The 71,274-nt window shown below is 48.4% G+C and overlaps 2 protein-coding genes across 2 annotated transcripts in view; both read right to left on the reverse strand.

Annotated features, from left to right (window-relative positions):
• Positions 1-9,010: 9,010 nt before the first annotated feature.
• RAB11B (RAB11B, member RAS oncogene family) lies at positions 9,011-41,032 on the reverse strand. Its single transcript, XM_065422167.1, has 5 exons — positions 40,937-41,032; positions 23,999-24,194; positions 19,087-19,280; positions 17,209-17,289; positions 9,011-10,785 (listed from the first exon to the last, which is right to left on the reverse strand). The coding sequence occupies exons 1-5, from the start codon at positions 40,974-40,976 to the stop codon at positions 10,640-10,642; spliced, it is 657 nt and encodes a 218-aa protein (XP_065278239.1). The 5' UTR covers positions 40,977-41,032; the 3' UTR covers positions 9,011-10,639.
• Positions 41,033-61,553: 20,521 nt separating this feature from the next.
• Positions 61,554-71,274, reverse strand: part of ANGPTL4 (angiopoietin like 4) — a 10,335-nt gene continuing 614 nt past the window's right edge. The window contains exons 2-7 of the mRNA XM_065422277.1: positions 70,833-70,943; positions 70,104-70,236; positions 63,745-63,858; positions 63,553-63,648; positions 62,959-63,234; positions 61,554-61,735 (exon numbers count right to left, since the gene is read on the reverse strand). Of these exons, the coding sequence (XP_065278349.1) occupies positions 61,554-61,735; positions 62,959-63,234; positions 63,553-63,648; positions 63,745-63,858; positions 70,104-70,236; positions 70,833-70,943 (912 nt within the window). The remainder of the gene's footprint in view (positions 61,736-62,958; positions 63,235-63,552; positions 63,649-63,744; positions 63,859-70,103; positions 70,237-70,832; positions 70,944-71,274) is intronic.

Below are 71,274 nucleotides of genomic sequence, written 5' to 3' on the forward strand. Positions count from 1 at the left end.
GACACGGTATCAAAGTACAGAAAAGATGCCAGTGAACTTGAGGACAGGAGGGACCAATGTGAGGACAGGAGGGACCAACATGAGGAGAGGAGAGACGCTCGAGATGAGAGGTGGCAGGATGCAACACTGATGCTGCTGCGTGAGCAAACGGACATGCTCCGGCATCCGGTGGAGCTTCAGGAATGGCAGCAGGATCACAGAGTGCCGCTGCAGCCCCTGTATAACCGCCCTCCCCCCCTCACCAAGTTCCATAGCCTCCTCACCAAGACGTGTAAGAACGTGGGAGGGGGGGGGGAGGCTCCGTGCACCCTCCCACTCCACCCCAGTGGACAGCCCAAGCAAAAGGCTGTCATTATTTTGAACTTTTTTAGTGGCCTTTTCCTTCCCTCCTATCCTCCTCCCAAACCCCACCCGGGCTACCTTGTCAGTTCTTTCCCTCTTTTTATAATCAATAAGAATACATGATTTTTAAACGATAGTGACTTTATTTCCTTTGAAAGCAAGCTGTGATCAAAGGGGGAGGGTGGGTTGCTTACAGGGGGCGGGTTTTCATCAAGGAGAAACAAACAGAACTTTCACACCGTAGCCTGGCCAGTCATGAAACTGGTTTTCAAAGCTTCTCTGAGGCGCAGCGCTTCCTGGTGTGCTCTTCTAATCGCCCTGGTGTCTGGCTGCGCGTAATCAGCGGCCAGGCGATTTGCCTCAGTCTCCCACCCTGCCATAAAGGTCTCCCCCTTACTCTCACAGAGATTGTGGAGCACACAGCAAGCAGCAATAACAATGGGGATATTGGTTTGGCTGAGGTCTGAGCGAGTCAGTAAAGTGCGCCAGCGACCCTTTAAACGTCCAAATGCACATTCTACCACCATTCTGCACTTGCTCAGCCTGTAGTTGAACAGCTCCTGACTACTGTCCAGGCTACCTGTGTATGGCTTCATGAACCATGGCAGTAAGGGGTAGGCTGGGTCCCCAAGGATAACTATAGGCATTTCAACATCCCCAACAGTTATTTTCTGGTCTGGGAAGTAAATCCCTTGCTGCAGCTGTTTAAACAGATTAGTGTTCCTGAAGACGCGAGCGTCATGAATCCTTCGCGGCCATCCCACGTTGATGTTGGTGAAACGTCCCTTGTGATCCACCAGTGCTTTCAGCACCATTGAAAAGTAGCCCTTGTGATTTATGTACTGGCTGCCCTGGTGTTCCGGTGCCAAGATAGGGATATGGGTTCCATCTATCGCCCCACCACAGTTAGGGAATCCCACTGCAGCAAAGCCATCCACTATGACCTGCACATTTCCCAGAGTCACTACCTTTGGTAGCAGTAGCTCAGCGATTGCTTTGGCTACTTGCATCGCAGCCCCCACTGTAGATTTGTCCACTCCAAATTGATTCCCGACTGACCAGTAGCTGTCTGGCGTTGCCAGCTTCCACAGGGCTATCGCCACTCGCTTCTCAACTGTGAGGGCTGCTCTCATCTTGGTATTCTGGCGCTTCAGGGCAGGGGAAAGCAAGTCACAAAGTTCCATGAAAGTGCCCTTACGCATGAGAAAGTTACGCAGCCACTGGGACTCGTCCCACACCTGCAACACTATGCGGTCCCACCAATCTGTGCTTGTTTCCTGGGCCCAGAATCGGCGTTCCAGGGCTAGAACCTGCCCCATTAACAACATTATCTCCAAAGCGCCGGGGCCCACGGTTTGAGAGAATTCTGTGTCCATGTCCTCATCACTCTCGTCGCCGCGCTGCCGTAGCCGCCACCTCCTTGCCTGGTTTTTCAGGTCCTGGTTCAGCATAAACTGCACGATAATGCGCGAGGTGTTTACAATGTTCATGACTGCTGTCTTGAGTTGAGTGGGCTCCATGCTTGCTGTGGTATGGCGTCTGCACAGTTCACCCAGGAAAAAAGGCGCGAAACGGTTGTCTGCTGTTGCCTTCACGGAGGGAGGGGGAGGATGTACCCAGAACCACCTGCGACAATGTTTTTTGCCCCATCTGGCATTGGGATCTCAACCCAGAATTCCAATGGGCGAGGGAGACTGCGGGAACTACGGGATACCTACCCACAGTGCAATGCTCCAGAAGTCGACGCTAGCCTCGGTACATGGACGCACACCGCCGAATTAATATGCTTAGTGTGGCCGCATGCACTCGACTTTATACAATCGGTTGCCCAAAATCGAATTCTGTAAATTTGGAGTAATCCCGTAGTGTAGACATACCCAAAGTGGCATTAACACGCATTCTACTATAAATCAGTTCAGTGCTTTGATTAAAAGAAGTAAAACAAATGTATTAAACAAAAAGTGAAAGGTTTGTGATACCAGGTATAAGGAATGAAGATAGAAAGGGTGACAAGAAAACGAAAGTAAAAATACACTGCTAACTCTGATATAACAAACTAGTCTCTTGCTCAAAGATGTTTCTCACTAAGTCTCTTTTCCAGCCTGGCTGACTAGACTCTGGCCCTGACCCTCCACAGAGCTCTGACTGCCTTTGTCTCCTCCGGTGAAGGCAACTATTTCCCCCCTTTCCCCCCAATGTATCTTTCCAAAATCATTGACTCTGCATCAAGGGGCAGGAAGGCTTCCTCAGGGTGGAGTTTCCATCCCTCATTGAGATTGTTAAGCGGTCATCTTTCCCCACCTGCTCTCCTGATGACTTTGTTTCTCTTGCATGTAAATGTGCTTTTCTTGGTCACACTTTTCTTAATTTATATCAGAAACACATTCAAGCAGGTGGAACTACACTCCTTTCTCAGGAACAGGCATGTCCTGGGGGCTGCTTGCCAAATACATTTTGATAACATTTCCAGCATATATTTAGGTCCTTTGGGTTACCATATTTACACCATGAGAGAATATTAATTATCAGTGAGTTATTAGTTTTCCAGTGATATAGACCCAAAAGGTGGCATGTAATAGCAAGAAAACTGTGTGCCAACTGATACTGGGGTGCTTTGAGGATCACAGCAGCAGACAATGCAATTGCTCCATCTTGAGCCACAGCTGGTTGAGAAGGAACTGGAGGGGCAGAAGCTCCATGCTTCTTATGTTCTTGCATGGGAGCATAAGGTGCTGCTCTACAGAGGCATAGATGCTGCTGTTTACAATCTCCAGTTGAGAGCACAGGAGCACATACACAGCCTATGGTAGGACATATACTTGAAGGAGGGGACTGTTGCAATTGCATGATTTTACCTTTCTCCTTTAAAGAAGGGTGGGTTGAGGAGAGAAGTAGGAAATTACATACGTTTTGCCCCATTGTGTGTATGCATTGTGATACAGTCCTTCAGTTACATGATCACATACTTCCCCCTGTACCCCACTGCCTCATTCAAGGCACAAGATGGATGCATAAGGGGGCATTTCTAATACAGGGCAAGTGGCAAGGCAGGGATTTATGAACCTTGTTCAAATCAGTTGGAACTGAACATAGCTTTAGCTCTACACCGATTACAATTTAGAACAGCCTTGGGCAGCTCAGATGCTATGGCTGACTGTCGCTACATTAGCTAGCCATGCAACTCAGATCAGGAGCAGTGGAAGCTCCCTAAAAGTGGGGAGGTCACCAGTGCCTGCACCATGGCCCTGTTCCCCCTGCACCACCCCTTCCCCGGAGGCCCTGCCCCCATCGCTCGCCCTTACGGCTGGTAAAAAGTGTGAGGGCATAGCCCCCCCTTTTAAAAGTGATGAGGCTATGGCTCCCTGTTCCCCTGTCCCTGACTAAGATCCTACTATAGCTACTGCTAATCTCTCTTCTGCCCCAGACCTTTAGTTTTGAAATTACACATTCCTAATGTAAGATTTCACTTAACCATATGCAAGATGACAACAATTTTTGCTAAGAAATTAGCTTGCAACAAAATGATAGAAGCAATCTTTTTATTAACATGGGGACTATCCAGCTTCTGAGTTTCCAATTTTGTTGTAACAATGGAATTGGAAAAGGAAAGATGCTCAGGGCAATTTAAATTACTTTGGTCTTAAAGCCACGAAGGAAGAATAGCAGTTAAAGGGACTTTGTGCACTCAGAATGCAGCAAGATACGGAATTCTTTATCGTTAACTCTTGTGATTTTGGCCCCTACTGCAGTCTGTCTTGTGCCTCAAAGAGCTCCAGCCCTTCCTGCAGATTTCAGACTTGCCCAGGGGGAACCACCTCTGGTGGGCTGGCTTCCCTACTTCCAGAGGAAGAGCAGCCAATGGCAGTTACTGCCTGAGCCTAATAGAGCATGCCCCCTCAGGGGCCCACAGACATTGTGTATAGGGGAGGGGAAAGCACAGCCAAAGCCACTTTCAGAAAGGGGAAGCAGCAACCGCTAGAAGCTGGCAGCTCTCTTCCCTCACTGCATGGGACCAGGCCTGGGAGGCTGAAGACACAGCCCCCTATTAGAGCTGACCACCACCTCAGATCTTGGAGACCTACACAAAGAACCCTGAAACTGCCCCCACCCTCACAAGGGGTGAAGGATCTTCACAGCTGCTGGAAGCATACAGGTGTGCTTGAGGGCAACAGGTTAGATATCAGGGATGTACATGCACACAAAGTTGACATGGGACTAGGTGGGTACCCTTGATGATGGTCTGGGGCAAATGAGAGGGCTGGAAGGACAAAGCTAATTGATGTGGAGTTTGGGGTGCATAACTACTGGGGAATGAGACTATAGAGAGGGCAGGAGCAGAGAATTCATTAACTAGCATTTTGAGGACAAACTGGGAGCCCTCCACTACAAGATGTGGACACACACAGATTTTGGAGAAGTAAAGTGCTAGGATCAATGTGTGTGTGACAATACCCTCGCTCAAAACAAGCCCCAAAAGGCTCCAAGCTTTCAGGCCCTCTTTATCCATCTTTAAAAAAAAAAAAAAAAAAAGAGGGGGGGAGGGTAGAAGAGAGCATAAAATCCCCAGGCAGGTCATGTTCAAGGCAGATTCTCACTGACACTACAATAGCTCTATATAAAATACACAGTGAGTGTGAAATCATACCTTCTGCTGCAGAACCAACTAAAAAATAACCACAAGATTGAATTACTTGATCTGAACAAGTGTAAAGGACAGACGGAACGTCTTCCCACTGACTTCATGGCTCTGCGCATTTCTAGCTGGATTCCCCCTTACCCACACCAGGTCACCACTGGCTGTTAACACGCTCAGTTCCTCATTGAGCTGGAGTGTCTGGTATTGTTCAGCAGCCCCACTGGTCAGGCTGAGTAAGAAGGGATCATAACAGGTTCCAAAGGCTCAGCTGGAAGGGGAGTGGTACAATGTAGAGAGAGTGGTGGGCTCCCACTGCTCCAAGGGATAAGGGTCAATCCAATGGCCTCTCAAGGAATGTCATTAATAGCTGTGTGCTTGTGAACTCCACTTGACTCAGCACCACCTACTAATCAGACATCTTCCCCCCAAACCATTCAGATCACTAGCAAAGGCAATGTAATGTCTGTTGACTGAACTACCAGAATTGAGGTTCTTTTACCTTGCTAGTTCCAAAGGCAACAGATTCCCATCTTATTCTAAGAATGTTTAGAACAAAATAATTTACACACAATTTGGTTTGGCAATCTTTATATCCACAATACATAATAACCATGCACAAAAATCAAGTGATGCATATATATATTTACAAAGTGAATTGCACTTAACTGAACACATTACCCATGAGTAAAAGTAAGTGACAGGAACCTCTTCTCAGTTGCATAAAGGTCCAGTGTTATAGCCCACAAAGCCTGATAGACTACACTCTACCAAAAAAATGGTGATCGTGTAAATAACTGTAATGAAGCAGCCTTGGAGATCACAACGTTTTTCTGGAAATATCCCACTGCTCATCAGTCTGAACTACAAAATTCTACATTACAGTCCTGTTAAGGGTCTGTTCTAGAAACCATGAGTCTCCAAACTCAGCCCTAACAGGCTGTAGACCAGTGAAGGACAATTTCAGCCTTCACTCCAAATTGCCTGACTTTTGCCACTTTAAAAAGAGCCGGGTCCTTAATTAGTGTAGATTCCTTTACTGTTAGGAAGGGGGGGAAAGGCCTCAGTAGGTGCCTATGAAATACCTTATTAGGTTTGTATTTTTCTACTGAGATCAAAATGTCTAAGGAAGGTATTCTTCCTTTACGCTCAGAATGGAGACTCTCCTATCACAGAGCACAGATGGACTCAGTTTCACACCACTGATAGATCAAGGTCATGACAGCATTCTGTGCCCACAGGACTAGCACACAGAAATTAAAATATTACTGGCCAAACAGAGAAGCAGATTTTCAAAGCAAGTTGGCTTCTTTCAATGAGTGACCTGTTCAAATAGCAAAGGCACAGACCGGTCCTCAAAATCAAGATGGCAGCCTAACAATTCCAGTTGAAAGAGCAGTTGTCTTGCAGTGTGAAGATATCTCTTGATTCATATGAATTTCCCACTTTGATTTTTTTTTTTTTTTTTTTTTTTTTTTTTTAATGGACAAATATACTAGGTCTTTTCCCACAGGCTGGGGGTTCTGTAGAGGCACCACGTAAAGTCAGCTCCCTCTGATATAGCTCTGATGAGCTGTGCGGGAGGAAAGAGGAAATCATATTCCTTTCCCCTCTGCAAACGCTTCTACAGCGGACACACACAGAGTCCTTTTAACAAAGGGATTCAACAATTAGAGCAGACCGTCATTGTGGAGTTTTGCAATAACAATTTTAGTGATTTAAACTTTCCACTGGACCACACTTGCTTGCTTTGCACATCAGAGGTGAACTCCATAAAAACCGTCTGAGAGCTCCTATATGTCATTGAACTCAGACATGTAGGCAGTTACTGAGACTTCCCCATGTGACAGAAATGAATGTGAGATTTAACAAGAGAACCCTGATCAGAACAGGACGTAATGAGGTTCCGCTGTGCATGTGTTCAGTGACAAACATTGGGTGTTCATTAATTTTGGTCTTCTGCCTCCTCTCCAAAACAGCTTCAATAGATCGTGATTATCTAGTTATTTAATTAGTAAAAGATGCTGCTATCATGGCCCCATCCAAGACAGAAATAAATTTAAACTCAGCAGGGAGCTTCAAAATGGAGACAACGACCAGACCATCCACACTTGATGGTGGAAGATGTTTTTGAAGTTAGTTTTTACTAAGTTTTGAAAGCTAACACTGTTTGCAGTGTCTGGGTGAAGCAGGGACTTGGGGAACAAGCTTTGTGAAGATTTAACTAACTCCCACAGAACCTGTTTGCTTCCTTGAGCAGGCAGCTTTCTGTAAAAAGGAGTTTTAATTTAGGAGACAAATTTTGCTCTCACTGACATGCAAATGCCCCCATTGGAGACAAGTGACTAAGGACAGAAGTGTACCCCTTCTTGTTTTTCCTTGCACTACAAATTTGGGATATGGAGCTAATGAGGTTATGCCAGGGACTCCTATGGAGTTATGCTGCAGCTAAGCGGAGTTCAATTTTTTCATGTCAAGAAAGTGTAGCAATAGTCTGCACTACTGTACAGTTTATTTGAAGGGTTGTTCTAGCTGCTCCAGGTCGGAGTATCAGAACGCTTCCTTTGTCTAGCTCTCTTCTGCATGGACTCCAAGAGCAGGCACCTGCAGTGCTTTCTAATCACAGTACATTTCAGAAGTGTATGGGATCGGCATGGGGGAGAATCAAGGTACTTTAGATTACAAGGTAACCCCATGAAGGTTTCCTATCTGTGCATGGGAAGACATTTAAGAGCTAATAAGACTTAAGACTACAGTAAGTGCCCGTTCTCTAGTACTAATGGCCTCTGGCATACCTTAGGCAAAAGCATCTCCTCCTCACAGGAGGGGGAAGAGTTTTGTGCTCTGCTGACTTTGCAAACAATTGCAGAACAGCCTGTGGGAAACAGTCCAGACCCAGGCTAATGAAGCAACCGACCAATGCAGACAAACAACGTTGTGCCAAGTATGGGCTGGAGTGCAGCCAGAAAACCAAGGGTCTGTCTACACTGCCCATGCGACAGCGCAGGCGCAGCAGCGCTGTGACGTGGGCAGTGTAGTCACGCTTCATCACCAGGGGAGAGCACAACTGAGCAGCTCGTTATGCCAGGACCTCTTCGGACAGGTGGAAATAGCACAGGATCTCTTCAGTAAGCAAGACGCTTGGTTGTACTTGAGCCCTGGACAAGGATTTTTTATTAGGGCTTTGAGCCAAATCCCAGAGCTCTGCACAAATCCCAGGAGTAAAAATGTTTCTATGCCAGAACCTAGGAATTTAACCAATTATGACACCTACTGCTTCTCTCAACTCTTCTCAAACTAGCCAGAAAACCCCTCACCAGCTCACAAGAGGAGAGGCAGGTGACGTTCACCTTTAGAAACAAAGGCTGCAGGGTAATCACCATATTAGTAAATTACCATGGACTAAGGCCTCTTAACAGCACAATTCTTCCTCATGCCATCAAAGTACTCAGGGAGTGCTCCTCACTCCTTTACATCAAGTGTTCTGTTGAAGGAGCTTTTTAAAAAAACAAAACAAAACAAAACCAAGCACTCCAGCTCCAAGAGTGGCTGCCTGCTCTTGAAAGGAATATTTTCAAACCTTTGTGAGACTGTTTTCAATATATTATGCATGATGTGCTTCCCCTGCCAGCCTCCAAATACCAACTGCAAGTCACACAATGGCTCAGACACACCAGAAGGAGACGGTTCCAGTTCAGGCTTGCTAGGAGTCCTGTTCTCAGGATGTTATTAGTGCTAGTGTCATGTGCTGAGAGTGCTTCCAGCACTGGGACAGCACCCCACCACTTCCCAGGAGGGATCAATACCTTCCCCATGAGATGGGGATCGTTCACCTAGAGCATAGTCCCACAGCCTGAAATGAACCCTGGCCAATGACTGTGGTGAATGTACTAGAAAACAGGTTAAGTTTAAATAATGTATGTAAAACTATGAAGTACTGAGACCATGTGACTGCTTAGCTTAAAACTCTGGCCTTCTATTTGTAAAATTCAATGCATTTGGCTGGACATCTTATAAAGAAAAGCCAGCAGAGTTCACTGCCCTTCATTTTATTACATAACCAAATACAAAACAGTTGAGACTGGAATGTTCACTCCCCACCCCACCCCAAGCAAACAATGTACAATTTCAGATTCACTTTGTAACATAAAAATCAACAACTCACTGACATGCAAGGTAGGATGTGTCAAGTGAGGCCTGGACTCAGAATTTGGAAGCAAGTTGCTTTAGCTAGCCTCCCGAGAACAGCGGGTGCTCCCAACGCTTCGTTTTGATCATTTCACCTGGTACTCTCTTTCAACACAACACTGTTTACTGCAAAGATGCAACAGTACCAGAGCTGGTGACCGATGAACCCTTCCCCACAGAGGATTTTCACAAGCTAGCAAGCAACTGACAAGTTTGTGATAAAATTATTCCCATTCAACCAGTTTTATATAGTTGTTAGCCCTCCTGATGACAGATAATCAGTCATATTTGGAAGTTACAAGCTGCAATTCAGAAAACAGGCCAAGAGTGAAGTAGCAGGACAGTGTGTATTACGCGGAATTTTATACAGTTTAGTAGAGGTCAAGAAAAAAAATTAAGCACAAGGTCAATAGTGAACGATAATGGAAAGAAAATCCAAGATGCTATGGTTCTGCGTACGTTTTACAAAATGTATAAAGTATTGGGTTTCTCTACAACAACCAAAAAACCTTACGAGTGCAGGTATGTACATGACAGGAAAATATTGCTTTACTCTCACTCAAACGGATTTAGGGATAGACCTAGTGAGAAAGCAGCATGCAAAAAAATTCTGGGACTAGAGAGGATTTCTCCTCCAGACACTGATCTACAGTATAAAATGAACCTAGTTCTACAGCTTGCAAAAGGACCTTAAAATTAATATGCTGGCACTTACTGTACATTAATGTTCATTAACAAAGCCAAGAATAAATATTAAGCCACTTCATACTGCCTGCCCAGAGCTGAACAGGCATCCATCGTGGCAAATAATGCAATGCAGACATACTTCATTGATCCCAAATCAAACAAATTAAGAGTAGAGAAGTTTTCCCAGGCAAGAAACAGTAAACTGCACAGCCAGATTAACTATGCATTCAGGGGAATTACATAATAAGTGAGGTTATTTTCAACACCACCCATGTGTGCAGCCACTAAAAACCTCACGGATACGTCATCTGGATAGAAAACAGAACATTTGGTAGACTAGTTATCTTTTAATTTCTCCCCCATGTTTACAGAAACATAAGAGACTGTGAAAAAGTCTGACTAGGAGATAAATGAAAACCTAAATGGAGTTATTTCTTCAGCCGTTCTAACCAAGTCCCCATGCCTCCTCTCCCACACAAAAATAAAAATATACATTTGAGGAGAGTGCTTCATGGGATAACATCCAGCAGCAGATATTCCACAACAAATATGTCTACCAGATCAGTGCCTACATTTCAAGCCCAAAAGTCATCACATTCAAAAGGGAATTTCAGAGGCAAGGGAATGTTAGCCCTACAATTCAAGCTCTAAGATGAAAGAAGGGAGTTGGGGAGGGGTGTGGAGAAGAACACAGGGAGTCACTGAATCACAGGAAATATTTGAAAGAAGCCCACACAAGTTTCTAACTGAAGCACAGACGATGCGAGGGGCACAGACAGCATCTACAGGTCACAGGTTCTGACAGCACTGGAGTTTGTTGGATTTCTGTCCATCGGTGGTTGGCGGGACACTGATATCAACTACATTGTTGCCGGGAGACTCATCGTGTGCAGATCGATCTGCAATCTGCTTCTGTGAGACGATGCGGTAGATTTCTGTAAATGAGAACAGACTCATTAGCGAGAGCCTAGACAAACACATTTGCTCCAGCAAGGTATTTGCACATTCCACAGAAAGGACATTGTAGAATGTAGTACTGAAGAGTTTCAAGGGTAATCTAGTCTAACCAGCCCTAGTGCTTACCCACAGCAGACCCTTTTGGCCCAAAAAGGAGGCGGTTTACCTTGCCAAAACAAGGTTTATACAGTGTTATCTAGCTAATCCCAAATCTCTTCTAGTTTAGTCATAAATTCTGGTTTTGCTTAATCCAATGCAGGGCAGAATATGAATACCCACTGACACCTCTGAAAGCCATTATTTTTGAACAGCTTCCTCATCAGTTGTATAGCTGTATTCTTCTGCCCATGCCCTGTTAATAAGGACATCATGAAAACTAGATCTTTGTTTAATGAATTAATCTGCTCTTGCTGCCAACTCCTCCTCCAAAGTGCTGCTTGACACCAATTTGCAGAGGATATGGCTGATGGGCCTTTAGTGGGGTATAAGCAGAAAGAGGAGATTAACTCCCTAAACAAAGAACCCATTTTCAAGGGCATGTCCTATATAAAAGAGCAAGTCACACCATCTAGAAGCATTATTGTTAAACAGGATGTTTGTTAAAACTTCTACTTATGCATCAGCAGCTCTTTCCAGTGGTCACTGCACACTTCAACTTTGGTCAACTGCTACAAGAATATCAGAACGCTGTTACCGCTGAACTGTACCAGCCCTTGTCTCTCCCATGGTGATCTGGAACACACAGGTCAGTGAAAGCCAGAGTCCCATAATGCAGTACTAGATCATAAAGTAAAGTAATTTCTTTCCGATTCAAACTAATCAATTATGCCTTGAAGCAGGAGGATTAATGGCCTCGTAACACTTCAGAAAGAACATGGTCAGGTTAAAAGCTTTTTCAGAAATAAGCTTCTTTGTTTGTGTTATTATAGATTCATAGAATTGTAGGACTGGAAGGGACACAGAGATCATCTAGTCCAGTCCCCTGCACTCATGAGGTTATCTTCTAGACCAGGGATCTCAAACTCAAATCACCACGAGGGCCACATGAGGACTTGTACATTGGCCCAAGGGCTGCATCACTGACACCTTTTCATATAAAGATACAAAAGCCCCCCACTCTGCCCCCAGCCCCGCCCCCACCCCTTCCAATCTTCCTTCACAGGTCATTAATCATTTTTGTTGCTCTTCTCCGGACTTTCTCCAATTTGTCCACATCTTTCCTGAAATGTGGCGCCCAGAACTGGACACAGTACTCCAGTTGAGGCCTAATCAGCGGAGTAGAGCGGAAGAATTACTTCTTGTGTCTTTCTTACAACACTCCTGCTAATACATCCCAGAACGATGTTTGCAAAAAACAAAACGCAACAGCGTTACACTGTTGACTCATATTTAGCTTGTGGTCCACTATGACCCCTACATCCCTTTCCAGAGTACTCCTTCCTAGGCAGTCATTTCCCATTTTGTATGTGTGCAACTGATTGCTCCTTCCTAAGTGGAGGACTTTGCATTTGTCCTTATTGAATTTCATCCTATTGACTTCAGACCATTTCTCCAGTTTGTCCAGATCATTTTGAATTTTAATCCTACCCTCCAAAGCACTTGCAACCCCTCCCAGTTTGGTATCGTCCGCAAACTTTATAAGTGTACTCTCTGTGCCAGAGGTTCTCAAACTGTGATCCACGGACCACCAAACCCTGCTGGGTTTTTGAAAGGCTCTAGAACATGCAGCCCACCAGGGTCTCTATGCTGGATATACTGGGAACCTTGAACCCATCCAAATGGCCCATCAGCTTCTACACATAGCTCCTGAGTGTAATTCAATAAGGCTACAGAAATTCAGGTTTTAAAAACCCACCAGATTACATCCCAGGCCCATTCCCCTGCAATACCACGAGCTCCTTGCGGCCCCTCCCGCCCTCCCCCAGTATTTACCTAGAGCGGCTCCGGCCCGATGCGCACCAGGGGCAGGGCAGGCTCCCCGCCTGCCTGCCCTGCCCCCGCGCCGCTCAGGGAAGCCGACGGAACCTGGGGAAGGAGGGGCGCAGGGGGGTGTGTGGCTGTTGCTTCAGGCACCGCCCTCAGCAGCTCCCATTGGTCACAGTTCCCCGTTCATGGCCAATGGGAGCTGCTGGGGGCGGTGCCTAAAGCAACAGCCACACACACCCCTGCGCCCCTCCTTCCCCAGGTTCCGTTGGCTTCCCGGAGCGGAGCGGGGGCAGGGCAGGCAGGCAGCCTGCCTACCCTGCCCCCTGTGCACGTTGGGCCGGAGCCCACCCCCCCGAACCCTTCCTGCAGCTGCACCCCTCCTGCACCCCAACCCCGCTGCACCCCACACCCCTGCTGCACCCCAACCCACTACCCTGAGCCTGCTGCACCCCTCCTGCACCCTGCCCTGAGCCCCCTGCTGCACTCCTCCTGCACCCCTGCCCTGAGCCCCCTGCTGCACCCCTGCCCTGAGCCCCCGCTGCACCCTGCACCCCAACCCCCTGCCGCACCCTGCACCCCTGCCCTGAACCCCCCGCTGCACCCCACACCCCTCCTACACTCCAAACCCCTGCCCTGAGCCCCCTGCTGCACCCTGACCCCCTGCTGCACCCCTCACCCCAACTCCCTGCCCTGAGTCCCCGCCACACCCCACACCCCTCCTGCACCCCCTGGGGGCAGGGAGGGGGCAGAGTTGGGGTGGGGATTTCAGGGAAGGGGTTGGAATGGGGGCAGGGAAGGGGTGGGGCCTCATGGAAAGGGTGGAGTGGGGGTGGGGCCAAGGGGGGAGGTGTCAGTAAATGCGGCCCTCGGGCCAATGTACTAGTCCTCATGTGGCCCTCATGGTCATTTGAGTTTGAGACCCCTGCAGTAGAGATTGTTGAGACAGACTATAGGGAGCAACTCTACACCCGCTTGATATTTCCTTCTTTATACATACAAGTATCACATTAGCCCAGTGTGATGCTATGGCAAAAAAAAGAGTTCGGGAATCATGATTGAAAAGGACTTAAGTGGTTATTAGAGTCCTTCCTTTAAGGACAGGGGACTATATTCTAACATATGGCAGACGCCCTTCATCCCCTGGTGTATGAGACCTTTCCTACAGTTTGGCTTGTAGCCCAAAGGGTTTAGTACAAAGTTTGTTCCCTATTGACTGTCCTGGCTAAGGATCCACATATATGTTCCACGAAGCCAGATCCTGACACTACTCTTTGTGGCACAGTGGCGGAGGCTTGTTCAGGTTGTTCTCACTGCCTTCAGCCAGCTCTGGTCACCCACTAACCTGCCCTTGCATAGAGATGGTACTGCCAGAATATAGGCAAGTTTGTGCAGATCCGTAGAAGTTTGTATTTCCTTCTCTCATGTTTCCCCCTTTGATTCAGAGATGGGCACCAGGAAGGCCTGGTCACTGGTAAGCAGCTTCCAGTGCAAGACTCCCTTGGTCTCCTTCCTTTCTTTCTGCTGCATACACACTTAGTCCCTTGGGGCCTTTAATTCCCCCGGAGTAGCGAGTTAAAGAAACCCCTACGACAACCAAGTTCCTGATTCTGTTATGCTTTTGTCAGGTGCCTCAGTCTGGGTACGTCACATGCGGCAGCTGGGCACATCTTGGGGGAAAACTCTGCCCCTCCAGTCTTTTAGTCTAGTCTCATTTTTTCACCCTGCACCTGTAGTGTTGCCATATAGAGGTTCCCAAACAGAGGACACTGCTGGGGGGAGGGGAAACTGGAGGGGGCTGCATGGGACACCCCCCGGCCCAGACACCCACACCCCTTTCCCCCTGCAGAGATCCAGCTGTGGGGTGCCCCCCCCAACCCAGACACCTGTACCCCCTCCACCCCCAGAGATCCAGAGGGAGAGACAGCCTGATGATGGTCAGACGGGACTTATATGGAGTACCCTGTGGTGATTTCAGTGTTGGGCTGTGCAGGGCTGACACTCCACAGGGCCTCCACCCCTGCCAGGCTGGGTGCTCCACACACCGCAGGGCTGTGGCCCACACCACCTTCTTTCAGGGCATGCTGGGAACTGCAGCTGCTGGGAACCCTCCAGTCCCCATCCCCCACAATGGCCTCTATTTGCAACCTGGGGAGCCAGGCTCTGCAGGGTCCAGCAGCCCCTAGTGGCATCCAGCAGCTCTGCAGCACAAATTCTCTGGGGGGAAAAAGTGAAATTCTGCACAGAACATTAATTTTGCATAAATTCTGCATTGTGCAGTGGTGCGGAATTCCCCCAGGAGTAACTTGTGCTTTGGAGCAATTGCAGCAAGGTAAATAAGTGGTAGATAGAGCCCTACCAGATACATTTTTTTACTATTATTAAAAGGAGGGACAGCTTTATATGTAAAGGACAGCTTCATGTTGTTTTACTAGTGTTCCTGCTTCTGGCTTCCCTTTCATATGTCTCATGTCCCAGACATTGATCTTCACCAGCTTCCCAATTACAATAGCAAACCCGAATCCCAGTTTGGTATGGAACTAGAGCACTTGAGAGATTAGCAGCACTTGCAGGCACGAAATATTTTTATGAATGTGCCAGGAATGTTGACATTTTATAGAATGCAGGGGGTCCTAAAAGTCACCAGCACAGCTGAGGAAAACAAAATTGGGCCTGTCCTGCCTTTCCAAAAAGCTTTTAATGAAAGAACGTTGTTGTTAGAAATTCAAGTCTCATCAACTACGCTGAATTACAGAACTGGTAGAATTATCCTAAAATGGGAGTGAAACATGCTTGGGAAGGTGCTTTTGTTAAAATCTCACCTTAAACAGCGTTAATCACTTCCTGTTTAGGGCCAGGTCTACATTAGAAACTTTTGCCAGTATAGCAACAGTGGCTTTTTATACCAGCAAAAGCCCTAGAGTAGATGCATGTATACTGGCATAGAAGTGCTTCTGGCAGTATAGCTTATTTCATGTGGTGAACTACACCAGCAAGAGCACCCTTTTGCTGCGTCTCCACTGAGAGGGCTTGCTGGTATAGCTATATTTAGAAAATCTTTTCTAGTGTAGACTGGTCTAAGATTCAACACTTCCCCCGTTTCACTAGTGCAGTGTTTCCCAACCCACCAGTGGGTGGCGGGAAGGGTCTAGGTGGGTTGCATGTGCCCCAGAGGCACTCCCCCACTGCACTCTCGCTTCCCCTGGGCAGCGGGCAGCAGCGTGAGGAGTGGGATCTGGATGGCAGCAACCACAGCACAGAGGAAGTGCCTCCAGGGCATGCACAGACTGCTGACTGTCTGGTAGAGAGCGCTGGCGGCTTCCTCTGCGCTGGCTGCTGCTGTCGCCATCTGGAGCCCACTCTCACTCCACCTAGGCAGCAGGATTCAGGCAGCAGCAGCAGTTTGGAGCATGCAGCCAGAGCCAGCAAGTGGCCAGTCAGCAGTGATCATGACCCAGCCACAGAGACAGAGGTGGGAGAACAAGAGCAAAGGGTTGGGGGGAGCCAAGCAGAGGGTCTGGGAGCAGGGCAGCAGGAGTGTTCTCTCCTTGATGCAGAGGAAGACTGGCATTGTGTGCCCCCCTCCTTGCCAGGAGGGGATCCGTGTTTGGTGTCTGTTTCAGTTGGGTTCCCCAGACATAAAAGGATCTTGAGAGGCTAATTCTCTCCCAGGAAAAGAACAGCCTGCAGGATGTTTTGTGTGTTCCTTTGTTTTGCTGTATGTAGCCTGTCCTCCACTCCCCCGTAAAGAAAGCAGCGATTACCTTAAACTACAGGGAGCACAAGCCCTAATAGAGTTCTCTATTCACAAGAGAGGGCGGGGCTGAGAGAGCAAGAGCAAGGGAGCTGGGAGGAGCTGAGCGGGGACAAGGCTAAGCTGGAGGCCGCCCCACTCCCCCTTTTAAATGGGGCTCCGCAGCCCTGTATGACAGCATGTACAGTATTAGTGTGGATAGCACATAGTTGTCCTTTTCTTTCGTGTCTGAATTAAAAAACATTAAAAAAGAGTCAATTGAATTCAGATTAAATTTAAAGACAGTGGTGTGTGTATGCACCGGCACACTCAGTGTATATATAATGGTGGGCCTCCAGAAGAGAAAATGCAGTTGGTGGGTCCCCTTAAAGAAAGAAAACATCACATATCCGAGTTCAAGCAAAACCAAATCCAGCCCTTAGTGCCCCGATTTAAAATAAAACAACAACCACCACCTTTCTGTTCACTGGTATCCATCGGCAGCAACTGCAAGGGCACAAATCCCTGCCAGGTCCTCTTGGCATCATAAACCAGCAAAAGGGCTTCAGAAGTTACCTGTTGTCCCTAATGGTCTGTCTCCACTGTACCCATCATCATGCAAGACTCCAGTCTTGGATCCAGCTGATAGGTGCCTTTCCTATAGAGGTTCTCGTGAGCTTTTCCCCACATAAAACCCTTTAGTGTGTCATACTGCAGACATGCAAGTCAAAAAGCAAAGCTATACCTGTGAGGATGTTCTTGAAGGCTTCTTCGACATTTGTGGAATCCAGGGCAGAAGTTTCAATAAAAGATAAGTTATTTTTTTCTGTAAAAAGGAATAGATCATTCAGTTAAAGACTTTAGCAGCACTTTTGAATTCTAGACCTTAGCTTCGATTTCTTGGGTTAGACGGCCTTGGCCCCAGTCTTGTTTTCTGTGTGACAGGAGAAGCTCCACTACTTGCTCAAATGGATCTGGCACCCCATTTTATTTAGTTATAGTCGTATTAACAGTAGCAATCCCCAGAGTCTGAGCACATCTCCCTCCTTTCAGTCCCTCTTCTGCCAAGCAACAGGGTCCCTGCCCTGCACATTATTATTCCTCTACAGTTGCCAACAGCAGTTTGAAACTACCAGTGTGATGCAGCTCCCAGCAACACAGAAGTACCTCTGAGCAATAGCACAGGCACAGTCATGTAGATGGGTAACTGCAAGATTCATTCTCACTCCACTCCCAGAGAGACTGACTTAGAAAAAGCAGGACTTCTGTTATCTCACATCCAATAATTCCCTGGAGACAGCACACTAGAAAGGGCAGGAAACAATGAAACAGGAGTGCCCAGAGGCAGCAGCTCTGTATAATTTTTGGTGGTACCCAGAACAGGTCCAAGTGCCGCCCCCCCCCCCCCAACTCCCCTAAGGCTCTGGGAGGGAGTTTGGGTACGGGAGGGGTGTGGGCTCTGGGCTAGGATAAGGGGTTGGAGTATTGTGTGCAGGGGGGTTGGGGTGCTGGCTCTGGGAGCAGGGGTTGGTTGCAGGAGGTGTGCTGGCTCTAGGCTGAGATGGGGAGGGGGTTTGGGGTGCGGGGCTGGGGATAAGGAGTTTGGGGTGCAGCAGGCAGGCTGCCCCGGGGTTGGTGGGGGCCCAGAGAGGACACACACACCCCAGCCCTCTCCCCACCGGCAGCAGCGAGCTCTGGGGAAGGGGGGCCCCTCCCTGGCATGACACTCACCCAAGCCCCCCCAGGCTGCTGCTCAAGAAATCCAGCCAGGATAAGCCCATCCCCCTACACCCCCAGAGTTGCCTGCAAGAGGCATGCGCCGTGCGCCTCCTCCCTCCACAGGCGCAGCAGCCGCCTCAGCCTGCCCCCGGCACCGCTCCCTTGTAGCCGGCAGACGCAGGCGAGGGAGCGCAGCATGGAGCGGCAGGGCAGCTGCCCAGGCAGGCAGGGACGCTTGGGGAAAAGCGCACAGGGGCGGCAGGTGGCGAGGGAGCGCAGCATGGAGTGGCAGGGCAGCTGCCCAGGCAGGCAGGGACGCTTGGGGAAAAGCGCACAGGGGCGGCAGGTGGCGAGGGAGCGCAGCATGGAGTGGCAGGGCAGCTGCCCAGGCAGGCAGGGACGCTTGGGGAAAAGCGCACAGGGGCGGCAGGTGGCGAGGGAGCGCAGCATGGAGTGGCAGGGCAGCTGCCCAGGCAGGCAGGGACGCTTGGGGAAAAGCGCACAGGGGCGGCAGGTGGGGCTGGGGGAGAGACCCGGCCCCTAACATTGGTGGAGCTGGGCCCCTCCGGGCCCTGAATTTGCTGGAGCCTGGGGACCACGGGCCCATACAACTCGCTGCCCTTGGGAGTGCCTTCCCACCACAGAGATCATGTACCACTGCCACCATCAACGTTTAAATGCTGGGTCTCAAAAGAGTTCAACCAAACACTGCTGTTCGACCTTTAAGTGCACTTTTTCCATTGCCAGGTTGTTGTTGTTTTTTTTAAAAATACAATCACCCCTCAAGTCAGAACTTCCAAATGGAAGGCTGCCCCTTGTCCGAGATGGAGTACTTGAGTCTGCCACACACCATATGCTGAAGGTAAAACACCAGCTTAAGAGATAAAACACGCAGTTCACAAACCTGCAAAAGCCCGGGCCTCATCAGTGGGCACAGCTCTCAGATGGCGCAGGTCACTCTTGTTTCCCACCAGCATGATGACAATATTGTTGTCTGCATGATCCCGGAGCTCCTTTAACCAACGCTCAACATTCTCGTAGGTGAGATGTTTGGCAATGTCATAGACCAGGAGGGCCCCAACGGCACCACGGTAATAGCTGAAACCATAAAGATTACACTGCATTAGAAGGAATTCAGCTCAGGGATCTACACAAACGTTTTACAGTTAGTTTTCCCATTTTAATGTTTATTTTCAAAAAAGGGCACTAAGGGTTTGTTTTTTTCTTTAAAAAGAGAAAAGCAAGTTTAAACTTTAAAAATGGGATTTTCAGAAAACTGAAATGTATTTAACAAAACACTGACAAATCTGGAGGCTATTTTAAGCAGGACATATTAGCAGCATAAAGAGAAACTCACTATGGTTTCAAAGAATAAGAAAAACAGGAGACTTCTGTTCAAAAGTTTTGCTGAGTTTATGTAATAGTTACATTTCATAGTGGAAAGATCTATGAAAAGAAGTTACTAGACAAAAAAGACCAATATGGACATTTGACTAACCCCTCCATCTTTTTTTTTTTTTTAATTTAAGAGATTCTCTGGGGTATTTGGACCCTTTTCCCCTTGGCCCATTATCCCAGAACCTGAGCTGCCCTTTCAACAAGTTTGTCACAGCAGCCAATTTCAACTCAATTCCTTTAACATTTAACTTTTACAGGGCAAGTGACTTGAGTGGCTAAAAGGGAACAAACAAACAAACCACACCCACACCCACACACCTGGCAGTTGGGGTGGGGGGGGTGGGGTAGTTTAAAATAGTCACTCTCTCCTTTAATCAGGGGCTCTTTGCTCCTGCAACTTCCTCTCTTCACACCTGTCCCCAAAGAATGCCATAACCGCAAAAGTCAACATTTCAGCCCCACATCCATCCAATTTAACACAATGGACATGGATGCTTTTTGTCCACAATTCAGTGACAAAGTCCATTGATGACATCAGAAAGGTCCAATCAGCTCATTAGAATGTGGCTTCAGATAACTGGTCTCCCAACCACATTAGTTGTCTTCCTCTAAAAGAGGAAAGTCCTGTGTTTTGGGATGCCAGCATTCTGCCTGTATGCGACAGACAAATTGAGATTGGGATCTGAACAGTCTACTTTTTAAAACACAATATTTTCTTTCCCCAATTAGATTCAAGTTTAAGTCTTTAGGTTGAGTTTACTTGTTTCTCTCATGCTCCATTTCAAAAAAGGAGTAATATATGCCTACACTCCACCAAGGCGCAGCATTCTCTGCAGTAGTCAGGATCTAGTTTCTATAGCAAGGCCTACAGATTGCATTTGTTTGGGGCATGTGAGGAACCACCACTATAAGAAAAAAGTCCAAGCAGATTGCACAATTTTTACTTATCCTCTTTTTAAAATACAAAAAAATACTGCCTGTCTTTTGGGGGAGGGAATGGTAGGTAAGCTCAATGGGGAAGGGACCATCTTCTGTTGTGTGCGCGCACGCTCAGTGCTTAGCACAATGAAGCCTAATGCCTGATTAGGTCTCTAGGAGCTATTGCAATACAAATCTGTAAATTAATATGAATGGATAAACCATGCACTTATCTCAGCAGTGTGCAACCTTCAGCAATGCCAGCAGATAATATCAAGACATCCTTCACTTTTGAGAAGACCTCTTATTTGAAAGGATCTCAGAACTAGGTGTCTAGAGGGACATGCTCAATGCTTAGAAGCCAACATTTTCAAAACTGGCTTCCAGTTTTTGGGTGCTTAACTCAGTGACTTCAGAGGTGTAGAGCACCCACAGCTCCTACTGACTTCGAATGAATCTGTGATGGCTGGCACCTCTGAAAACCAAATCCCAGGTGTCTCAAATTGGAAACCAAGTCAATGGGCACTTCTAAATTTGTTTGGGCCTGCGTGCCTGGACTAAAGGATCAAATAATGCCCATTTATTAAGAGAGACTACTATTAATGTGACTAAAACACCTAATGAAGGTAGTACATTTTAGGCAGCGAGAGAATCAGACAGAACTTTCTGGGTTACCTAATGGCATTAACAGGGCCGGCTTTAGGCCGATTCAGGCGATTCCCCTGAATCAGGCCCCGTGCCCTTGCCGCCGCCAGTACGCTGTACCGGGGCAGACGGCTTCCCCAGGGGGCAATTTAAAGGGCCTGGGGCTCCCAGCAGGGGCTGGAGCCCCAGGCCCTTTAAATTGCCACCAGAGCCCCACTGCTGGAGCCCTGGGGTAGGGCTGCGGGGCTCTGGGGGCTATTGAAAAAGTCCGGGGCTCCCGCTGCTTCTACCGCCCCGGCCCTTTAACTAGCCGCTGGAGCCCCGCAGCTTCCCCAGGGCTCTGGCAGCTATTTAAAGGGCCGGGGCGGTAGAAGCAGGGAAGCCCCTGCCCTAACCGCAGCCAGCCCCGCACCCCCTGCCCGCAGCCAGCCCCTGCTGCATCCCCTGCCCGCACCAGCCCCGCACCCCCTGCCCGCAGCCAGCCCCTCCTGCCCGCACCAGCCCCGCACCCCGTCCTGCCCGCAGCCAGCCCCTCCTGCCCGCACCAGCCCCGCACCCCGTCCTGCCCGCAGCCAGCCCCTCCTGCCCGCACCAGCCCCGCACCCCGTCCTGCCCGCAGCCAGCCCCTCCTGCCCGCACCAGCCCTGCACCCCCTGCCCGCAGCCAGCCCCGCACCCCGTCCTGCCCGCAGCGGCAGCCAGCCCCTCCTGCCCGCACCGGCCCCGCACCCCGTCCTGCCCGCAGCCAGCCCCGCACCCCGTCCTGCCCGCAGCGGCAGCCAGCCCCTCCTGCCCGCAGCGGCAGCCCCGCACCCCGTCCTGCCCGCAGCGCACCAGCCCCGCACCCCGTCCTGCCCGCAGCGCACCAGCCCCGCACCCCGTCCTGCCCGCAGCGCACCAGCCCCGCACCCCGTCCTGCCCGCAGCGCACCAGCCCCGCACCCCGTCCTGCCCGCAGCGGCAGCCAGCCCCTCCTGCCCGCACCAGCCCCGCACCCCCTGCCCGCAGCCAGCCCCGCACCCCGTCCTGCCCGCAGCGGCAGCCAGCCCCGCACCCCGTCCTGCCCGCAGCGGCAGCCAGCCCCTCCTGCCCGCACCAGCCCCGCGCCCCGTCCTGCCCGCAGCCAGCCCCGCACCCCGTCCTGCCCGCAGCGGCAGCCAGCCCCTCCTGCCCGCAGCCAGCCCCGCACCCCGTCCTGCCCGCAGCCAGCCCCGCACCCCGTCCTGCCCGCAGCGGCAGCCAGCCCCTCCTGCCCGCACCAGCCCCGCACCCCGTCCTGCCCGCAGCCAGCCCCGCACCCCGTCCTGCCCGCAGCGGCAGCCAGCCCCTCCTGCCCGCAGCGGCCCCGCAGCCAGCCCCTGCCCGCAGCCAGCCCCACACCCCCTGCCCTGCCCGGAGCCAGCCCCGCACCCCTTGCCCTGCCCGGAGCCAGCCCCGCACCCCTTGCCCTGCCCGGAGCCAGCCCCGCACCCCCTGCCCTGCCCGGAGCCAGCCCCGCACCCCCTGCCCTGCCCGGAGCCAGCCCCGCACCCCTTGCCCTGCCCGGAGCCAGATCCTACCTCCAGCCAGCCCCTGCCCTGCCTCCAGCCAGCAATGTACATAATATATAATTTTGTTATTTCTATAGTTATGGAAACTAAATAATACATGGAAGAAATGAAAGGGTTTTTTTTGTTTTGTTTTGTTTTTTTTAAAGTCATCCCTGCCGGGGCCCCCGCCGAAAATGTTCGAATTGGGCCCCACACTTCCTAAAGCCGGCCCTGGGGGGAGGGATAGCTCAGTGGTTTGAGCATTGGCCTGCTAAATCCAGGGTTGTGAGTTCAATCACTGAGGGGGCCACTTGGGGATCTGGGGCAAAAATCAGTACTTGGTCCTGCTAGTGAAGGCAGGGGGCTGGACTCGATGACCTTTCAAGGTCCCTTCCAGTTCTAGGAGATGGGAGATGAGATGGGATGTAAATAACATGTAAAAACGGTAACTGTGTAACCGATTAAAATTCTATCAGTTACACAATTAAATGTTTACCTGGGGAACTAGGGCCGAGGGGGTGCTGCAGCACCCCCACATTTTACACGGGGCTCCTTGCTGCCACCCTCAGGCCCAGGGCTCCCCAGGCACGCGTGGCTGGCAGCCGAGAGGGACCCTGGACAGAGTTTAATTATTAACAGAAACCAATCAGCATCAACCCGATCGGTTAACTGGTTAAACTCTTACATCCCTAAATGGCAGAGTCTGCTTTACATACAGTATCATGCCAAATGAGCAATACTTTGCACCATATTCATCTAGACTCCTCCCCATCCCATCCCCAAGGCTTGATAGAGTCACTCTCTTTAGTGTGGGTTTGTACTCCGAAAAGGGACTGTAAAAGTAGCATGATAGTGGTTCTTTACTGCAGTGGTTCTCAGCCAGGGATATGCATACCCTTGGGGGTACGCAGAGGTCTTCCAGGGGGTACATCAACTCATCTAGATATTTGCATGGTTTTACAACAGGCTACATAAAAAGCATTAGCGAAGTCAGTACAAACTAACATTTCATACATAAACAAAATGAGAAAATAAGCAATTTTTCAATGGGTATGCTGTGACTTTTGTATTTTTAGGTCTGATTTTGTAAGCAAGTAGTTTTTAAAGTGAGGTGAAACTTGGGGTACTCAAGACGAATCAGACTCCTGAAAGGGGTACAGTAGTCTGGAAAGGTTGAGAACCACTGCTCTATTGAGCCTCACTGATTGCAGATTTAGTCTGCAGATTAACCATGGGAGTAGAAAGTAAAACTGGTTTCTTTCCTTCTACTGTGGGTGGAGATGCATGAGAAGTGGAGCAAAAGAGAGCTGGTGCTGGGTAATACTCACGCTGACGTTATGGCACGATATCGTTCCTGCCCTGCAGTGTCCCAGATCTGGGCTTTTATCGTCTTCCCATCCACTTGGATGCTCCTGGTGGCAAATTCCACCCCGATGGTGCTCTTACTCTCAAGGTTGAACTCATTGCGAGTGAAGCGTGACAGAAGATTACTCTTCCCTACTCCAGAGTCCCCAATCAACACAACTGGAAGATATCAAAATTAATCCTTTATCTTGATATTTGTGGAAGGAATTAATGATAATATTTTATGACTTGGGAAACTTCAACTCATTGCATGTGAAACGTGACCGAAGATTACTCGTCCCTACTCCAGAGTCCCAGTCAACACAATTTTATCAGCCACTCGCTGCCTGCCCAGATGCGGAGTACAAAACCCCTAAAACAAACAATTATTTGCAATCCCTTCAGCACAGGTTTCATTCTGAGACGTTTCTGATCCTTAGGCATAAGTGAGAGCTTCACATAAAGTTAGGCAGAAAGAAAGATAGTCAGACACTTACCACTATGAGCAAGATCTGAAAGAAAGAAACTCATGTTTCATAGTGTAAAATTGTAATTCATCCAGCAGCCAGTTTCTGGTAGGTTACATCATTGTTGGTAAATGACCATTAGAAAGTCTCCACCTGAACATGGCAAGGTTCCAACTAAACTTTGTAGAGAAATGGTATAAACCAGCGGTTCTTAACCTGCGGTTAAATCAGCACACAGCTGCGGTCCATGTGACATCCTCAGGGCCATACAGGTCGTATTGGCTATGGTCCACATAAAACACTTACCACAGTGGTAAATAGGTTGCAAACCACTGGTATAAACAGCACTGAAGAGATCTTTACTACAAGCAGATCTATCAATTTTACAAAAATACTTGCAATTAGATGAAATTAAATGAATGCCAGCTCCCAATGCCATTTCCTAAATCTGGGACCAGCTACACTTACCATTACATGTATTCAGATATAAACCCAGTCCTGGCTTGCACCTGTGCTCACATTCGAAGGAGATAAACAGGTTGCTCCTTTATTCTTTGGTCAGCTGCTGACCTCCCGATACAATCCCCTCTCCCCCAAATCAACAACTTATTTTCTCAGCCAAATTTGTCACACAAGTTTCTTTAACAGAACATTACAGGGACTTAGACATTTTAGGCAATTGCCTACATCTCTTTGTGAGATCTTACCATATTAAGTTTATGTATCATTATGGGACAGGGATCATATATAATTCAATGGGGGAGGGTAACCACATCCCTTTAGGAACTACGAACAGCGGGGGTAATTAGGCAAATTCCCTCACGTTGTAACACCTCCAGACTGAGGTACCACCCCCCGGGGAGGCTCCCTTTTATTAGTTCAAAATGGACTTTCCAGAGGCCAACAGACAAAGGAAGGACTAGAGAGCCTGAGTTTAAACTTGCATAATGACAGGTTTCAGAGTAGCAGCCGTGTTAGTCTGTATCCTCAAAAATAACAGGAGTACTTGTGGCACCTTAGAGACTAACAAATTTATTAGAGCATAAATAAAGCTCTATGCTCTAATAAATTTGTTAGTCTCTAAGGTGCCACAAGTACTCCTGTTATTTTTGAGTTTAAACTGAGTCAGTCTTTGTTCTGATCTAGCAAAATGGACAGGATCAGCTTTGTCCAAGGGGAGGGCCCCAATCTTTAGGGAATGGTTGAAAGGACTGACACCAACTGGAGCTCTTGGGGAGATGATCTCTGTTAAGCTTATGGGTATCCATGCAAGCTTGTTTTTTTTGTTTTTTTTTTAAGACGTTCTAATGCTTTTACCTTAAGAATAAATGTACTTGCTTAGAAAGAGCTGTGTGGTAACTTTACTGCGGCAATTACACTGTTTATAGCCTGAGGAGGTAGCAAAGTGCAGAAACAGGCCTGTTCGGCAGTCTACCTTCCTGGAGCAACTCTCAGTGCAGGCAAGGAACTATGAAGCCCGGAAAAACCCTGGTTAGGAGGGACAAAGACAAAGGTCTCCATCCAAGAGAGGTGATGGCTGAGGAGCCTAAAGTTGATGCTCTTGTGGGACCATGAGGGGAAATTATAGGTACAAGGACTACTCTTTTTTTTTTTTTTTTTAAATCCCTACATTAGGGAGTGCACAAGTTAGCAAGCAATAAATAAATGGAAATGGTCAAATTAACAAAAGCCACCCTCACCAATCACAGCAAAGAATATGAGCATCATGCACCCCTTTTCCAAAAGAGGTTACCGAAGTTGAAGGGTCAAAGAGGCACAGACAGACTGCACGTGGGACATCCCGTTATTGCAAGGGTGAATTATAGTGGGTGGGTCGTAGGTCACCTCACAGACTTCCTCTTCACTAAATGTGGTACTTCTGCCTGCAAGCCAGAAGCATACACCATATCCATACACATTTACGCAATTATATTGCTTAATATACATTTAAAATTCTTAATTTTTAATTTTTTGTATGGTTAAAAAATGGGATTTTTTATTATTAGATGATTAATTTCTCTACTCATGATCTGTGTTAAGCTGCATTTGGATGGTAATTTAAATTCAATTAAAAATGCACAAGACATTTAAAAAACTTTTCATTAGTTTAGTAAATATTTCTGGATACATAAGAAGTTTGAGAACATATTTGTACTTTAATTTATTAAAGGACGTATTATCTGTAGTCAGTGAATTGAACTGATTGTTTCTGGTCCCCGTACCCTTGAAGATTTTAGAAATAAAAATTTAATTTCATCATCACAGACCTCTTTAATTCAGGTTTCAGAGTAGCAGCCATGTTAGTCTATATCCACAAAAAGAACTCTCTCTTTAATTCAGAGATTGGAGGCGGAAAATAAGCTTTCCTGCTTTTACAGCTTTGAATGAACTGAAATAAAGAAAATATTCTTCTGCATGTTCCAGGTGCTTAACTGTGACTTCCACCAGTTCGGTGATTTGACTTTCTTTAAAACTTCAGCAGTAAACATGTATGCTTGAATTATTTTTTATTTAACATAAATATACTATAGGAGGTTTAAGACTTAGCACAGGTTGTTATTTCAAGTTTAAAATTAAACAGATTTTTAAAAAGAAAAAAATTAAATAAATCCAATTTAAACAAATCTAGTTTTTATTTAAATCATAGATTTTTAAGCAACCCTAGATAACAGACCCCCCCGCAAGGAGTGGTGGTTCAGATATTTCTAAGGCCTGATCTACACAACAGAGTTAGTTGACGTAAGGCAGCTTACGTTGATCTAGCTCTAATTGTCTACACTACAATGCTGCTCCTGCCAATGCAAGTCGCCCACTACATCGATTTATCATAGAATCATATTTCATCCCCACCATTGCAATCCTTGTCTATAGCAGCAGCAAAGGATCCTTGAGACTCTGTGACATGAGGGCATCAGCCCTCTGTGACAAACATTCCAAACTTTTTGAAGAACCGGAAGACCCCAGTAACAGATTGAATTTAACATCCAAAAAAAACCTGTCACAGTGGCCGATATATGCTAATAAGGGATTACCTCACTGTCAAAGGTTGGATCTGAACATGGAAATGAAGTCTATAGAAACATATCAGGTCCATGATTACCTTAGGAGCAAGCTGTGTTCCCTTTACGAAAGTGACTGCGTCTCTGACTTAACTCCACACCCATGAGAGGCAGAACACTTAGGTTGATGTAGTTAGGATGACGCAGCGTCAGCGTAGACACTGTGTTACTTACATTGCCCATTGGCTGACATCTCACGACAGCCCAGAGTTCTGCTGCCACCTCCTGATGAGGGACTAGGGAGGAAGTGGGGGGGGGGGGGGGAGGGTAAAAGGAGAGCCCAGGTGATGGCCAGACTTGGGCTCTCCTTCCCCCAATCCCTCACACTGGGAGGCGGCCAGGCTTGGGCTCTTCCCCCACCGGACTGTCAGCCCCAGCGTCGGGGCTCCAGGCTGTCAATTGTCAAAGTTAGAATCAGGACTCACAATTTTGTCAAGACCACTCTGTTTATTAGCACAGCGCTCTGCTAAAACATTCAGATAATGTGAGCCTCCATGCAAGATTCAAACAGTCTTATTTATACAGATAAAAAGGTGCGAACTAAACAAAGGGACAGAGAGAGCAAAATTGTAAAATTTGCAAGGGCACAATATGCATATCCTGCTTTCTTATTAACTCTTATCGATCTAAGGCTAATGCTTCACCAATTGCCCTTAAGGGGGGCAATTTATTAAGCAGTTAATGTCTGCTTTCCTGCCCCCTGGCTTGCAGCATTTCTACTTAAAGGTACATACAACGTTCTTTAATTCATTCTATTTCTTTAATATAATTCATTTCACTTTCACACATTGCTCCACACTGTCAGTTTCCTCAGTAGAAGCATTCCTGAGGAGGACGCACACCGCCAACAGAAGGAGCTAGTGTGGAGCTGTACGTTGACTTAACTTAGGATGATTTAAATTTTGCGGTGTAGACAAAGCCTAAGATGGGAAGGACAGGAGGATGAATGCTTTTTCACTCACCTGGACAAAAAACTACTGGTCTTTGCTTCTTACACCAAGAAAGGATCAAGCTAGCAAGAAATACCCTCTCCATCCTCTAGAGAAGGCCTGTCCCACCAGTACTCTGGTAAAGAAGTTGGAAGAGAAAAGGGTTTGTTGATCCTAAGAGCCTCATACAAATATTGTTGACAACCCTGCTACGCACCACAGAAGCCAAAAATTGAAAAAGGTATTCCAAGATGATAAATGTGTATTTAAGGTTGTAATACTATAGATATTTGTCATTTGAGAAATAGAATGTGATCATATAATTATGATAGTCTTTACACATGCACAAAGGGGCAGAGTTAAGGCTGTGTACAATCTTAGCTTTGGCATTTCCTAATCCAAGTGCTCAACTGTGACACTAACATTCTAGTAGTGTATGTGTGGAATTACAGTTACATTTGTGACTAGTTCTTTACGGTAAGTTATATGGGGCAATACAGGAGTAACTGGGTGAAATTATATGATCTATGTTATATGTGAGGTCAGACTGTGAAATGATATAATGGCCTCCTCTTGCCTTAAAATTTTAACTAATCAGTGACTGAAAAAACCCTATTTTGAAGTTACCCCCTTCCCTGGCTCCTATCCCACAAAAAACACTGCCAAAACTCAGCACTAATCCACCTGACATTTGCCAAATACTCCTCTGCCAACTGAGATGTTGGAAATTTGAAGGGGGAAGGAGGGAAACAAGACTATACATACACATTTTTAGAATGCCACTTAAAAGTGGTTTTTGCCTAAAAATTCCAAGTTTTATTTAGTTGACATGAACAAGAACTGATGTACTATTTTTTCGAAAGCCTGGATGGGGAAAAAAAAAAAGACTATATTAAAGAAAGTTGCACTAATCAGTTTCAAACAATTTAAGTGACTGAGTATATGAAATATCCCCAATAGTTGGGATGCAGAGTAAGAACCAAGGAGTGAGGGAAGTCTTGATAAAGTTACAAAAGCTTTTAAAATACATTCAGTTCTGATTATTTTTATTTACTAAACCAGAGTAGTCAGACACTGAGGGCTTGGCTACACTTGCGAGTTAGAGCGCAATAAAGGAGCCCCGGGCGCACTAGCTCACTCCCCTGCCACACTGGCAAGGCACGTAGAGCGCTCTAACTCCGCGGCTAGAGCGCTCCTGGTTCTCCACCTCGGCGAGTGGAATAACGTTTGATGCGCCCCCGCTGGAGTGCCATGGCGCCAGTGTGGACGACCTGTCCTGTTAATGCGCTCCGATTGGCCTCCAGAAGTGTCCCACAATGCCTGTTCTAGCCACTCTGGTCATCACTTTGAATTCTACTGCCCTGCCCTCAGGTGACTAACCATCAGACCCGCCCTTTAAATTCTCTGGGAATTTTGAAAATCCCCTTCCTGTTTGCTCAGCCAGGCGTGGAGTGCTCTCAGCAAATCTTTCCGGGTGACCATGCCTCCACGCGCCAGGCGATCCCCGGTATGGAGCAATGGTGAGGTGCTGGACCTCAGTGTTTGCGGGGAGGAAGCTGTCCAGTCCCAGCTGTGCTCCAGCCATAGGAATTACGATACCTTCAGGCAGATATCAAGGGACATGATGGAAAGGGGCCATGACCGGGACGCACTGCAGTGCAGGATTAAAGTGAGCTGTGGAATGCCTACCGCAAAGCCCACGAGGCGAACAACCACTCCGGTGCTGCCCCCGCGACCTGCCGTTTCTACAAAGAGCTGAACGCGATACTTGGGGGTAACCCCACCTCCACTCTGAGTACCACCATGGACACTTCAGAGCCCAGTTCAACAAGGCAGGAGGAGGAGCAGCAAAGCGGGAGTGAGTGTGCTGAGGCAGAGGAAGGCACCCCAGAATCCCTAGATGTATGCAGCCAGGAGGAAGGTAGCCAGTCGCGGCGGCTGGTGCTTGAGGGAAGGACAAACACCAGAGGAGGTTCCCGGTAAGCGGCTTTTATTTTGGGAAGGAAGTTATTCGGTGGGGGCTCTTGGGGCGAGGAGGATTAGGGCTGCATGCATGCCTAGATAGGGCATTGATGTGCTCTCTCACATCGTGGTAATCGGCCTCAGTGATCTCTTCAAAGGTCTCATCCAGAACTTGGGCAATGCGCTTGTGCAGGTTTCTCAGGAGAGCCACTGTGGTCCTTGTCCCAGTAAGGCTAACTTGTCCGCACCACTCTGCCATGAGGGGTGGGGGAACCATTGCTGCACACAGGCAAGCTGCATATGGGCCAGGGCAGAAGCCGCATTGCAGTAGAAGACCCTCCCTTCCTTCCCAGGTCACCCTCAGCAGCCAGATATCTTCCAGGATGAACTCCTGAGGAAAATGTGGGGACAGTGTTCAGTATAGGGGCTCCCTGCCGCTTTTGGCTCTCCCCATGGCACAGAAACCCAGAGGACAGTATGGCCGTGAAACAATCAGTCACGCTTGACCCTGGGCTTACTCACCATTTTGGGGCTCCCGTGGGTTTATGTGCGCTCGCTTTGGGACGGGCAAATTATGCGATTGTGTAAACTGTGCTTGCCCTTAAGTATGGGGGAATCATTGCTCTGTCTGGTGTGAACAATGCTGCCTCTGTTAAGTGTTGCATTTTGCCTTTACAGATGCAACCTTGAGATCTCAGCCGTCAGTGTTATCACCGGCCGAAAGACTCCAAAGAATCAGAAAGAGGCCCCATAGAAGCAAGGAAGACATGTTGCATGAAGTAATGCAGCATTCAAGTAATGAAAAATCAAAAAGTGTAGGAGTGGCGGGAGAGCGCCAGGAGGATCCACCAGCAGAATGAGGAGGGCCGGCACAAAAGCGCGGTGCTCCGGCAGAAAAGCACGGATCGGCTGATAAGCATCATGGAGCACCAAGCAGACTCTATCCAAGCGCTCGTAGCCATGCAGTACCACGCCCTCCCCTCTCCCTCTGCAGCCCTTGTCCCAAAACTCTTTCCCTTGTGCCCCCATTTCACTTCCAACGCACTTTCCCCAACATCCGGGTTCTTGTCACCACCCAGCCCTGAAAACTACGACCCTTACCCACTGCACTCAACCCCCATCACCATGCAGTATAGCCATCCTGAAGTGCAGCACTCACTGCACAGCACTCCAGACAGGACATACACAAATCTGTGATTGTACCGTTCCCTACCCCACCCCCTTGCCCTTTCTGTTTCCCAGGCAGTTGTGTTTCTTTTCAATAAATGGATTTTTTGGCTTTGAAAACCTTCTTTATTATTGCATAAAGTAAAAGATACCTAGAGGACAGTCTCCTAACTCAAGAAGTGTTGCAACCAATCAGAAGAATGTGAATGATAACTGGGAATCATTTAAGAGCACTTTACTAGATGCCCAAAAAGCCACAATTGAGGAAGAAGGCTTTGCTGGTTAGAGGGGAAGTGAAGGCAGCTATTAAAAAAAAAAAAAAAAAAAAAAAAAAAAAAAAGGGGGGGGGGGAGGTTGATAGTAATGAATATAAATCAGTAGCTATTCATTTTCTACAATTCCTAAGGGATGCAAAGGAGCACAAGGGGAAATCTCTGGCCAGCAGAGTTAAGGACAATAAGGAGGAGTTTTTTAAAATATACTAGGAACAAAAAGATACCAGTGTGAGGATCTGGTCCATTACTATTTGTAGAATCATCAGAAATAATGCAGAAAAGGCAGAAATTTTCAATATTTCAGTTCTGTATTTGGGGAAAATACAGATTATACAGATTCATCACATGGTGATTAACAATTTCCATTCCACTGGAGAGTGTTAAACAGCAGCTACTAAAGGTAAACTTATCAGCAGGTCAAAATAGTCAGCTCTTTTAAAACTCTTGGATGCAAGTTGAGGAGCTTGCTGGACCATTAATGCCGATATTCTGGGGAAGTTCCAGAAGATGGAAGAAAATTAATGTTGTGTGAATTTTTTTAAAAAATTCAAACAGGATGACCAGGGTAATTATAGGCTGGTCAGCTGACCAATCCCAGGCAATATAATGGAGCAGCTGATATGGGAATTGATTAATAAGTATTAAAGGAGATAACTGATTAATGCAAATCAACAGGGATTTATGGAAAATAATCCTGTCAAACTAACTTGCTATATTAAATGAGATTACAAGTTTGGTTGATCTAAGTATATTATGTGAACACAATTACTTTTACTTCTGTAAGGCATTTGACTTGGTACCACAAGACATTTTGATTGAAAAACTAGAATGATTTTAAATGAATATGGCACACATTAAATGGATTAAAAACTGGCTAACTGATAGATCTCAAAGTGTACTTGAGAGTGGAGAATCATCATCAAGCGGGTATGTGTCCTGTGGGGACCCACAGAGATCAGTTCTTGGCCCTGCGCTATTTAACAATTGTAGTAATGACCTGGAAGAAAACAAAACCACCACTCAAATCTGCAGATGACAAAATTGGGGGAGTAGTACATAAAGAGGACTGGTCACTGATTCAGCGTGAACTAAGTTGCTTGGTAAGCTAGGCACAAGAAAACAAAATGCATTTTAACTAGGACTGTCAATTAAATCGCAGTTAAGGCGTGATGAACTCAAAATTAATTGCGATTAATTGCAGTTTTAATCGCACTGTTAAACAATAGAATACTAATTGAAATTTATTAAATATTTTGGATGTTTTTTCAAAGTGTATATTTATTACAAATATTTGCACAGTAAAAATGATAAAACAAAAGAAATAGTATTTTTCAATTCACCTCATACAAGTACCATAGTGCAAACTCTGTCATGAAAGCGCAACTTACAAATGTAGATTTTTGTTACATAACTGCACTCAAAAACAAAACAATGTAAAACTTCAGCGCCTACAAGTCCTCTCAGTCCTACATCTTCTTCAGCCAATCGCTAAGACAAACAAGGTTGTTTACATTTACGTGAGATAATACTGCCTGCTTCTTATTAACAATGTCACCTGAAAGTGAGAACAGGTGGTCACATGGCACTTTTGTAGCTGTCACTGCAAGGTATTTACATGCCAGATATGCTAAACATTCATATGCTCCTTCATGCTTTGACTACCATTCCAGAGGACATGCTTCCGTGCTGATGCTCATTTTTTTTAATGTGTTAATTAAATTTGTGACTGAACTCCTTAGGGGAGAATTGTACGTCTCCTGCTCTGCGTTTTACCCGCATTCTGCCATATATTTCATGTTATAGCAGACTCAGATGATGACCCAGCGTATGTTGTTTGCTTTAAGAACACTTTCACTGCAAATTTCACAAAACGCAAAGAAAGTACTAAGTGAGATTTCTAAAGATACTACAGCACTCAAGTTTTAAGAATCTGAAATGCCTTCCAAAATCTGAGAGGGACGAGGTGTGGAGCTTTCAAAAGTCTTAAAAGAGCAACATTCCGATGCAGAAACTACAGAACCTGAACCACCAAAAAAGAAAAATCAACCTTCTGCTGGTGGCATCTGACTGAGATAATGAAAATGAGCATGCGTCGGTCCACACTGCTTTGCATCGTTATCGAGCAGAACCGTCATCAGCATGGACTCATGTCCTTTTGGTATGCGGGTCAAAGCATGAAGGGACATATGAATCTTTAGTGCATCTGGCATGTAAATATCTTGCGACACTGCCATGCGAATGCCTGTTCTCACTTTCAGGTGACATTATAATCAAGAAGCAGGCAGCATTACCTCCTGCAAATGTAAACAAATTTGTTTGTCTGAGCCAGGGGTTGGCAACCTTTCAAAGAAGAGCCTTTTTTTGTTTTTGTCTTTGACCAAAATATTTCGAGAGCTGTATCACACGCAAAGCTCCTAGTAGAGTTAGAATTTATCAACTAATAATAATTGAACATATTCAAGTTATTACTACTCGCCAATACTTTTAATGCAACTAGAATCGAGGTGCTTCAGCAAGGACTGTACCAGACTGCCCACAGCCTGGGTACGTGGCCGCAGTGTTAAACCATGCTGGGTCCATGCCATTGCATCTTCACGGATATCTTTAGCCAGGGTAGCTAAATTAAAGCTAGCAGAGCTGCAATCATTCTCCTGATTGCAATGTAGGCACACCCACTGCGTTTGTACAGCACCTAGCACAATGGAGACCTGATCTCAGTTGGGGCCTACTGATGTTACCGATATACAAACAACTTTGGACCCATCTCTCCTGCAAATACTTGCATTCAGATTTTGGTTTGTTAAAACACATTTGCTACAGGGCCTGCAAGTAACCTGATAGTCCCTCAAGTGAGGCTCTGAATAAGGCCAGTATCCTGGCAGGGGGTCACAGTAATTCACTTCCTGGAGTCTGAGTGGTCTCTGCCCTTCTGAATCATAGAGTGCCAGGAGCATTGCATACCTGAGACGACACAATAACTATACCCATGCTGCAGTGCTTATGTGAACCTCACCCTGGCTTTGTAATAGACTCCAAATCCCCTGCATGCAGGTGCCAGTCTTCCTTGATTACAAAGCAGGGGATTGGGGTGCAGGGGGTGTGTGGGAACCGGCCAACGGGAGCTGAAGGGGCGGTGCCTGCAGGAACAGGCAGCGCACGGAGACCCGCTGTCCCCCCTCCCAGCAAGGGGCACGCAGAGACGTGCCAGTAGCCAGCTGCTTCCTGGAGCGGCGTGGGGCCAGGGCAGACAGGCAGACTGCTAAGCCCTGTTGCACTGCCAGCTGGGAGCCGCCTGTGGTAAGCACCTCCCAGCCAGAGCCTCCACCTTGCACCCCCTCAAAAAACGGTTGCCCACGAGGGGGCAGCCAAAGAGCCACATGTGGCTCCGGAGCCGCAGGTTGCCGACCTTGGTCTGAGCGATTGGCTGTACAAGAAGGAGGAGTGAGCGGACTTGTAATCTCTGAAGTTTTATATTGTTTTATTTTTGAGTGCATTTTTTTTGGTACATAACTCTACATTTGTACGTTCAACTTTAATGATAAAAAGATTGCACTGCAGTACTTATATTAGGTGAATTGACATACTATTTCTTTTGTTTCTTTTTTTACAGTGCAAATATTTGTAATAAAATATAATATAAAGTGAGCACTGTACACTTTGTATTCTGTTTTGTAACTGAAATCAATATATTTGAAAATGTGGAGAACATCCAAAAATACTTAATAAATGGTATTCTCTTATTATTTAACAGCACAATTAATTGCGATTAATTTTTTTTTAATCGCTTGACAGCCGTAGTTTTAACATGGTTAAATACCAGTTATATATATTCAGGAACAAAGAATGTAGACCATACTTACAGGATGGGGGACTATCTGGAAGCAGTGATTCTGAGAAAGATTTGGGGTGGGCTTCCAGGGTGATGCTGCGACCAAAACAGCTAATGCAATCCTGGGATGTATAAAAGGGGAATCCAGAGTAGGAGCAGAGAGGTTATTTTACCTCTGTAGCTGGCACTGGTGTGACCACTGCTGGAATACGGTGTTCAGTTCTGGTGCCCACAATTCAAGGAGGATATTGATAAACTGGAGCAGGTTCAGAGAAGGGCCACAAGAATGAGTAAAGGATTTGAAAACATGCCTTATCGTGGTAAGCTAAATAGATTGAGCTTTTTGAGGTTAACCAATCATTGGCCATGAGAAGGTCCATTTTGGTCAATTTCAGAGTCATAGGATTTTTAAAAAATAGTAAATTTCATGATTTCAGCTATTTAAATCTGAAATTGCACAATGTGTAATTGTAGGGGTCCTGACCCAAAACGGAGACTATTTGAGTGTATTTGTATTTGAGTCTAAACCAGAGGTGCGCAAACTATGGCCCGCAGGACCGTCTTGCCCGGCCCCTGAGCTCCTGGCCAGGGAGGCTACCCCCGGCTCCTCCCCTGCTGTCCCGCCTCCCAAACAGCCACACCGCTGCGCGGGCAGTGCTCTGGGCAGCGGGGCTGCGCACTCATGCAGGGCAGCGCAGCAGCGTGTCTGGCTCCGGCCCGGAGGCGCGGCTCCAGACATGTTGCTCTGAGCGGCATGGTAAGAGGGCCAGGGCTTTGGATATGGGGCAGGGGGTCCTGGGGGGCAGTCAAGGGACAGGGAGGCAGTTGGATGGGGCAGAGGTTCAGGGGGGATTGGATAGGGGGCGGGGTCCCAGGGGGTCTGTCAGGCGGCGGGGGTGTGGATAGGGTTGGGGCAGTCAGGGGACAGGGAGCGGGGGGGGGGGGTGGTTAGATAGGGGGTGGGGTTCTTTTGTGTGAGGGAACACCAAAACAGTGAGCTGGCTGTAATAAATTTGTTAGTCTCTAAGGTGCCACAAGTACTCCTGTTATTTTTGCGGATACAGACTAACACGGCTGCTACTCTGAAACCTGGCTGTAACAGTTCATGCTCAAGTTTCTCAGCCATTTTCAAATTCTGAACAGTCGGTTTATGCAATCATTTCACATAAAACTTTGCTGTTTTTCCTCTTGGTCACTAGGTGAAGAGAGAAAAGCCCAATTTAAAATTCTTCCACCTGCTAAATGATTTTTCTTAAAGCTGCTGAAAACCATTTTTGCCAACAAAAAAAGTTACTGAAGTCAAGATTTTATAAAGGAAGTTCTAGAGCAGTAAATATTTTAACAGTTGAAGTGTGATTCTGAAGTTTTTTTAAAAAAACAACGAGGAGTCCTTGTGGCACCTTAGAAACTAACAAATTTATTTGAGCATAAGCTTTCGTGGGCTATAACCCACTTCATCAGATACATGGAATGAAAAATACAATAAGCAGGTATAAATATACAGCACAGGAAAAGATGGGAGTTGTCTTAACAAGTAGGAGGGTCAGTGCTAATGAGGCCAATTCAATCATGGTGGATGTGGCCCATTCCCAACAGTTGACAAGAAGGTGTGAGTATCAGAGGGAAAATTATTTTTTGTAGTGACCCAGCCACACCATCAGGGGCTCGCACCTGCACATCTACCAATGTGATCTATGCCATCATGTGCCAGCAATGCCCCTCTGCCATGTACATTGGCCAAACCGGACAGTCTCTACGCAAAAGAATAAATGGACACAAATCAGACATTAAGACTTGTAACATTCAAAACCCAGTAGGAGAGCACTTGAATCTCCCTGGACACTCAACAACAGACTTAAAAGTGGCCCTTCTTCCACAAAAAAACTTCAGAAACAGACTTCAACAAGAAACTGCAGAACTGGAATTAATTTGCAAACTTGACACCATCAAATTAGACCTGGGAGTGGCTGGGTCACTACAAAAAATAATTTTCCCTATGTTGATATTCACCCCTTCTTGTCAACTGTTGGGAATGGGCCACATCCACCCGAATTGAATTGGTCTCGTTAGCACTGACCCCCCCCCCCCCCCCCCCACCACCACCACTTGGTAAGACAACTCCCATTTTAGTGCTCTATATTTATACCTGCTTACTGTATTTTTCACTCCATGTATCTGATGAAGTGGGTTATAGCCCACGAAAGCTTATGCCCAAATAAATGTTAGTCTCTAAGGTGCCACAAGGACTCCTTGTTGTTTTTGCTGATACAGACTAACATGGCTGCCCCTCTGAAACCTGAAGTTTTTAAGCCTCATTAGGTCTACTAAGAGCCACTCCAATGTGTAAGTTGGGAGGATTATTAGTACATATCTTTCGTTAGCAAAATGTGTCTGTAAAACTAAAATTAGAGTTAAATTGTACCCTAAAGATGCACCAAGAGATAAATACCAGGTCCTTTTCAGAGAAAGTGGTTAGCGTATTCTGTCCCCTCAACATAGAGAGTAAAATTCAAAAATCCTTCCAGAAATGCAATCATCTCCTTCCTGCTCAGACCACCATGTGTATGGCTGCTGGAACAGAGGTAGAAACAACTCAAAAAGCCAGTGAACAGATAAAAATAAGGGCAGGTCAGAATACCCGCAAAAAATTCACTCAGACACCAATAATTTCTTCTGTGCCTGCACAACACCTGATATATGGTTTCACAAGGAAGTGGGGACTGAAGTTGGTCTTACCCAGTCTTATTACTTCTGGGGGCACAGCCTTAGCGGCAGCCCCATCTCTTTCCAGGTCAGAATCATGAGCCACTACATTATTCCTTCTCTGGTATCAATGATCCCAGCGCTAGAAGGGGAACAGCACAACAGATTTTTTACTGCTGGGCCAAGAGATAAATTAATAATAAAAAAAATATCTAAGCAACATCAGTGCATTTCCAGCACCATATGGCACATAGAAGACATGGTCCCCACCCTAAGGAATTTAGGCTCTCAGTCACATAGAACAGGGTCCCCCCTCAGTAAACAATTGTTAGAAAGTACTTTACAATACAAATACAAAAGCAGTCCCCCCCTGAAAATTTAAAGTCTAATTTAAGTTCAGATATTTCTAAACAGCATAGATTTTTTTAAACAAGATCCATGTAATGTGGCGTACTTTCATCAACTTAATCAAATTCTTTTTGAAAGGGAAAAGAATAAGACAGCTGTCAAGCTTTAAAGTCTTAGGATATTGAATCATTTGGAAAGCTGATGGGATTTAGTACCAGGCCTGGCAGCTTAGCATACTTTGGAAGCTAATCAATTGTGCTTTAAGGGAGGCGGGGGAAAAGAAAAAGTTTTTCCAACTATTTGGCAGCTCTTAAAATGAGTGGGTCATATAGTGCAATACATATTAACTTTACATGAAAGTAAGAGACACAGTAAACTGCTGCTAATGGAAAAAAAACTCATTTTTTCCCTGGTAAGCAAAATGTATATGCATGGACACCAATGAAAAGAACAAGTGCTTGTCTATATAGCAAGTTCCAGCACGGCAAGGCAGTGTGTGAATCTACAGCACACTAACTCACTGTGAGGACACTGTTACAGTGTAGAGAGAGTCCTGGAGTACCACTTGGAGTACTGCTATTTGCAACTGTCCTACAATACACATCAACTTCAAATACTCAGGAAGGTTTTCATCAGAGAAAACACACACATCCTACTCCAGTTCCAAAATCAACTACACACCTAGATGTCATCAACCCACAGCTTGTGCTCCTAGAATATCACACTGTTGCAACTCAACTGGTGGTAGCAACATTGTTGCCAGTGTCACAGATCTGCTGGGGCCAGCAGTCACTCTACACTAGTGCAACCATCATTGCTACTGCCAGTGAAGTTGTGACAATGAGATATTTGTGTTCACAGACACACCCCCTTAAAACTCCAGAGCATCCACCACCAATATTTTTTGGATGCGAGCACAAAGTCATTTCAGTCTCTCAAGAGAAATTGCCAATACTAAAAACTTCTGCAGAGGTTCAGCAACCAGCTTCAGATAATTTTATGAAGTTAACGTAATAATTTCATGTTGGAATTAAATATATACTGAGCAATCCCAGTTTAAAGTTGTCCAGTAGTTAGAAAGTTGCAGCACTATTGGGATAGCAATAAAGGAATTTCTGCTTATTACAGCGACTCTAGAGATAAAGTGGATAAGAGTTTTCTACTCTAACCCCCATTTTTATTTAGCAATATTTGAGCAACACTTGAGCTGAAGTTTCTTGCGCTGGGTCTCAACCCAAAGGTAGTTTTTTTGGAAAATTTAAATTGATGCTAACCTGTTGTTTCTAAGGTTATGTCTACACTGACAATTGAATGACAAAACTTTTGTCTTTCAGAGGTGTTAACACCTCCCATACCCAGAAAGGCAAGCACCAGTGTGAATAGCGTGTTGTTGGCAGGTGCGCTCCTTGGGGGTGGAAGTTTTTGGTCTTCAGGAGAGTCAACAAACAGAGGCTACACTGCCCGACTTTTAGTGGCACAGATGTAGCGGCACAGCCATGTCGCTGAAAGCTGTGTAGTGTAGACATAGCCTTAGGCAGCCAAGCATTAAACACACACTTTAAAGTGCTTAAAAACAGAGAGACAGCCAGAGCCTAAGAACAGAAAAAATTGTGTTCACACCTTTTTCTCTACTTCCAAGCGCTTAGTTAGGAACATATTCTTCACTAAATTAAAAATATTGGGTTTTCCAAGGTGCTTGAAAAAACATACGGGAGTGACACAGGTGCTCTGGGCATCAAGCCAGAGCCGCCACCAGCCCCCCGACTTTGGCGAAACCAAGAGGACACGCTCGGGCCCCCCCCGTCATCCCCTCCCGCAGAGGGAAGCGAGAGAGCGGCCGGAGGGCAGGCGGGAGGTACCGGCGACAGACGCTGAGCGCTGCCTGCGGCAGATCCCACATACCGCCCCGTATCCCCCGCAGGCTGCCAAGCCTGGTGGGCGCCGTCCCTTGGCCCGGGATACGCGGCCCCTCGAGCGCCGCAGGCCCCGCTGCCCGCCCCCCTCCGAACATGCCCAGCGGCCTGCGCCTCCTCCGGGCCCGGCCGCCCCGACCCGACCCGCTCCGCCCGCGGCCGACGGGCCGAGGCAGCGCCGCGAGCCCGGCGGCGGACGAGGGGCCGCTCCCGTGGCCTGGGGCCCGCGCGGGGCGGGGCGGGGGGGGGAGGGGAGGCCGCCCGCGGTACCTTTGAAGAGATAGTCGTACTCGTCGTCCCGGGTGCCCATGGCGATGGCGGCGGGGCCGATCCTCTGGCTGCCAGGCACCGACGCGGTGCGGTGGGAGTGGGGAGAACCGCTCCCGCTGCCGCCTATCAGCGGCCGCCAGGGACGCCGGAGGGCGGGCGCATCGCGACCTCCGCAGACAGCACCCAATGGGAGACTGCGTCAAGATGGCTGGCAGGCGGCCGAACCAATCAGTTCGGGACAGTGTGGGCGGGGCGGGGCCTAGCTGAGCAGGGCTGGAGCGCTGTGAGGTGAGGGGCCCTGCTGCAGCCCCCCACCCCGAGCAGGCCGCTGCCCCAGCGCCTGCCGCGACCCGTGACACGGCCTGTGGCCACTGCCCCGCCGGGGGCCCGGGCCCCGGCACTGAACGATGAATTTTTAATTGCATTACGTCATGTGATGACCCCTGCGCTCAGCCCAGCCCGCCCCGAGGGCACCCGGCTGGTTTCAGTGCTGCCTGGTCCCTACCCTGGGCAGAGAGACGTGGCCCCAACCTCCGCCCTGGCCAGGCCCCAGAGGGTACCCAGCTGGGATCAATTCTGCCCAACCCCCACCCTGGGCAGGCCCTGCTTGGCTCCCAGTTCCAAGGATAGAGCACCCACAGGGAAAAAATAGCGGGTGCTCAGCACCCACCAGCAGCCACTGATCAGCTCCTCCTTCCCACCCCCCCCCCCCGTGCCTCCCACACACCGGTGTTCAGCAGTGTGCAGGAGGTGCTGGGGGAGAGGCACAGAGCAAGGGCAGGGCATGATTGGTGGATGGGGCGGGAAGAGGTGGGGGGGAGCTTGGGGGCAGGGGGGAGTGGGGCCTGGGGCGGAGCGGGGGTCGAGCACCTCCCGGCAACTTAGAAAGACGGCACCTCAGGCATGAGCATGGGTTCACTGACTCATGGGGCTCCCTTTTCAGCTTCAGTGACTAAGCCCAATAAAAGAACTTCAGAGTTCCCTTATGGCTCAGGGAGTTCCAGGGGCAGATCCCCTACAAAGAGCTAATCCAAAAGGAGATCTCCTCCCCCAAACCACTCTTCTACCGAGATTTTGTGGCCCAGTGTGGTTCCCACCAAAGCTCCCTTGGCACCAAAGTGGCACACTGAGGAATCATCACAATTGTCACTGATGAAGCTGCCTTCAGTCAGGGGCTCTTTCTTCTTGGTGTCACATTTGGCACCAGCAAAAGCTTCTGTGATATTGCTACATCAGGCACAGCAACCCCAGCAGTTTGGGATGACATTGCTACTTGAAGAGACCACAGCACCATGTAGACTGTCTACTCTACAGCACCAGATGGCATCAGAGAGATTTACAGCACTGGCAGATATGCTTATATTGCAGGAGCCTGAATCACCTCTATTGTCTACATCAGTTTCCCTGCTGGTGCCAAAACATTCAGCAACTGTGGCACTGACTACCTCAGTGACTCTACTTACCACTCCAAGATTGACAACACCACTGATGGAGCTGACATACTCTTCCTCAATGGCCTGAGATGACAGTCACAACTCGGAGAGGTTGCAGCACATGTACTTCCCTAGATCGTCAGTCTCTTACAGATGGTCTAGAGACTTTTCTGGAGACAGGCACTGGGACACCCATCAATCAGGTCATGGAATGTGGATCCCAATACCATGGCCACTGGTCCATAACTCTCAATGCCAATGTGGCTGTACTGGGGACCTTGGTCTGACCCTGTGTACCTAGGACACTTCCATCCACAGTCTTGGCCATCCTGGCTGCTCTGGAACCTTCACCAGATCAGCCTTCGCTTGTTCCTGAGGAGGTACCAGAATAGGTTGCACCCACTGCTGCTGACATTATCCTCATTCTCTCCTGACAAGGCCATTGTCCTTCCAGCACTCCCCAACTTCAAGGGGATGACTTCAAGGGGTTCAGGACCTACTTAGGAGAATCATAACAGCATTACAGATCCCCATAGAAGAGATCCAGGAGGCCAATCCACAAATTAATGGACATTCTACATGGACCCAGCAAACACCACCCACAGCAGCACTAACTTTCTGCAAGGAGGACAAAAAGTACCAAGTCCTCCCTAATGGAGCTGAATTCTTCTATACGCACCTTGTGCCATCTTTACTGGTCATGACTTCTGCACACAAGAAGTCACAGCAAAACCAAGCCACACCAAAAGACCGAGTACCAATATGAATTGATTTATTTGACCATAAGTCGTATTCCTCAGCAAGACTATAATTTTGGGTGCAAACTATCATGCTCTAATGGCCAGATATGACTTCCAAGTCTTCAAAAAGTTGGCAGCCTTTACAGACAGCCACCCAGAGACCAGAGAAGAGCTCTTCTCTTTAATCAACAAAGGCCAATTCATGGCAAATTCCAGTCTCCAGACTTCGCTGGATGCTGCAGTCAGTGCCTCCTGATCAGTGGTCATAGTGATGGTCATGAGGACACCTCATGGTTGAAAGGCTCTGGCTTCCCTTGGGAAATACAATCCACCATTGAGGACATACCATTCAAAGGTTCAGAGTTCTTTAGTGCAAGAAGAGATGAGGCTCTTCACACCTTGAAGAAGAGCAACTCTGTGATCTCTGTCTACACTCTGGCCCCTAAAATGGAACATTTTAGACAGCAATCTCATGCTCTGCCACCCTTCTTCCATTAGAGGTCCACAGAGCCTCTAAAAAGGACATAATTGACACAAGCAGCCACATTCAGCAACCCACCCATCACTACCAGCATCACAGAAGCATTAATTTTGGTGGGACTGTTGAGAGATATGAGCCCACCTCTTCAGATCTAGAACCGATCCTATCTTTTGGGAATCACCTAACCCTCTTCAGGGACTGGTGGTCCTCTGTCACCACAGACCACACACCAGGGGTTTATGGACAGGAGCTACACCACCTGATTTCTCACTGCGCCTATGTAGGAGCAGGATTTTATAATTGTACTATGAGAATTAATGTATAATTTGATTTTATCCTGTCAGCCACCCTTTTTGAATAGCAGAAAGGAATGACAGACCAGAACAATCCTTATGACTGATTATGGTCACCCTTTTGTTTTAGGATAAGTTATAATGTCTATTATGGTTTCCTATATGTATTACAAATTAGGCACTCTAGTTAACGGTACATTTTTTTGTTTTAAGGTTTAGAAAGTAAGAGACAGGATCTTGTATTGTGTCTATGTTAAGGAGATTAGAGGAACGGTAAAGGCCTGGGTCCCAATGTAAATTGTTTTAATTATAAGATTTAGGATGGCTTAATTTACAATGCCTTTTCTTGCTCAACATAACAACTGCTGTATACCTTTAACTGTAAAAGACTGTGTGAATGAGGAATGTATGCATCAGGAAAAGATAAGATGTGAAGGCCATTGTTATAGCCAAATGGTCAAGAAAAAAGGAGTGAAGAGACTTAACGACACCATCAATGCGCATCCATAATAAAGAAAGGGCAGATTAACGATCCTGAGGTGAAGGCTGGCACCTCTAAGGACAATTGATTAAATCTAAACCAGGACAGGATGACCCTCTTGGAGATGTATTGAAATGTTTACACCAATTAAAAAGTAACCGGTCAGAAACTGACACAGCAAAATCCATAAACTTCAACAGAGAAAAAAAATGATAAGAACAGGGTGCTTTGCCATGGGGTTCAGGTTCGTCTTGCCACACTCCAGGAGCATCGGATCGCGACCGACAGAGCCCGGCTCCCCTCTGCGACCAATCTGGCTGGCCACTAGATTAATCCAAACTCTGGACTAGTAACTATAAATATCAACTGTCAGGACTCTGTGGGTGTGTGTGCATGTGTATGACTAAAAAGCATATGCTAACTGCTGTATTCTCAATAAATGCGGCGTTTTTGCCTTCTCCTCTATAAAAAATCCCATGTGCTTTGTATAGCATAACTCCTACCTTTTCCAGGGACTCTTCTCACAAGGATCTTTTATAACAGGAGGTCCTCTCACTCCTCTCTTTTGGAGCGATAGAAAAGGTCCCACCTCAGTACTGGGGGAAATGGTTCTACAGCAATCCCAAATAAGAAAGGAGGATGTTACCCCATCTTGGACTTAAGAAAGCTGAATTCATTCATATACAAGTTGAAGTTCAGAACGGTTACCCTCACTGTGACACCGCACCCCATATTCTTAATAATGATATTATTATGATATAATTATGGCATAATTATGATAAATTTTGTACAAGATGGGGCATGTAAGATGTCATCCAAAAAGTTATGATTTGCTGAATATGATTATCCTCTTTGTATGCATGTATCATTTTTGTATCTAAAGATATGAATATTAACTATGTATCTGTATTTCAAATGTGCTTACTCTGGGTGACACCCACAACTAGCCTTTCAGGTACAACAATGAAGAGGCCAAACAGTGCTGTTGGCCCATCAGCAAAGACAATGGATCCTGGAAGAACTTAACCTTCCTGTAAACGTTCCAGACAGCCTGTAAGTAATGGCTGCTATGACTCAGCAAGGTATGCAAAGGCATGTGACCAGGCCACATGACTCTGAACTCTACTTTGGGATATCTGTATTTTTCCACACACTGGTCTGGGAACTGGTTTTGGAACAAAGGGTTTCTGCCATATGTTAAAGCTATATAAGGCAGGGAGTGACATCATCTGTTGTTCTTCATTCCCCACACAAGAAAATTCCTGGAAACACCTGAGGGACAAAGAGCGAACTGGGGGAAGTGCTGGACCCAGGCTAAAGGGATTTCTAGCCTGTGTATGAAAACCTGGGGATCCCAAGCTGCAAAGCAAATGCAGCTTGTCTCTTAAGAATCTGCAAGCCTGCTTGTACCATCTCTCAGGGTGAGAAACTGCTAATTCATATTTAATCTATCTAGTATGTTAAGCTTAGTTTGCATTTTTGTTTATTTTCTGGGTAATCTTCTTTGATCTGTTTGCTATCCCTTATAATCACCTAAAATCTATCTTTTGTAGTTAATAAAGTTGTTTTATGTTTTAATTTAAATCCAGTGTGCCTTTAAGTGAAGTGTCTGGGGAAAAATCTCAGTTTGGTTTAACACAGACTTGTTGCATTTCCACTCCACATTGAGGGGGAGGCAAACTAGAAAATAAATTCATACTGGTTGGGGTTTGGACCAGGGCTCTGGGGTCCTTGTCTGGGAAGCTGGTGGTTATTTTGGCTGTAGCCTCTCTATTGTTGGTTTATCCAGTGGCTGGTCAGAGAGCCTGCATGTAACTGCAGCTGGGTGTGTCCCTACATGTGTGAATGCTGGAGGAAGTGTAGGACCCGGAGCAAGTCTGCAGCTTGTCACAGCAGCACAGTGTGAGAGGGAACCCAGGTTAGTGTGTCAGAGGGCTCAGTGGTACCCCAGTTCCAGGTGGCACCCTGGGGGGAACCCATCACACTCACCTCCATAATTCCTACTCTGCATCCAGGGGGATTGGTTCACATCTCTCGATATTCAGGAGGTGTACTTCCACATAGCAGTAATACTATCACACAGGAAGTACATGAGATTCACGATAGGACACATATACTACCAATATCAAGTGTTACCCTTTGGTCTATTGAACACACCAAGAGTATTTACCATGGTGCTAGCAGTCATTGCAGCACATTTAAGAAGGAGGAATATTTTGGTGCATCCTTACCTGGATGGTTGGCTGGTACAGGAACGATCTCCTCGATACATCTCAGAAGCCAATAGTTACACACTTAACTTGTTCCAGAACCTGCATCTGAAAGTCAATGTTCAAAAGCCCATCTGACTCCAATCCAGAGAATCAAATTCATCGGAGCAATTTTAGATCAAATAAGTCCATGGTTTGACTTCCTCATTTTTGTGTAGCTCCCCTTTTTTAAGTTAAATGCCACTGTGGTGGGTTTCTTTGGTATTTTGCCCCCTACAGGGATGTTAAATTTAATTACATTATAGTTGCTATTACTGAGTGGTTCAGCTATATTCACTTCTTGGACCAGATCCTGTGTGCCACTTAGGACTAAATCAAGAATTCCTAGTTCCGGGACTAATGCTCCAAGAAACAGCCATTAATTGTGTCTAGAAATTTAATCTCTGCATCCCATCTTGAGATGACATGTACCAGGTCAACATGGGGATAGTTGAAATCCCATTATTATTTGGTTTTCTGTTTTTGTAACCTCTTTAATCTCCCTGAGCATTTCACAATTGCTGGTCATCATCCTGGTCAGGTGGTTGGCAGTATATTCCTACTGCTATATTCTTATTATTCAAGTATCCAGACACCACAGTGAGAACTTGCTTCACTCTTTTCAGACACATGGCTTCGTGTACCTTCAAGATGTCTCATGGCAGACTATGACTCTAATGCATGCAAGTCTGGCTGAGATTGGTGTACACCCATCAAATATCATCTGGATATGGCCCTCTGTATGCTTCCACTAGCTTTGTCAACCTGAAATGGTGGAAGGACCCTACAAAGCCTGCAGAGGAGTTCCCTTTACACCTCCTCCCCTCCCATTCAAAATTAAGATGAAAGATGCCTCACTTTTGGGATGGAGAGCACACATAGATGGTCTGCAGGTGCAGGGCCTGTGGATGCCTTGAGAAGCACAAATGCACTTCAGCCTCTTAGACATCAGAGCAGTCCACAAAACCTGTGGGTCAGACTGTCCATATAATGACAGACAATACAACGACCATATTTTACATCAACAAGTGGACAGTCAAAATCCTCCCCTTTCTGTCAAGAAGCAGTCAGGCTGTGGATCTGGTGCATCAAGCACCAGATCTCACACTCGGCGGTACTCTTACCTGGCCTGCAAAACAGCATAGCAGACCATTTGAGCAGACACTTCTCTTCAAACCACAAGTGGGAAATCAAAGACTCCATCCTCCAGAACATCTTTTTGGACTGAGGTTATTCTTGAGTGGACCTGTTTGCAACACAAAACAACAAGGTCTTCTGTTCCAGGGGGGCGTGAGCCCAGGTGCCCTGTCTGATGCCTTCCTAATCTTGTAGACAGGGGGGTCTACTGTACATCTATCCACTGGTCCCATTGCTTCCCAGAGAGCTCTGCAAAATCAGACAGGACTCATTCTGATAGCTTCAGTGAGGCTGAAGCAGTTTTGGTTTCAAAACATGTTTTCTCTTGGGAGGGAGGCAACCTAGTGACAGAGGATGTGGAAAAAGCTAATGTACTCAATGCTTTTTTTGCCTCTGTCTTCACAAACAAGGTCAGCTCCCAGACTGCTGCACTGGGCAGCACAGTATGGGGAGGAGGTGACCAGCCCTCTGTGGAGAAAGAAGTGGTTCGGGACTATTTAGAAAAACTGGACGAGCACAAGTCCATGGGGCCGGATGCGCTGCATCTGAGGGTGCTAAAGGAGTTGGCGGATGTGATTGCCGAGCCATTGACCATTATCTTTGAAAACTCATGGCGATTGGGGGAGGTTCCGGATGACTGGAAAAAGGCTAATGTAGTCCCCATCTTTAAAAAAGGGAAGAAGGAGGATCTGGGGAACTACAGGCCAGTCAGCCTCACCTCAGTCCCTGGAAAAATCATGGAGCAGGTCCTCAAGGAATCAATTCTGAAGCATTTAGAGGAGAGGAAAGTGATCAGGAACAGTCAGCATGGATTCACCAAGGGCAAGTCATGCCTGACTAACCTAATTGCCTTCTATGAGGAGATAACTGGGTCTGTGGATGAGGGGAAAGCAGTGGATGTGTTATTCCTTGACTTTAGCAAAGCTTTTGATACGATCTCCCACAGTATTCTTGCCAGCAAGTTAAAGAAGTATGGGCTAGGGGTTACAGTGCACGAGAAGTTGGATATGAGTCAACGGTGTGCCCTTGTTGCCAAGAAGGCTAACGGCATTTTGGGCTGTATAAGTAGGGGCATTGCCAGCAGATCGAGGGACGTGATCATTCCCCTTTATTCGACATTGGTGAGGCCTCATCTGGAGTACTGTGTCCAGTTTTGGGCCCCACACTACAAGAAGGATGTGGAAAAATTGGAAAGAGTCCAGCGGTGGGCAACAAAAATGATTAGGGGGCTGGAGCACATGACTTATGAGGAGAGGCTGAGAGAACTGGGATTGTTTAGTCTGCAGAAGAGAAGAACGAGGGGGGATTTGATAGCTGCTTTCAACTACCTAAAAGGAGGTTCCAAAGAGGATGGATCTAGACTGTTCTCAGTGGTACCAGATGACAGAACAAGGAGTAATGGTCTCAAGTTGCAGTGGGGGAGGTTTAGGTTGGATATTAGGAAAAACTTTTTCACTAGGAGGGTGGTAAAGCACTGGAATGGGTTACCTAGGGAGGTGGTGGAATCTCCATCCTTAGAGGTTTTTAAGGTCAGGTTGACAAAGTCCTGGCTGGGATGATTTAGTTGGGAATTGGTCCTGCTTTGAGCAGGGGGTTGGACTAGATACCTCCTGAGGTCCCTTCCAACCCTGATATTCTATGATTCTATGATTATCTTCTACAGTTTCCTACCCCTCACATTTTCCCGCTCTGCTAACCTCTATTCCCTTGACACTTTTGCCAGTGGCAGCATACAGCAGTCTACAGCATGGTAGTGTGATGGGGTGTTCACCCCACAATAGCCTAGGAAAGGTTAATGAGGCTGAGAAGGGGCCAATTAAATGGATAGGCCACACCTGAGGGGAATTAGGTGGCCTAAGTAACCTCAGCTGAGAAGGAACAGGCATGGCTGGTATAAAGCCAGGAAGTTGGCAGCAGAAAAGGCTGCAGTGAGGGAGCCTGCATCCACTCTTGGGATGTTATAGGGGGAAGGAAGGAAACCCAGGAGGGAGAGTAGAAACCCCCAGGGAATCCAGGCCCTAGGGAAGGGTTTATCCAGAAGTGTGGCGGAGCAAACGCCTGAGAGAGACAGAGTGGGAAAAGGCTCAGCGAAATGGCATCAAGGTGGGACATTGAAGACCTTGGCTGTTGATTAGAAGGTCCCTGAGCTGGAACCTGGAGAAGAGACAGGCCCTGATTTCCGTACCAGCCACTGGGGAAGTGACACAGTCTGGGCAGTGAGGAAGAAGACTCCCATTTTGGATGGAGAGACTTTGATAACCCCCAGAAGGGGAAAGCACACAGTATCCTGGCCAGAGGGCCAAGCCATGAAGAGAGAGCACCCTGAGTCACAGCAAGCGAGCGAGAGAGAGAGATGGCAGGGCACATGAATGAGTGACAGAAGTGGGCATCGGATCTGGTAGGAGCTAATCCCCAGAGCAGCCAGGAGGTGCCCTAGCAGTGAGTGAACTCTGTGACAGGCAGTACCAGTCTATTGTCCATGCTTTGACTGGGAAAACTAAGCAGCCATGGATTGGTGGCCCCTTATGAGAGTAGAGGGTGTGGTACAGTTACAGGATGGTGCAGAAGAGGTCGGGTATCTGTAGAGGAAGAATCATCGGAGGATGACTCATGGCAGGGAGTTCTTTTCTGGAAGAGATGATGCTAACATAATGCAGTCACTCCTGTGCAGAAAGATGGGCATGAAGGTCATGGGAGGGAAGACCAGGACATGGAGGAGAAAGATAATAGGAGGGACTCAGCATTAACAATACAGACATACTCCAGGGATTGCAGCAAAGAGTCCTGTGGCACCTTATAGACTAACAGAAGTATTGGAGCATGAGCTTTCGTGGGTATTCACCCTCCGACGAAGTGGGTATTCACCCGCGAAAGCTCATGCTCCAATACATCTGTTAGTCTATAAGGTGCCACAGGACTCTTTGCTGCTTTTACAGATCCAGACTAACACGGCTACCCCTCTGATACTTGACTCCAGGGATTGTCTTCTTTTCAGAGAACACATGCTGCCTTTTTCCAGAATAATATTTTCCCAATGACTCTTTGACTTCAGTAATTGATAAGCTGGGGGGCCTAGGCAGAGAGCATGGGAATACAAGCCTCAATATTTGGGGATTGGCAGACAGCATAGAACACAGCCCACCAAGGGTGCCACTCAGCATGTCACCATGTGATCAAGGAGGAGTGGTGCTGAGGGAAGCGGCCGTATGGCTTTTGCCTCCCTCTTACACCTCAACAAGGCTCTCTCCCCTCCAGTGAGTTAACCTCCCTCAGGAATCCCTTCTCCTTCCTGCAGAGATCTCCTCAGATGTGGTCAGAGGAGCAGTCTCACAGGAGTGCCAGGAAGGAGAGCAGCCATCACTGCTTCACAGAGCTATGCGGGGTGGCTCCTTGAATGAATGCTTTTCTGTCAAGATGGACACTACTCTGCTCTTGGCAAAACCAATCAGTGATGCACTCTGTCCAGCTCTGTACATGACATGATTAGCACCAATGTGGTGCATAAAGGTAATGGACCAGATACTCAGCTGCAGCTGAGGAGCAGGCAATGCAACTCTGAAGCGGGGGATACAAAGGTGGTTGTGAGCTAGGGTGGTTCCTTGGTGTAAGTTAGAGCTGTCAGAAGGTTACTTTGATTTGGGCAGCTGCCAGTGTCTCCAAGGAGATCATATGGCAACCAGGGATCCACAAAGTGTAGAGGCATCCTGGCCACACACCCTTTGCTCTGGCCACATGCTGTCAGGGCCAGAGGCAGATTAAGATTTCGTGGGGCCCTGGGCCAGAGCAAGTGGGGGTCCCCTCCCCACCTGTTCCACCTGTGGCCCTGCCCCAGTTCCACCCCTTCTGCCTGCGACCCTGCCCACAGCCCGACCCCTTTCTGCCCTTTCCTCAGGGGTGTCGCCCCTGTTCCACCCAGGGTCCCCCCTCATTTGGCTCCCCCCACTGCAGCCCTGCAACCCTTTTTGCTCCTTTCTGCCCCCTGCTGCAGCCACCAAGATGGGAGAAGCTCTGTACCCATGCCACAGCCCCAGGGCTGTAGCGGGGCATGAGAGCTCCTCCAGTCCCAGGGCCGTAGCAGGGGTCCAGCTGCTGGGGCTTCCCCACCATCCTCCGTGCTTCTGTTGTGAGATGCTACCGGTGTGGTGCTCTGCTTTCTCCTATGTTGATATCACTCGGCTGCGTGCGTGTGTTCCCTCTGTGTGCTGCCCCAGCTCTGCGCAGATAGCTGACACAGCAAACCCGACGAGAACCCCCAATAACCACAGAGTCTAGTAAGATGCAAAGTCACGTCGACTAGGTTTATTGCGACCTCGGACACAATTGCAGTTCCCTGTAGGTTTCTGAGCCTAATTCAGGGCATACTACGAGAAAATGCCTCTTGGCAAGGACCCGGCTCAGTGGCGGGACTTTCCACTGCCCCCGTGGCCGGACAAAGACACCACCCCAGGGATACATTCTTATACACAGGTACAAACAAGTTACACATCACTCCTGACGTATTGAGGTGCAACCCCTCTACGTAGCAAGGTACAACCCCTCTACATAGTAAGGTGCCGCCTCTCACCTTGTACATTTTGGTTAGATCAAAACAACTCTATCCATCATTTTACCCTTTTGCCCCTGTCATTGGGATGGGTCGGCCTGTTCCATGTTATCTGTGGAATGTTCCCGTATGGTATGTCTTGGTACCATGTTTATACTTTAACTTTGCTAGGTGAATATATATTTATGCAACATCAGCCCTTTCCTTGCCTGCTTCTGTGGCAGGGCCTGCCTCTTGCTCACAGCTTAACTTTGCTTTATGTTAGCAAAGTCTTGACCATTACTTTAGTTCAGGCCTCAGGCCTTATACTGAGCCTTTATCAGGGCCTTCACTTACTACAGGGGTGCTGGGGCTTCTCCTGCCCTGCTCCCCCAGTGCTTCTGCTGGGGATGGGTGGGGGATGCTGGAGGGGGGGCTTCCCCCATCCCACGGCTTCTGCTGGAGACAGTGTTGGGGCATGAGGGCTTCCCACGACATGCCTACCCGGCGTTGCTGCCACGGAGGGCTTCCCCTGCCCCACCCGCCCAGTGGCCAGCGTTCCAGGCTTCTGCTGCCTGGCGGAAGATTTTTTCCAGAACCCTGCAGTTGGCCAGGGCTCCTGGGCACAGGCCGCATTGGCCCAGTGGCTTATCCGCCACTGCTCAGGGCTACACTCAAGTGGTTTTCCTGTGGCTGACTGTGCTGACTTTGGGGACACATTGCACCACTGGTGTAGTGTAAAACAGCCACAGCACAGCCCAGGATCTGGGCTGCTCTATGGCTCAGGGAGTTCTGGATTCACAGGTAGCTCACAATTTTATTGTGGGGATGTAGGGTCTGCAGCTGTGTGTGTTCTTCGCCCAGTGTCCTGCAAGCTGTTTCTTAACCATTGCCAATGCAGGGTGGAAGGAAACAAGGGAGAAGAGACTGGGGGGATTTGCTGTGGGTGAAGGACAGGTATTGAGAGAATGCCACCTTCCAAGAACAACTCTAATGGGGACTCAAAAGTCCTAAAGTCAGGCTTGCTAGCCAGGAATATCACCACCTGCCTGTTAATCTTCTCACTGAGGGACCGCCGTACAACTTCTGTGTCAGCACTAGCCCCGGGGAAGGGCTGTTGCGTGAAGGAAGCGACAGTTCCGTAAATAACAAATGACTGTTTGACGTAAAGGTGAAGCTAATGGGAGGAAGTGTCTGGCACCTCCATCCCAGGGACTCAGACGCTGCAACATGAGGAGGCGTTTTGCTAAGGGGAGATGTAAAAGGAGTCAGCTGTATTGAGATACAAGTAGGGTACCATTTAAGAGGGAAATAAGGAAACACAATGACAAATTCACCCGTCTGCTGTACATCTGCCTCCCCTCCCCAAGGACCAAGCAAACATAGCCCCTAACAGCACTCTTCCCTCTCAGATCCCGTCTAAACTGGGAGAAGAAATCTTGCCCTCAAACAAGATTTTTGAGGCTGGATCTAGCAGAGTTTAGTTCCTGTCATAGTTTCAGGGTAACTGCACGTGTATTTCGCTCTCCATGGAGCCTCAAGGGCATCCACTTAAGGTTTCTGGCCCCCAGCTGTTACTTCTCTTGGGTGGAGACCTGTGTCTCTCTCTCCCTTCTGAGGAGGGTTTTAAGGCTGCACAGTTTCCTGCCTTACACTGTGATACCCCCAGCAAGCCAGTCTGCCTAGAGGCAGCGCCTGCACTTTGCTTTCTCTCCAAAGCTATGAACAGTGTATTGCCAGCAGGTACAAGGTACCACCCAGCTCTGTCTAAGCAAGCACATTGATTCTTAAGGTAAGAGCATTGCTGGCAATGCTCCTACTAATACAACCCAATATGCTGTTGGCCTTCTTGGCAACAAGGGCACACTGCTGACTCATATCCAGCTTCTCATCCACTGTAATCCCGAGGTCCTTTTCTGCAGAACTGCTGCTTAGCCAGTTAGTCCCTAGTCTGTAGCAGTGCATGGGATTCTTCCGTCCTAAGTGCGGGACTCTGCACTTGTCCTTGTTGAACCTCATCAGGGTTTTTTTGACCCAATCCTCCAATTTGTCTAGATTCCAATGCCCTTTTCCCTGCTCTTTGTAATGTACAAGGAAGTCCTGGCTCACTGTTTTTAAAATACCTTTTTTGGCTTGTTTTTTGTATTAGAAATACACCGCTACCTCGATATAACGCGACCCGATATAACACAAATTCGGATATAACGTGGTAAAGCAGTGCTCTGGGGGGGCGGGGCTACACACTCCGGTGGATCAAAGCAAGTTCAATATAATGCGGTTTCACCTATAACACGGTAAGATTTTTTGGCTCCCGAGGACAGCGTTATATCGAGGTAGAGGTGTATCAGGTCTTGTCTACTCTGCTTCTGCTAGAGTATTATACAGTTGACTGAAGAATTAGAGGGATTGTGATATCATCTGAGACCGAAGGTTGAGCAGTTGGGAGGGGAAGAGATATTTAATCAGACTTGGTTTTGTGAACCCTTGTGAAAGGTAGGATGGTCCAGTAGTTAGGTGCTAAGCTGAGATGTTGAAGATCTGGATTCAGTTCCCTGTTCTGCCATGGGCTTCCTGTCTGACCTTCGGCAAGTCACTTAGTCTCTCACTGCCCCATTTCCCCATCTGTAAAATTGTGATAGTAGTTCGTTGGGGAGGTGTTCAGATGCTGCAGTCGAGGGGACCTGGCATCGGTGCTTGGGCCTGCTCGGTGAGAATTGTTCTGTGTGTGAACAGGTGGTATCAGAATTGTTTATGCAGCTACAGCTTGTGATTTCTATGGATTTTAACGGCTCTCTGTTTTTGTTTAGTGATACTTATAGTGGTTTGTCTTGTCTTGAACTGCACTTAGGAACCTGAACAATGAGCACATAAAATCTTTCTTTGGGAATACACCTTCTGTTCAAGTATCTCAAAGTGTATTACAAGTGTCATCACATCACCGGGACGTAGGTAAGTAGAGTTATTCCCATTTCACAGACAGGGACACTGAGGCGATTACGGGTCACCACCACCATTTACAAAAGCGGAGTCCTAAGGTTAGGCACCTAAATCTGTATTTAGGAATGTACTCTAAAAAGGCCTGATTTGTATTGGTGCTGAGCACCCACAGATCCCTGGACTTCGGTGAGTTTTGTGAGTGCTCAGCATCTCGGAGAATCCAGTGGCTTTAGGTGCTTAACTTTAGGTACCATGTGTGAAAACGGTAACCTTATCCTGAAGGAAAACTACTTTGCAGCACCATCTGGTGACATGGAGAGTTACACATCAGCTCCAAGCTTCCAGATTTTCACAGTAATGGGTCAGTCTCTGCCCCTTGCTGCAAGGAGATCTGCAACGTCTCAGGCTCTATGCCCTGTTCTTGGTTCTGCAGCAGAAGCAGCCATGGGGCACAGACTACTTCTTGGCCCACCAATGCAGAATGAGAGGGCAGACCCGTTGTGTGGCACCATAATAATGACTTTTCTAGCTTAGGTGAGGGGGTTGGGGTGGGGAGCAGGCCTTGCAAGAGGGAGGAGCTGCCCCCGGACTCCTCCAAAATGAGTTGGGAAGGGGAAGGGCCCTCCAGGCCACAGAGCAGCTCACCAGAAGACATTTAGGCCACAATTTTACAAAGTAGCTACTGCCTTTGGGTGCGCACCCTGAGATGTTGAAGGCCTTTCTTCCATAAGTGCTGAGCACCACAATGGCAGTTGAAGTCAATGCTCAGCACCTCTGACAATCAGGCTTCAAGTGTTTCAGGCTGAATTCACCCAAAACCAGTCTCACACACAACAAAAGGCCACTTTTGAAAATGTTGGTCTTTGTGGTTATTGGTAATGAGTCTGGCTGTAATGGGCTGAGGAGAGCTGGCAGGGCTCCGTGGAAGGGGTGGAGTTGAGGCGAAAACTGTTGTGAAATTGGCCAGTTTCTCCAGGATTCACACCAGAGTCAGATTCAACTTGTCAGTTTCTCTGTGACAGGATGTCCTACTGTCCCTGGTTCTGGGCTGGCCCTTTCCCATGGAGAGCAGGAGCAAGTCTTTGGGCTTGCAGTTATCATGGCTGCTTGACATGACCGCTCCAGCATACACATGGTCCTCTGAACAGGATCTTCACAAACCGCCTGTGTTTTAGCTGCATTCTCGTGACTAGCAGGGAGCCAGGGCTCGTCCATACACAGAATTGCACCAGTTTAACTAAAGGAGCAACATTTAAACTGACCTAGTTAAACTGGTGCAGCTTTGTGTGTGGACACTCTTACTTTGGATTAAACCTGGCTTATATTGGTTTAGCTACAGCTAGAGGGATGAGAGCATCCACACACAAAGTTGCACTGGTTTAGTTGGTTTAACGCAGGGGTCGGCAACCTTTCAGAAGTGATGTGCCGAGTCTTTATGTATTCACTCTGATTTAAGGTTTCGCGTGCCAGTAATACATTTTAACGTTTTTAGACCGTTTTAGCGGTCTCTTTCTATAAGTCTATAATATATAATTAAACTATTGTTGTATGTAAAGTAAATAAGGTTTTTAAAACGTTTAAGAAGCTTCATTTAAAATTAAATTAAAATGCAGAGCCCCCCGGGACCAGTGGGCAGGACCCAGGCAGTGTGAGTGCCCCTGAAAATCAGCTCGTGTGCCGCCTTTGGCACGCGTGCCATAGGTTGCCTACCCCTGGTTTAACGTCACACCTTGAATTAAACCTGTTCAACTTTATATGTAGCCCCCAGCAGTCATTTCTCTGATCCAACAGTTGTTTTCTTTGCGGCTATTTCTCTAGGCTACAGCATGGTCCACTCCTACCACTGTGGTGAAGGGTGGTGAAGCACTAGAATGGGTTACCTAGGGAGGTGGTGGAATCTCCTTCCTTAGAGGTTTTTAAGGTCAGGCTTGACAAGCCCTGGCTGGGATGATTTAGTTGGGAATTGGTCCTGCTTTGAGCAGGGGGTTGGACTAGATGACCTCCTGAGGTCCCTTCCAACCCTGATATTCTATGATTCACTCTTGCCAAAGAGGTTACTATGGCTGTGAGAGCTAATCCAAGACCCCTCCCATGCTGCGTGGGGTATTTGCACTGTCAGGAGCTAGTGTGTGGTATATAAGCAAACCACATTTCCTACCCAGCTAGGTCAAATCCTCCCAATTTAATAGTGGGCTGGGAGAGCTCATCAGTCTCATGCCACTCCCAGTCCAATGAGCTCCTGACTCCCAGCCCAGCTGCATTGTTGAGCCACACCAGGGCATCAGCACTGATCCATCTGTAGTCTGGCACACACTACTCCGGTGTCACCCTTGATCTGTCTGTGGCCACTGGCTCCAGGCCAGCCGATTGACTCCAGGCAGCCTTGACTCTGAGGCCCACACAGTTCTTGACCTGCACAGTTATCAGCCCCACATCACTCCCATCTGCCCACCTCTCACTGCACTTTTAATCACCCCTGTGCTGCGTGAGATCACATCCCCTCAGGACTCATTGAGGCCTCTGTGTGGTCATTTCCACACAAGCACCTCCCCTTGCCACATGCTCCACCTCTCTATCAGAACAGCCCATGTACTGCCCTACAGCCAGGGGACACGCAGGGACCTGAACAGAGGTCATGGCAGGTGAGTGAAGGAGAATTGATTTTCAGATACACACTATTACTCATTTTAAAGCCTGGACCTAGATTCTGTTACCACTTTTAAATTCTTGTGGGGTTTTTAAGCATAGCTGCCATTCAGCTAAACACTTCTCTATCCAAGGCAGAGAACCTATTCCGAGGGAACAGTAGTCCATTCACAGGTAGGATGGGTGAGAAAAAGGGCAACTATTTCCAGAAAGGCGCTGGAGCTTTGTGCCCCGCTGGAGAGCTGGGTGCTAGAATTCAGGACACTCTTGTGCTGCACAAATAAACTCGCTGAGTCCTTAGATGGAAGCTGCTACATAAATGCTTTTTATTATTAATTGTTATAAGGCCACAGCATCAGACACCATGTGACAACCAGTAACTTGGTGCTGGCCTGTTTCCTGGGAAGGGGGCGTTTTACATCCCCGGTAACAGGAATATTTGAAACTGCCCTTTCCTCATTAGCACTGCATGTGGTGTCATTTCTCTCATCACCAGAGGGAGCCCTCATCTTTCATTTGGACTTGAAGATCAAACTGAAATCAGAATTCAAAGCATGCATTGGAAAATAGGTGAGGGAGGATTCAGAGGGAATTCCAGTTAAGAGTCCAAGTACTTCCCCTTCCTTGTTAATATCTATCTGTCACAAGAGTGGTATTTCCCAGAGAGAGAAGGCCCAGTAACACTCTTAATTTGTGAATGGTCTCTGCCTAGGGGGCCTCATCCCTCACAGCGAGAAGTGGAATTGGGTAGATCAGGGTAGATCTACCATAGGGTAGATCAGGACCAAGGAATAAGTGAGAACAGCAGGGATAGTTCTCCAACTGGTCAGGGTCAGCTCTTTTGGCTAGCTTGCAAGCTTCCCGGTGCTAGTCTTTGTGAGAGGTTGGACTGTCTGCTAGCTTTGCGTTTTTGGCTGGAGACTTGCAGAAAGCCAATTTCTGCACATTAGGCCCCCCGTGCCAGGCAGTAGCTCACAACAGGAACGATTTCTGGCTGGTGCTGGAAATAAAGGTTGGAGAGTAAAGCTGGAAAATTTATTCCTTCCAACTGCCACAGAATGAAAAGATAAGGGTGCGGCTATTTCATGGCTCTTTATTCGTAGGAGCATCTTACTTCAATGAACATAGCACACAGGGCCTCTGACATCTTAACACATGCTGGGACCAATTTAGTTTTGAATTAGATGAACACCATTTTTCCCCTGTATCTATCCACCAAGGTACTATTTCAGAACACAAGGGGGCACAGATAAGATGTGTGGCGAGGTGTAGGTTGCATAGTTTGTATGAGCACTTCCAGGCTAGTAGAGAATTTCACACAGCAATTCCTGTGTCCAGTCCAATCATTTGTTGACTTAGGAGTTTATCCTTTTAAATAGAGATTGGATGCCTGAGACACCAAGTGACGGAGAATCCAACGCAGCTCTTGAAAAGGTGCTCCACTGGAAGCAATGTTCAAGTTTGACCATTTCAATTTGTCTAGCTTCAGCTTCTGGCCTTTTGATCTTATTTTTCCTTTGGCTGCTAGAAGAAACAGCCCTCTGATAGGAGCGATCTCCTCCCTGCCTAGGTAATTATGGCGGGATTGCATTGGCACTTAATGTTCTCTCCAACAAGCTAAACAGATTGAGCTTCCTTAGTTTTACTGCAAGGCCTGTTTTCCAGACCGTGTCATTCCTGTAGCTCTTCTGAGCTCTCCCCAGTTTTGTCTGACATCCTTTAACATGTGAACACCAGAACTGACCTAGCATAGTTGGGACCAAGAGGCGAGTCCCTTACATCGCAGTGCACCAGGTGGCCTCCACCACCTCATTAGCAGTCATGTGACAGAACTCAGAACACATGTGCGAGATCGATCGCTTTGGTGGGTTTTTTTATTAAAAGACATCTGCAGAAAGTCAGATTTTAGTATAAAAAGGTTAGAGCTGAAAATACACAAACTACTGATGATCTTTTTCAAACCCAACATTTATAAATTACACCACATTGTTATTAACACTGAATTTAAATACAGAAACAAATTAAACAGTAAATTCATTAAAAAGATCCAGCATTCTACAAAGGACTATTTACAGTATTCAGCAGCTAAGAGCTCTAGCAAGTCAGTCAATATGACTCAAATAGGACAGGATACTTGGGAACACCCAAGAGGGAAACTTGGCCTGTAACAGTTTCAGTGATTATCACTTGACCTAGGGTCTCCCCAAGATCAGATGCATCCCACCACACCTGCTCCCCTCCTCTAAGACACTCTGGGAAATCCTCAAATCCAGTCACTGAAGATACCAGAATAATATGTGCAGTATTTAGGGGCAGACACCACGTGCGATTGATGCTGCTCCCAGCATTTTGGGGGAACCCTACTGTACCTCACCTTTCAGGGAGATGGTTTCAATTTCAGGTCACAGCCAGGGGACAGGGATTTTGGAATCTTTTAAGGAGAAACTAAACCTCCAGGATAAGGTGATGGAGGAGAAGCACATCCCTCGCTGTGAATTCAGGGCGGAGAGGCAGGGTGGGGCCCATGCCCAAAGGACAGCAAGGGCAGACTACGCCTCATGCCATTCTAGAGGCTGTTCTAGCTGACTCAGAGCGGCACCGGTAGGCTCTCTCTGAAGCTCAGGATTCACAGAGCCAAAAGGGACGTCTATGATCTAGTCTGGCCTCCTGGTAACAGGCAATTGGAGGAATTACTGGGTGAAATCCTAAGGAAGAAACTGTTCTTCCCAGGTGGGGAGGCCAGGAAGGAGGAGTTGCATGTACTCTTTGAGGGTGAAGAAAGCTGGATGGACCTCAGTCCCCATTCCTCAAGAGGGGCCCCCAGAACCTTCCCCTTGGAGGAAACCGTCAAATGGTGTTTAAGTAACTGAGGAGGGAGGGGGGCAGCTGGGCAGGAGTCAAGAGAAACAAGGGGTCAGACATGAGTTACATTTGCTGCTGCCTCTATTGCTGCTGCTGTGTAACTGACCTGCCATGGCTGGAGGTGGGGCAGGCGAGGAGGGTCTCTAGTCAGCTGTTCTGGGGGGAATGGGATGGGTTTTTGGCAGCAGCACTTTACTGCAGCTCCAAACCTCAGAGCCCAGCAGGGAGCTATCCTAGAAGAAAAGCCCGACAGTATCAGCAGCCTCTTGGCTCATGGGGGCTTTTGTGAGCCTCCTCCAGGTGGGAATCCCAGTGAGAGGAGAGGATTAAGGTGGCACATGGGCCCAGGGTGCAGCTGTTCTATCTATGATGTAAGAGGACCCCATTCACCTCACCTCTCCCCAGCTTCAGTGCTGGGACCAAGCGAGCCCCTTGAAAGCACAGTGGCTTTAACAGCAAAGGTAACTGATCAACCAAGACTTAGGACAAAGCTTTGTACATCATTGACTTGGGCAGCGGCAGAGCTGGTCTGTGACTGCTCCCCCAGCTTGTGCGTACCACAGTGACCCTTCCCCCTGTTCAAGGCTACTTGCCCATTCTGGGAGCTCCCATCCTTTGAGTTCATTGGACCCCAGTAACACTAAGTGGTTATACCTACAGGAAGAGCCTGTTGCTGCATTACTCCATGCTAGACTCTGCCAGCTAAACAGCTGCTAATGTGAGGAAAGGTTCCTCTCTGAACTGTCACTGTGAGGGTTGCATTGCTGGTTTCTGTAAACACCAAGTGACGGAGCTGCAAATCTGCGCTCCTTTGAGTCTTTCAAGTGGCAGCTAGGTTAGGATTCTGTTTCCAGCTCTGCGGGTTGGATTTTCAGGGTGGTAGATTTCAGTGGGTAATACCTCCCCTTCCATGTCTTCCAGAAGATGCCCTGTTTCCGCTCATGCCTCTGGCGGGGGATGGAGCGGAAGTACTTTCCATTGAGGTTGGCATGGCCACAAGTGCTGAACCACCAGCCTCCTAGAAGGAAGGAAGCGACAGATTTCAGCCAATGGGAATTTTCACAGCTAAAAAACAGGATATAAAGTAACAGGATAAGAAAATCACCCCAGATTCAGAGCTATTGCTGCACCTTCCCTTCCAAGCACAGTCTGCTCAGAGCTTTGGAAGGTTAAAAGAACCTGAAGTGCGTACGTGACAGGGGTTTCAGAGGGTCCCATGCCTCAGGGAACTCCAGCACTACTTCCAGGTCTGAAGGAGATCAAGCCATGCAGGCAACTAGGCCTGCATGACCACCAAAGAGGCCAAATTAATGCAAATACTTCTATAGCCCCATCCCTGTCATATGAGCCCTAGGTGGTGGGGCAGACCCATTGATGCGATAGGACGTGTGATTAGCTCCATTTTGCAGTGAGGGAATGGAGGCTGAATTGAAGCACTTGCCCAGTGTCACCCAGCATGGGGGGAAGGGGGGAGACACGCAAGTGCACTTGGACATGACACCAGATGTCCCAGTCCAGTGCTGTGGCTCAAGACCATTCCACTCCCATTTGAGAGCACACGCCCCACATGTGCAATCTCTGGCCACTAGGGGGTGCAAAAGTGGAACTGTTGTAGCAGCTGAGAGCCCCGGGTAGCCCCAAGAGAAAGGAGTAGCCTCCTGGATGGACAGGGTAGGTGTGTTACACCGCTAGCAGAGCTAGTCTTGTGGGAAATGCCACGGTTTTGGTTCACACGGATTTTCTGTTTCATTTGTATTCAATTTACAGTTCAAACAAGCCAAACATTCAGACATGGGTGAACTGGCCTCCTTCTTTGCTTGGACAGTTTGAGTCACAGGGAACAAGCTGGTAAAGCTGGGCCAAGTTATGACTTTGTAACAGAACCTGGAACCATGAGAATATCACCTGGTTTCAGGTTTGATTAGAGTTGCTCGCACAGCTCCCCCTGTGGATCACACGGTCCCAATCCTGTGGAGAAGGAGGAGGGTGAAGCAGGGGACAAGGTCAGAGTCAAAATACCCAAGTGGCCGTTTTTCACCAGTGCCATCTGCCCCAAGCTGTCGGAAGCAGAGTTCTGTTTGCATAGCACCGAAACAAGGAGGGTCTTACACTGGAAAAGGAGAGCTGGGCTCCAAGCTGCTTGGGGCAGATGGAGGAAGACTGCTGCCACCTACCTACCCACCAAGAGAAAGACCAGACTCTTGCTTAGGAACACAGCACCTTGCCTTTGCCAGTACTGACCTGACAGGTGCTTGGCACAGTTAGTGTCAGCTTTGAAATCGTTGTCCTGATCTCGAGTGGAGAAGGGCAGCTGTCTGAAGTCCCCAAGGGCATTTTCCAGCTCTCCTAATACTGGTCCAAGGAGACTGAGTGTGTAGGCTGTGTTCTCTCCACCCAGGCTAAAGAGGAACTGAATAAGCTGAGAGTTTCCTTCCCAGTCTTGCAGCTCAATCGAGAGATTGTACCTTCCCTCCTGGACAATGTGGTATATTTTCTCCAGGCCCAACCAGAAATCACCTGAAACACAAGGAACTTTGCATTAGTTGGCATCACACACAAGCGCTATGCAAATCAAGGAAGATGTTAGCATGCAGTGCTAAGAGCGCTCCAGATTCTCTGTTGTGCACAAAGTGCCTAGGGAGGTCAGTGGGTGCATGCACCCTTGTGTAGTGAACTTCCTCAACCCCTTCTCAGCCAGCTGTGCCCACTCGTCCAGCCGGGTGTTATGCTGGGTGGAGATCTTTGGTCCACCTCTGGGAAGGGGGGCAGTGTGGGGATGGAATTTGCTTGCCAATCAGGGAAAGCTAGAATAAAAGTCTTCCACCATCTGCTTACCACTAAGGTCTCCAAAGCCATTCCTGTAGGCTTCCCAAAGCTGGTCGAAGTCCACGGAGCCATCCAGACGCCTCTGGATCACCGTCCAGCCACCTTCTGCAGGTGGAAGAGATTTTTCACTTATTTCAGTTCTGTTATTTGCAAGACCAGTTTGCAGAACTCAGAATAGCCTGTGGTGCTCCCCTCACTTACCAGCAGTCATGTCACAGTAGACTTTGAAAGGCTGAGATCCCAAGGGCTGGATCTGAAACACACCACTGCTTCTTTCCCCTGCCAGGAAGAGCTGCTGGCAGTCCAGCGGGAGCTCTGCAAAAAGGCAGAGAGGGAATTTAGAAGAAGCAGTCTCAGCATGCTGCTCTCAAACAGGTTTGTTCACACCACAGTCCTAGTGGCTACACACATCTACAAATGAGCCCAGCTTAATCACCAGTTTGAATGCTAAAGCTAGAGACTGTTTGTACAGCACCTAGCACAATGGGGCTGGCCAATGACCAGGGCTCCTAGGCACTATGGCAATATAAAGAAGTAATAAAAAGCCCTAACGTTTTCCAAGGCAGCTCTCTCTAGGCCCTTGGGCTTCTGTTTCATTTTGTACAGAAGTTAATACTGGACTCAGAGGGCCCAGGAAAATAGACAGCTACAGCCTACCAGAGAACTGGGCCAAGTGTGTAACTCAGGAGGAGGAGCTGGTGAGACAGGTCACATGAGCTGTGCAGAGTCTGCAGCCCAGAGGCAAACAGGCAGCAGCACTGTGCGGCTTCCAGACATCTCTGGGGACGCTCAGTCAGGACACGAGGAGGGCAGATGCTGGGAAGGGGTAAGCTTGCAAAGGGCAATAGGTGCAGCATATTGTTCTAACTCACCCCGACTACCACTAATGCACGAACCACTTGCAAGTTCCCTCTAGCTCTCAAATGGGACTTTAGCCGTAGTCGGAGCCAGCTACGCACAGCATTAGCGAAGACATGCTGCCGGACGGCCTGGTGCACTGCTTGCTGACTGACACTGGAGCAGGTGCCGAGCAGAGACCATCAACATACGGTGACCCTTTTGCCCAGTGCCCTCATAAGACCCCCAGAAGCAATGAATGGGGGAAAGTGAGGGACCAGGCACAACCTTGTGGGACTCCCAACTGCAGGCCAGGACTGGCTCAGACACTGAGGGGCTGCCCTGCCAGGGCCCATGGGAAGTCACCAACCCACAGCTGCCGTAAGGCCACTGGCCAGAGGCTCTGACTGTTCCCTGCAAAGCATCAGCAAGACTAATTGTAAAGCGAAGAGAAGTTCTGCTCCTCCTCCCCCGAGATGCCTGGACTTTGGCCTCGGCTTTACTGTAACTGCCAGCAAAGCACCATTTCAACAGAACTGGTAAAAGTCCATTGGGAGCAATCAACAGGGCTAAGAAGAATCCGGTTATAAAACCTGAGTCGAAAGAACAGGAAGGTGTCAGGACGCGCAAGGACTTTACCCAGCTTTGCAGAGCATCTAGGAACAGCCACAAAATCAAACCGCTCTTTGTCTGCCTGCAACAGGTGGCAAGAGCCCCTTTCCCGGCATCTCCCCAAACAAAGCGAGGTCTGTTCCTAATGTAGCTGCCTGGGGGAAGCTGGGACAGTGCCCTTTGCATTCAGCTTTGAAACATATTGTCTGTTTCCTTGAGCTGCAGGGACAAAAAATATATATGTCTGTAAATGAAGACAGCCCCCTCCTTTGGGTATGGCTAACTGGAGCTTGGATTCTTGTGCAGCTGCCATGAGCGCGAGTTCAAGAGGGACTGCGGGGACGTGAGAGTAAACATGAACTTTCCCCCACTTCCTATGCCTTGTTCCTCCACTGGGGAGCGCAGGGACCTCATTCTCAGCACTGAGCCCCCCGCCTGGAGGAGTTTTACTGTCAAGCAAGGTACAGTATGTCTTGCATCATGCAGCGTAGCTTCGCTCTGGGGCGGGACGTGCAGCACCTCACACAGGATCTTGGGTTGCAGCGGGAAGCTAGCCGTGCACTGAGGGCTCCAGCTCAGACAGCACCGGGGGTGGCACCGGACCGGGCTCTGAACTGGCTCCACTGTTCTCCAGCCCATGTCGGGTTTGGTGCAGAGGGCTCTGGAAACGGCGGGACTGCAAGGGAGCATGCTCTCAGCAAACCTCACACCCCCATTTAGCACAGCCCAGCCACTCACCCCCTCCCAGCTGCTGCGGAAGGGAGGCAAGCAGGAGGGGGCTGGCCCCCAGCTGGGAGGGAAGGATGGTGCTCTCCCCCTCAACAGTGGGGGCTGGGTGGGAAGTGGGGGTCCCCTCTCCATTCCCATCTCTTGGGGTGCTGGTGAGAAGGTTTTGTTGCTGCCCCCACAGGAGCGAGGTTTCAGGAATCTCCCCCCTGTCCCCCGAGTGTCCATTTGCTCCCCGCGCTGGTCCCGAGCCATGCTGGGCTTGTGCTGTCAGAGCTCAAGCCGAATGCTACACAGAGTATCGCTAAGGCCTCTCCCACCTTAGTGTCTGGGCAGCAGGCCCAATGGGAAGCGCAAGGAGTGGCACTCGGTGCCAGCCACTCTCCAGGTGTCCAGGCCAGCAGACAAAAGAGCCCTTCCCGACCTCCACTGAGCACCACCCAGCGGGGTCACACTGTGGGGTTGTTTTTAAGATAAAGCAAGTGACACCAAGATGCTGCAGGGATGGAAACCCCTGGCCAGGCTTTCAATACCACTCTCCAGGAAGGGCTCCCCGCAGCCTCCTTGCACCCGCCCCTCCCTGCTCTGACATCAGCGTCTGAGTCTGAAGTAGGGGAAAGGTGAGCCCAGCCTGGGAACGCGCTGGGGGAGGGGTTTCTTCCCAAAACAATGAAGCAAGCCTGCTCCCGGGGAAGGGGGAGGGATGGTTAGAAAGGACTGTTAACTTTCACCCAATTTCCTTCCAGCCAATCACCGTGCTGCCTTTCTGATCAGCCATGCTCCCCCCTCCCCCAACCAGTGTGGGTTGCACCCTGACTTTGTCATAAGAGCTATTTTCTTGCTAAGGTCTGAACTTTTACCTAGTTGACTCTTTGGGCACATTACTCCTCCCCCCTCCCCCATAACATCATGAAACCAGATGCCCGGAGCACAGGCGAGGGGGTGGGTTGACAGCTGAAATCACCATTCACCAAGGAGGGGCAGCAGGGTAACCTCTCCCCACTCAAGCCTGCACAGACGCCAGCTTTAGAACAGGCGGCCGTTCATGCACTGGCCTCTCGGATTAGCATCAGCACTTGGGCTAGGCTATCACTGCTAAGTCCCACCAAGTCATTCATAGACAAAACCAGACCGAACCAGGCCACTCCGAGCCAGGAGCAAGCTACCAGAGGGGCCGTTTAGTCAGGTCAGGGTTGTGACAAATGGCACCAAACCACAAAACACCCTTAACTCACTCACCTACCCTCATCCCAGATCCTGCCCCAACTCACTCTGCTGGGCCAAGCAAACAGGATCTGGAGAGAGGGTTGAGGAGGGGGCTGGGATTGTTCGAGTCATCCATTACTTTAGTTTGTCCTGGGGCTGGGTGCAGGCACTGACTGACTCACATTGATCTGCAATGTGACAGACCAGCAGGGTGGTGGACGTGTCACACAGGGCCAGACACAGGTGAGTCAGCAGAAATTACAGCAGGGTGGGCTTGCTTCCCAGTCTAGAACATAGACCCAGGGGCCAGAAGAGATCATATGCTGCATTTTCTCAGGACTACTCATTGCTTCCTTCTCTAATCTGTCCTAACTATCTGCAGAAAGGATGCCTGGATCTCTCGCCAATCCATAAGTCTAGGCAGCTCACACCACGCTGCCCCAAAGAGATTGCTGTTTGCTGGGGCCAAGAATCTTTGAGCAGCTCCTGTTGAACAGTTACCTTCTTGCTGGGCTTTGCCAGATATACTTCCCTGCTCAGCTGCCGCGTTGCTTCCCCTACTGTAGCAGCAATGTTCCTACTAACGGCAGCTGGCTCCATAACCTCAGCTCATTTTGCTTTAGAAAAATACTACAGGTAGTTCTGACTTGAGTTTTTTAGCATTGTTAGTTGTGCAGCTTTAAATCCCCGGTGGAAGAGCATGAGCCCATGGGCTAGTAAAAATGAAGAGCAAAGTGTTTATGTAAAAAAAATAAACCCATAAAGGAACGTTAAAATAACAAGGCCCAGCAGAATTACCCCTTGGATTGCCATGTATTTATGGAACGCGAAGGTCACCACCGTCAAGCAGAGTAAACACTGTTCCTTGAACACAGGATTGCATTCCAGGCTCAGTTGTTCAAGTGTTTCTTTTACTCCCACTAGGAACTGTTTGCTTTGCTTTCCCCACCCCGCCTTCCCCAACCAAATTATTTTGGAATCCCAGCACTGTTGGGAGATAGGGTTTAACTTTTGCCTACTTGGCGAGCTGCCAGGGAGGAGAGCGTATGCAGCGCCTGAAGACATGATCCACCTTCTGCAAGTGATTAAACCTCTTGCTCTTGAGGTTGTTTCAAACCTTCAACTTTTGCACAGTTGGCTGAATGCCATGCTTAGTCTGTTAACTTGTGTTCGCTGGATGTACATAAAAGGGCCATTCTGAAGAAGTTGCTTACGGGGCTCATTGCCCACACGACCCCCAATGCAGCAGCATTGGGGGACTGTCTCTCTCTAGGCAGGGAGCAGCTCTGAGCACCAACCTTCTGAGTGATTGGCTGCTAGGAATGCAGGGAGCAAACAGCCCAGGGAGGACACTGGGGCCAGCACTTGCCGGAAGGCTCCTTCTCCTTGCTAATCAGGGCGGAAATTGAATTGCAGTTGCCAGTCAACAAAAGTGATCAGGCAAATGAAGAGGAACTCAAGGTTTGGCCTAAAAGGGGAACTTTGTCCTGAAAGGAACCACCACTGCCATCAACAGAAGAATCATGGCCTGCTCCACAATGAAAGAGACCCAAGGTTCTGTCATTCTTGGTCATCCTGACCAGTCTTTGCCACCTCCTCAAACAGTCAGTATGCCCCAGTGTAGAGACAGGGTGTGGGGAGATGCTGCCCTCATAAGAGCATAAGTATGGCCATACTGGGTCAGATCAAAGGTCCATCTAGCCCAGTATCCTGTCTACCGACAGTGGCCAATGCCAAGTGCTTCAGAGGGAATGAACAGAACAGGGCAATTATCAAGAAATGATCCATCCCGTCGCCCATTCCCAGCTTCTGGCAAACAGAGTATAGGGACACCATCCCTGCCCAGTCTCATGCCAGCCATGTAGGGCAAGGGCAGAGGGGGACTTGGGAAAGGTTTTCAGGAATGTGGTGCTCTAGTTTGCTCCCCATTGTCCTAATATAGAGGACTCTGGTTCCAAGAACCCAGTGTGACCGAGGGCTAACCCAACTCAACTGAAAGCTGGCTGGAAGTCCCCCATGTGTGGTGTGCTATATTTTGGTCTCTGCCCGTCTGCATTCATCTCTTATGCTTTGTTCTCTGCCTAGCCCCTGGCCCTTTGTTTTGTTCTTGCAGGGGCAGCAGCAGCAGCCAGGTAACAGCACTTTCTGCTTTCAGTCTTCCCATGTGCTAACTAACTACCCCCCTCTGCAGCCTTTCTGCCTGGAGAGCCTTCTAAATCGTTCCTATTTGGGTCAAACCCATTACACAGCCAGCTGGAGAACCTAGTCATTTCCCTAGTCTGCACCGAGCTCCTGTCTGGGGAGCAGCTTGCAGTACATGGCCCAACAAGCCACTAAGCCACTCACCCTGGTCCTGTTTCCACTGAACTCAGTGGGAGTAGTCTGTGTGATGGAAGCAGAGCCAGGCTCTTTGTGCGGCCTGAAGGAGGTTGCTCCAAAGGTCACAGGCCCAATGAAAGTGTGTGCGCGCACACATGTGGGGAATTGTCCAGCAGTCAGGGCACTAACCTGGGACTTAGGAGACTGGGATTCAAAACCCTGCTCAGACACAGGCTTCCCAGGTAAGCCTCCGGCTCCTTGCACCTCACTCCCCCTCTGTCCAGTGGGGACAGCCACAGTACTTCCCTGTTCGTGGGGGTGTTGGATGGTGAGGTGCTCAGACCCCACAGTGACGCAGGTAGATAGACCCACAGCTTCCCATCTATTTCCTGTCCTTCGCTCGTGGCAGATGAACCCCATCCCCACACCGAGGGATACAGGATATGGGAAGACTCCCCAGCTGCATTTCAACCCCCCGACAGAACAAGACTCCTCTGCACAAAACCAATGACCAAGTGCTACCACCCTGGTCTGCCAGCCTCATTCAGCCACTTTACCCATTTAGCTACATACACCTTCAGGCAGAATTCATCTGCTTCCCATGGGCATTCTCCATATGAGGCTGAAACACTCCTGTAAAATCCTTAAATCCCTGCCCGACTGGATCCTGGATCCCTGCTAGATCCTGGGGCCAGACCCTGCCCACACAGCAGATCCTTCCAGTTCCACTCAACTCCCATGAAAGCCAATTTCACATCCTGAATCAGGACAATTGAACCTTTTGTTTCTGGGCTGTAGCTGGAACTGCTGACAGGACGACTCTGCTAACAGGGGGTGGGAGGGAGGAGACAGATACTCACTCTGTGGCTGTGCAGGTTCCACACTGGCGTTTTGGCTTTGGTTGGTGTGTTTGATGCTTTTCTTCAGGTTTATCTTCCACTTTAGACTCTGAGTTTTGTTGTCCTTAAGATGCAGAGGGATCAAGAGATTGACCTGTGCCAAAACCATGGATGAGTTAGCGACTCATTGAGCAGACTTGAAACACTGATCCAAAGGTGAGTTGGTCGAATGGCTCCCAGAGCAGTTAGTGGTGACACTGCCTGCCTGCTCCAGGATCAGCCCCTAGCATGTCTGAACTCACCTGGACAGATTATACAACAGGTCTGGGGCTCGGAGTGGCTGTGGTTTTGTACAATCCTGTCAGCCAGGGGTTTATTTTGCAAACGAAGTAAGAGGTGGCAGAGCCGAGCACCTCAGGTCCAGGTCCTGAACCTCCCCCCCAGTTTCAGAGCGTGAGGGGGCTTGGATAAAAGGCTCCAAGTTGTGGCCTTTGATCTTCTGGGTCAGACACACACAATATTTTGTGCCAACACAAGAAGCACTTTTAAAGCCCTGTAAAGCTAAATGACACAGAGGCTCTGATTCCTTCTACCGTCCCATGGCAGTGATGAAGCCCCTGGGCTGGGTCCTGAATTATTAAATTAGGCTCTCAAGAAGCTCCCAGCCTGCCGGGAGCGTTTGCTGGTGGCAGGCTCTGCTCCCTATTCCCACTGCTATTAGCATTCAGGAAAAGCCCCCGCGGAACTTACTTTGCTCTGCAGGCTTTTAATCTGCAGGTTCTGCTTGTCCAGTTTGTACTGCTGCTGTTTGATCTTCTGCAAAAGCTCCTCGATTCTCGTGTTCTGAGACTCCATTAGGGACTAAAAGACAAAGAAAAGGATGAGTTCCGCAACCCCCTGTCCCCACTGCCGGGCGAGCCCAACTCCGAGCCCAAGGCTGGGAATTTCCCAGGCTACTTTGGGTTTTGCTGCCTCTAGGATTGTCCGGCACGTAGCGCACGAAGCCCTCAGCTGACAGCGCAGCCCGCTGGCCCCAGGGCTGCCTTCCCTTCCCGGCAGCAGCCCCCCGGAGACGCGCTGCCTGCTTAGCGGGGTCACGGCATTGGCGAGTCAGCCTCGCCGGGTCGGGGGCTCACCAGACCGCTGTCCCTGGGAGAGCAGCGAGCGGCCGGGCGCGTGTGCGCTCCCCTGG

This window comes from Emys orbicularis, chromosome 24, assembly GCF_028017835.1.
Source record: "Emys orbicularis isolate rEmyOrb1 chromosome 24, rEmyOrb1.hap1, whole genome shotgun sequence".
Lineage (NCBI taxonomy): Eukaryota > Metazoa > Chordata > Testudines > Emydidae > Emys > Emys orbicularis.

Excerpts from the sequence above, each read along its gene's own strand:
- RAB11B (XM_065422167.1), bottom strand. The coding sequence starts at position 40,976 with ATGGGCACCCGGGACGACGAGTACGACTATCTCTTCAAAG. Across the intron at positions 17,290-19,086 it reads TGAGGCCCGGGCTTTTGCAG|AAAAAAATAACTTATCTTTT; the intron begins GTTTGTGAACTG and ends TCCTTTTTACAG. Across the intron at positions 10,786-17,208 it reads CTTCAAGAACATCCTCACAG|AAATCTACCGCATCGTCTCA; the intron begins GTATAGCTTTGC and ends TCTCATTTACAG.